Source organism: Rattus norvegicus, chromosome 6 (genome assembly GCF_036323735.1).
Source record: "Rattus norvegicus strain BN/NHsdMcwi chromosome 6, GRCr8, whole genome shotgun sequence".
Lineage (NCBI taxonomy): Eukaryota > Metazoa > Chordata > Mammalia > Rodentia > Muridae > Rattus > Rattus norvegicus.
In genome coordinates, this window is record NC_086024.1 from 31,128,924 (window position 1) to 31,188,632 (window position 59,709).

The 59,709-nt window shown below is 51.2% G+C and overlaps 6 protein-coding genes across 13 annotated transcripts; 3 read left to right on the plus strand and 3 right to left on the minus strand.

The window, feature by feature from the left end:
* Positions 1–6,097: 6,097 nt before the first annotated feature.
* On the plus strand, positions 6,098–8,611 carry Prr30 (proline rich 30). Its single transcript, NM_001170709.1, has 3 exons — positions 6,098–6,230; positions 6,314–6,364; positions 6,808–8,611. Exon 3 carries the CDS (start codon positions 7,166–7,168, stop codon positions 8,369–8,371), a length of 1,206 nt encoding a protein of 401 aa, NP_001164180.1. The 5' UTR covers positions 6,098–6,230; positions 6,314–6,364; positions 6,808–7,165; the 3' UTR covers positions 8,372–8,611.
* Positions 8,612–9,833: 1,222 nt separating this feature from the next.
* Preb (prolactin regulatory element binding) lies at positions 9,834–13,621 on the plus strand. Its single transcript, NM_001170708.1, is given in 9 exon segments — positions 9,834–10,138; positions 10,682–10,871; positions 11,122–11,342; positions 11,516–11,596; positions 11,704–11,828; positions 11,997–12,170; positions 12,315–12,387; positions 12,548–12,707; positions 12,959–13,621. Coding segments are annotated over 9 exon segments (1,254 nt in total). The 5' UTR covers positions 9,834–10,003; the 3' UTR covers positions 13,054–13,621.
* Abhd1 (abhydrolase domain containing 1) lies at positions 13,553–18,541 on the minus strand. Of its 3 annotated transcripts, NM_001008520.1 has the most exons (9): positions 18,365–18,541; positions 15,636–15,796; positions 15,158–15,340; positions 14,970–15,015; positions 14,681–14,793; positions 14,389–14,562; positions 14,201–14,249; positions 13,955–14,120; positions 13,553–13,847 (listed from the first exon to the last, which is right to left on the minus strand). In NM_001008520.1, the coding sequence occupies exons 1-9, from the start codon at positions 18,500–18,502 to the stop codon at positions 13,639–13,641; spliced, it is 1,239 nt and encodes a 412-aa protein (NP_001008520.1). In that variant the 5' UTR covers positions 18,503–18,541; the 3' UTR covers positions 13,553–13,638. The 3 variants fall into 3 exon arrangements, with proteins under 3 accessions (NP_001008520.1, XP_038968104.1, XP_063117944.1); XM_039112176.2 differs by lacking the exons at positions 14,681–14,793; positions 15,636–15,796; positions 18,365–18,541 and having other exon boundaries at positions 14,389–14,608; positions 15,158–15,297; XM_063261874.1 differs by lacking the exons at positions 14,681–14,793; positions 15,158–15,340; positions 15,636–15,796; positions 18,365–18,541 and having other exon boundaries at positions 14,389–14,608; positions 14,970–15,151.
* Positions 18,542–22,871: 4,330 nt separating this feature from the next.
* Positions 22,872–34,878, plus strand: Cgref1 (cell growth regulator with EF hand domain 1). Its single transcript, NM_139087.2, has 6 exons — positions 22,872–22,992; positions 31,543–31,645; positions 33,224–33,289; positions 33,383–33,453; positions 33,735–33,856; positions 34,028–34,878. Exons 1-6 carry the CDS (start codon positions 22,875–22,877, stop codon positions 34,526–34,528), a joined length of 981 nt encoding a protein of 326 aa, NP_620787.2. The 5' UTR covers positions 22,872–22,874; the 3' UTR covers positions 34,529–34,878.
* Positions 34,879–36,322: 1,444 nt separating this feature from the next.
* Khk (ketohexokinase) lies at positions 36,323–46,856 on the minus strand. Of its 4 annotated transcripts, XM_017594048.2 has the most exons (9): positions 46,268–46,856; positions 43,200–43,316; positions 41,098–41,232; positions 40,766–40,900; positions 39,383–39,455; positions 38,127–38,273; positions 36,934–37,022; positions 36,696–36,853; positions 36,323–36,596 (listed from the first exon to the last, which is right to left on the minus strand). In XM_017594048.2, the coding sequence occupies exons 1-9, from the start codon at positions 46,357–46,359 to the stop codon at positions 36,511–36,513; spliced, it is 1,032 nt and encodes a 343-aa protein (XP_017449537.1). In that variant the 5' UTR covers positions 46,360–46,856; the 3' UTR covers positions 36,323–36,510. The 4 variants fall into 4 exon arrangements, with proteins under 4 accessions (XP_017449537.1, XP_006239852.1, NP_114061.1 ...); XM_006239790.4 differs by lacking the exon at positions 40,766–40,900; NM_031855.3 differs by lacking the exon at positions 41,098–41,232 and having other exon boundaries at positions 46,268–46,558.
* A 139-nt stretch (positions 46,857–46,995) lies between these two features.
* Emilin1 (elastin microfibril interfacer 1) lies at positions 46,996–54,734 on the minus strand. Of its 3 annotated transcripts, none has more exons than NM_001399395.1 (8): positions 54,108–54,734; positions 53,031–53,156; positions 52,351–52,571; positions 49,237–51,162; positions 48,721–48,837; positions 48,324–48,341; positions 48,058–48,195; positions 46,996–47,652 (listed from the first exon to the last, which is right to left on the minus strand). In NM_001399395.1, the coding sequence occupies exons 1-8, from the start codon at positions 54,275–54,277 to the stop codon at positions 47,315–47,317; spliced, it is 3,054 nt and encodes a 1,017-aa protein (NP_001386324.1). In that variant the 5' UTR covers positions 54,278–54,734; the 3' UTR covers positions 46,996–47,314. The 3 variants fall into 3 exon arrangements, with proteins under 3 accessions (NP_001386324.1, NP_001100180.1, XP_063117701.1); NM_001106710.2 differs by having other exon boundaries at positions 52,351–52,598; XM_063261631.1 differs by lacking the exon at positions 54,108–54,734 and adding an exon at positions 53,405–53,872 and having other exon boundaries at positions 46,998–47,652.
* Between the last annotated feature and the right edge of the window lie 4,975 nt (positions 54,735–59,709).

Sequence of the window (59,709 nt, forward strand, 5' to 3'; positions counted from 1 at the left end):
CATAAATGAGGAGCTGTGGTGTCTTCCTGGAGCTCCTGCAGCCAGGCTGTGGAGCTGGAAGATCTAAAGTTCAAAGCCATCTTCAGCTACCTAAAAAGTTCAAGGGCAGCTTCATCAGCATGAGACCCTGCTATTGTCTCCTGAGAGTCTCTCTTTCTTTCTCCTGAGAGTCTCTTTCTCTTAGCCTTCTCAGACACACCAGAAGAGGGCATCAGATCCCATTACAGATGGTTGTGAGCCACCATGTGGTTGCTGGGAATTGAACTCAGGTGGAGCAGTCAGTGCTCTTAACCTCTGAGCCATCTCTCTAGCCCTTAACCTTCATTCTTAAGGCCTAGGTCAAATGTCTTCTAAAAAAACTACATCTCTTTACTAAAAATAAAAAAGTAAACAAGTAAATAAACAGATCAATGCCATTACCACTGGAGTATTTTTGTCTATGAAGGTTCATTATGTTTAATTATGTGTCTATCTGTGGGTATGTACTGTAAGTGCAAGTACTGGTGTAGGGCAAAGGTCCTCTGCTCACTGTGGATGCTAAGGACTAAACTCAGGCCCTCTCTGCGGGAGCAGTGTGCGGCCAACTTTAAGTCAGTTTGACACAAGTCATAGCCACCTGAGAGGAGGGATCTTCAGTTGAGAAAATGTCACCATAAGATCCACTGTAGACAAGTCTCTACGGCATTTTCATTAGTGATCAATGGGGAGGGTTCAGCACACTGCGGGTGGGAATATTCCTGGTCTGGTGACCCTGAGTTCTATGAGAAAGCAGCCTGAACAAGTCATGAGGAGCACATCAGTAATCCAGACTACTCGATGGCCTCTGTATCAGCTCCTGCCTTCAGATTCCTACCCTGATTTCTTTCAATGATGAGCGATTATATGGAAGTGTAAACTAATCAGACCCTCCCTCCCCAAGTTGCTTCTGGTCATGGTGTTTCACCACAGCAATAGGAACGCTAACTAAGACAGGCAGCAAATTCTCTTAGTCACTGAGCTGTCTCTCCATAGCCCATTAAAAGCCCTGTCTTGTGGGCTGGCTGCTCTTTCAAGGTCTTGAGCTCAATTCCAGCAACCACATGGTGGCTCACAACCATCTGTAATGGGATCTGAAGCCCTCTTCTGGGATGCAGGTGTACATGCAGGTAAGAGCATACATACACATAAAATAAATAAAACAAACAAACAAATAAATCTTTAAAAACCCTATCTTGTATGCACTCATGTGCTCTCTCCCCAGTTCCCCACATGTCCCCTGTATCCTCCCACTCCAGCCCAGGCCAAGGGCGGTGGTAGCGTGGTGTGTGGTACCAAGTTTGGCCTCTCAACCAGGGGTGTTGGTACATCACCAGTATTCACAGTATGCTGGCCTGGAGAAGGCTGGGGGCAAAGTCTGGACCAGGAGTCCACACCCAGTGTTTCTCTTTGGGGGTCAGAACGCTGTCACTGCCAACTCCGCCACTCTCCAGATCCAAAGGGGAAAGTGGGGTCTGGGATGAGTGCTGTGGTTCCTGGCCTCCTCTCTGGGTACCTGGGTGTTGCAGGTGTACTGCCTAGAGAGGAAGTCAGGAACAAGAGTCCCAGGTCTCCCTCGGGTGTGTCTGCATACAAGGCAGGAAGGGGAAAGGCATCGGGGATGAGCAAGGCCTTCCCCATAGCGATCCTTAATGAAGCAACTCTATGAGGCAACTCTTGCTTGTTCGTGTTGCTTTATTGGGAGTGGATGTAGACGCATACACTTTATTGGAGTGAACCAGGGATCCTATACTTTTGGGGGGAATGGCATGAGAATATCCAACAAGGTCATTGGCTGAAGGCTAAGGCTATCTAGATACCCCATTGGCATGGAGAAGAACTCCACATGCTATGATACATGACTGAATGCCCAAGTCTCTCTCAGTGGGTGGCCATGGTTACGTGTTCTAGAGCAGGCATGAGAGGCTGGGGAGCAGCTCTGCTCCTACCATTTCAGATCTCTGAGGTTCCTGGGGTTTGAGCATGCCCCACCTCACCAGTTTGTATGCCCTTCTGGTTACACAACCTACATGCACGACTCACTCATGCCTTTAATCCCAGCATGTGGGAGGCAGAGGCAGGTGGGTCTGTGAATTAATGCCAGCCTGGCCTACAGAGAGAGGTCCAGGACAGCAAGGGATAGACAGAGAAACTCTACCTCAAATAACTAAAACCAAACTAGCAAGAAACCAAAACCCTGGCCAGGCACAGTGGCCTATGCCTTTATGTAAGAGTTCGAGGCCATCCTAGCCTACAAAATGAGTTCCAGGCCAGCCAAGGATACATAGTGAGACCCTGACTCAAACAACTTTAGAAGGAGTAGAAGGAGGATGAAGGGAGGGCAGCCAGCCAACTTCCATAATAAAGACCCTTGACCTTAGATCTCCCAGAACTGTTTAAAAAAAAATCTCTTGTTCTTCATTAAATTGTCTAGTCTCAGGTATTCTTTTTCTTTTTTTTAAGATTTATTTATTTACTATATATGAGTACACTGTCGCTGTCTTCAGACACACCAGAAGAGGGCACCGGATCTCATTACAGATGGTTGTGAGCCACTATGTGGTTGCTGGGATTTGAACTCAGGACCTCAGGAAGAGCAGTCAGTGCTCTTAACTGCTGAGCCATCTCTCCAGCACCCTCAGGTATTCTTTTATAGCAACACAAAGCACACATTGACATCTGCTTTCCCTGCTGAGACAGCAGATAAGCCAGTGGGAAGTAGAACTCACACATTGCTTTCTCGAATCCACTCTGGCATTTCAGAGGGGCTGGAGAGATGGCTCAGCGGTTAAGAGCACTGACTGCTCTTCCAAAGGTCCTGAGTTCAATTCCCAGCAACCACAGGGTGGCTCCCAACCATCTGTAGTGGGATCTAATGTCCTCTTCTGGTGTGTCTGAAGACAGCAACAGCGTGCTCATATATATAAAATAAGAATAGAAAAAGTTCAGGCTAGAGGCATTTTTTTCATACCGTTGACTAGTATAATTGAAAATGTTGTTGACCAGCAGCCAAGAAATTTACTAGTTTGAAATTCTGGAAATTATGTTTTCTCTCTTTGAATACTTCTATCTCTGGTTGCTTGGCACCTTTTTCATAGTCATAATTTTTCCTAGGATACTCAGGGTAGTTCCTCAAGCAGCATCTTCACACACACACACACACACACACACACACACACACACACACACACACGTACACACCGCCCCATACATAATACTCCAAAAGAGAGGCTGGAGAGAAGGTTCTGCAGGTAAAGGTTCTTTTTTTTTTTTTTTTTCTTTTTTTCGGAGCTGGGGACCGAACCCAGGGCCTTGAGCTTGTTAGGCAAACGCTCTACCACTGAGCTAAATCCCCAACCCTGCAGGTAAAGGTTCTTACCCTGACATCCTGGAGTTGGATCTATGGTTTGTTTGGTTTTTTTTAAAGATTTATTTATTTATTATATGTAAGTACACTGTGTACACTGTAACTGTCTTCAGACACACCAGAAGAGGGCATCTGATCTCATTACTTATGGTTGTGAGCCACCATGCGATTGCTGGTATTTGAACTCGGAACCTCTGGAAGAAGAGTCGGTGCTCTTAACCACTGAGCCATCTCTCCAGCCAGGATTCATGTTTTTTGCTTTTTTGTTTTTGTTTTTGTTTTAAGCTGGGCGTGGTAGCAGGCATCCAAAGTCCCACATTCCTATGTTGAGATGGGAGGCTGAGACATGAGAAGCTCAAGGACCATCTAGACTAGAACACACAGCATGGTGCAGAAATAAAAAAGAGAGACTCTGCCTCAAAAACAACATAGGCTTCTGGGGGTTGGTGGTGCACACCTTTAATCCCAGTGCTCGGGAGGCAGAGGCAGATGGATCTCAATGAGTTCAAGGCCAGCCTGGTCTACAGAGTGAGTTCCAGTATAGCTAGGGCTACACAGAGAAATTCTGTGTCAAAAAAACCAAATAAAAAGAAAAGAAAAAAAAAGATAAGCTATTCTTCCCTCTGCCCTTGTGGGCTGTCCACTTGACCTCTGCCCTTTTGACCTCTGCCTGCCTTTGTGGGCTGACCACTTGACTTAGTCTCTCAAATTGTCTTCTCAAAACAGTTTCAGAATCAATAAACAAAAGGAAAAGGCAAGTGTTGGCCAAAGGGTTCTGATGAAAACTAACAAAGTCAGGCATCTCTCTCTACAAGAGGTGACCCCTGCGGACAGCCAGGCAGTGTCTGTAAGGACGCACACATCATGGTTCACAGCTTGTATTCAATCCCAGGCAAGGAGCAGTCCTACCAGGTAGAGCTGGAAGTTTTCACCAGTAGAGATCTGGGCACGTTTATTTATGAACCCAAGTGGGTTTTTATCAGCTCTATGAGAGTACGTTGCTTGGCTCAATGATAGTATGTAGAAACTTCAGTGAGGGGAAGCAGTGGGAAGCGGTCACCACCCCTGAAAGATGACCTCAGAGCGCACATGCACCACAGAGCATGAGCTCCCTCTCTCTCCCTCTCAGACAAAAACAAGAGGGAAGGAAAGGCATCAGGATCAAACTCTCTTAACCAACTCCGGTTAGCATGTTTAATCTGTCCCCCCTCAACAACCGTTTGCCGTAGAATGTTCAAAAGAAATAGCACATGATGTTCCTGCCTAGAGTTGGAGGAATTTGGGTGGGAAGAGTATGCAGTAGATAGTATCTACAACAGGAAATGACCATCGGACCGAAACAACTGCCTTACAGCCTGGCTGCCAAGGGCTTAGAGACCTTCTTTCCACTTGTTCCACAGTGTTTTATGAACAGGAACTGACAAAAAATAAGAGAAGCGGCCAGTGTGAACTGGGGTTTGCCGAATCATCTTTCATTCACAAGGCGAGACGTTCTGCTTCTTCTGACATCTCTGAAACCAAATGTGGGGTGTTTTCAGACACATCTCCAATTCTCGGACACCAAGTGTCCAACAATTCAATGAAATTTCTAACACCACACACCCACAGGTGTTCGTAGTGGGTCCCATAAATCAAAGGGACCGGTGCTAAAGGATCGTCTCCAGGGTCAGATTTTAGTTTTGAGTGCTGGACCGTCTGTACTTCTAAATATCCACTGTCAGTTGGAAATCCCTGTGACTTCCTCTGTCGAGTAAGTTGTCAGAACAGTGCACAGAACTCAGTTCTATCTTCCTTGGGCTTTCTCTTTTCGCCATGAAGGATAGAACCCAAAGGGAAGAGATGTGTAGGGCCAGGTACGTGGAGGATGGTGACGAATGCAACGCTTCCTTGCCCTCTCTGTGCACACCATCCACCCAGCAACTATGTGAGACGCCAACCCAGGAGTTCATTGAACCCTATCATTTAGGGTTTTTTTTTAAATGAGTATTTCATCATATGGGCACACATTGGCCATTGGTGACTGAATTCAGTGTCAAGTCCCTCGCTCCTCCCTGAAGGCTAGTAGATGAGCCTCTTTCTGACCACCTGGTTTGATCAGCTGACTAAGGGCCCAACGGACATCGTGGTAGTATAAATTCATATACAATTGACTGGGGCTCGTTGTAAATAGCAAAAAAACATCAAACACTGTAATGTAAACGATCGTCAGATCATGGTCCTTGCATCCCTAGGATGTGAACACTTTCCACAGCTATACTTCCTTTAGACAGTGAGCCAATGAGGACATCGGAAGGCCCAGCCCTGCCTCCCTCACACAGAGTGGTGAGAACTGTAAATTTTAAGAGTACACAGGGAAGAGTTAGGTTTGTGGGTGTGCACCAAACAATTCCACTTGACAATTTTACCAAAGCAGCCTTCGCTTTGTCCCTGAGAAAGACCCAGAGCATTGACAGGGAGGAGAAGGCAGAATCTATGATGTCATCATCTGACCTCTGTGACATAGGCTTTTGATGCCAGAGAGAGAGAGCTGCTTTCAGGGAATGAGACCCTCAGCTCCCACTGGGGGCGGCAACGCCGCCCCTTAGGCAAAGCCTCGGTCTCTTGGAGCCTTTTACCAGCTGGCCCTACTGTTGCTGCCACTGACTCTCATAATCCTTCTCGGCCAAGGCCAGGCTAAGGGAGAAGGACTCCAGTGTTAAGGGTGACAAGAGTCCAGGGGAACCAGCATGCCAGGAAACCAGGATGCTTACAAAATCTGTGTGTCAGGATTAGGACAGAACCCTGTACCACAGAAGAGCTCTGTGTACCAGAGAAAGGACTGAGGGCACTGCTCAGACTGGAATGCTGGGTGAGAGTCAGTTTAGGGGGTCAGAGACTGGAGGCGGGGAGGAGGGTGGACAGACTGTTTCGTGACTCTGCTTTCTCTTCCAGGTCCCCTATTTGGTGAAGTGTCTTTCGAAACGGTGGAAGGAAAGCACACTGGTAAAGCACTGTCTATTACCCTCCATTCCTTTCCCATCTTGGCCCTCCCTGCTGCCCATTTCCCCTCAATCCTCCCTCCTTCCAGCCATAATCTCCATTTTCCTAACCTCCCCTAGAGCACCTTCCCAGATTGACTGACTTCAAAGGTGACAGACTGCTAGTGTCTTTGTTGTTTTGAGACAGACTCATGGAGCCCAGGCGAGCCTCGAGCTCCTTATATTCCCACTGGGATTACAGGCTTGTGCCAGCATGTCCCACTGACATGGTGTTGGGGATCATACCAAGGACTTCGAGCATGCTAGGCAAACAATCTACCTGCTGTGCTACACCCAAAGTCCTCACACCGAGGGTCTCAAGTTCACACCCGAAATGAGCACCAGAAGCAGAATCCAGAAGTGGACCAACCACCCCCGACATTTTGACCCCTGTCTTTTTCTCCACAGGTCCTACAGACTGTGTTTTCTTCCTCCTGATTCTCCCCAAATAGTTACAGTTGTCCCTCAGCTCCCCAAGGACAGCTCACATTCTCCATACATCCCTGGCGAATGGCTAAGGGAAAGTGAAGAGCCAAGCTTAGATGCAGGCTCTGGACTGAGCACGCCACACCCAGGTAGAGAGGCTGCGTGTCCCCTTGGTCTGCTGCTGATGCCTGCAGAAGAACGAGGCTGCTGTGGCCACACTGTGCACAGAAGGCAGCCTTGACCACCAGCCACAGCTGGCGTCAGAGATCCTCACGCTGACTCTTAGATCTCTACTCACTGGTCTTGTTGCCCCAACCACTTCTCTCCTGGATTCAAGGCAATGTTGCCTCAAAACAAGGACCAGGTGCTGCTACAGAACGCAGTACCCCCAGGGTGTCCCCCTCAGGTCCTCTCGCAGTTTGTCGGCTCCCCTCCACCCAACCTAGCATCTCTTGCTTCCCATCAGACCATCCCTTCTCCCCACCTTCCTTTGCCCACCACCACACAGACTTATTTATTCTCTTCTCTGACACAGACCCGCTCTCCTGGGCCTCACTTATACTCTTCTGACTCAAATTCTGACTTTGTTCCTCTTCCCTACTCTTCCTCTCTCCCAAGATCCTCTTCTTGCTTTCGCACAAACTATACTGTCTTTGGTGAAAAACACCCCTCCCCACACTCCACCTCTCCCTCGAACTATCAGCTCTGTCTCTCTCCACCTCTCACCAGCTCCTCCTCTCTTTCCCAGCTACAAAATTCCTCTCCTCACCCCTGCCAGTCCCCTTCCCACCTCCAGGACTTTCAAAGCTCCACGATCACTTCCCCTAGCCCCGGTGTACCTTCTCGAGGGATCCAGAGTCACAAGCAAGCATGGCAGTGGCCTCAATCCAAAAACATCAGGTCCTCTGGGGTGGCAAGGGGATGTGTGCCAAGCAAGGTGGACCCTGCAGAATTCAAGGACCCAGGGGCCCTCGCCCAAGCCCTGGTGGTCCATGTGGGGCACCGCAGAATTGCACGAGACCTGCAGCTACAGTTTCTGCAGCGCCTGTGGCTAGGCACAACCGGCCCAGCTCCAGTCGTGGAGTACCCCATATGTCTAGTGTGCCTCCAGCCCCGCACCCCATCTTGCCCCACCCCCAAGTACAAGACTGTACCCCGGCTGCTTGCCTTCCCTCAACTACTGCCCTGTGCCCAGGGCCAGGAACCTGGACCTCTCCGAATAGGCATTGGCTTCGGCCTCCGCCTGCCCCGGGGCCAGGCCAAGGCATTGCATCTACTGCCAAAGAAAAATCCAGAGGGAGCAGGGTCTCAGGAAGAGGTCCTCCAGAGTCAAGAGCCTGCAACCCAGGCATCAGTTCAAATCACCGGCACACTCTTCCAGGCCGGGAGTCTCCGGTCTGTAAACCTTCAATCACCAAAGCCCAGCCAGTGTTCCAGGCCTCTACTTCAGGCACCAAGACAGGCCAGCGCGTCCCCAAAGTCCAGGCCTTCTGTCTCAAAGAGGTCTGTGCCCCTAGGGTCTACTCTTCGAAAGTCGCCATCTTAATTCCAGAGCAGCGGAGACCCTCTGGAACACCCCTTCCAAATCCTACCCTCCCTACCAGGACTTCTCAGACCTTGGGAAGCCACAGAGACACCTTGAAGGGCTGGCTGGCCGGAAGCCAGGTGTGTTCTCCTGCCCTGAACCCTGGGAACCCCTTGTGGAGTCTGCTTTCCCCTAGTTGAAGAGACCAGAGGCCCAAGGCCTCATTCAGCCTTCAGTGTATCCAATAAAGCCTAACCCTGAGAATCTTGTGCTGTGTCTACTATGCCCACAGGATGGAATTGATGGCTATGGGATAAAGCCAGTCTCACAAAAGGCTTGGGGGACTGAGGGATTAAGGATTAAGGTCACCAAGTGCTACGCACTTGAGTACACACTAGTACCTGAGACCCTTAGAGACCTCTACAAGGTTCTTGAGTTTAATTCAAGTCTATGGACAGATAATTAGAATCAAAGATTAGGCTAATGGGTCTATTTCTCCAGGGAGAAGCCTGGGTTGACAAGGATGTAGCAAATCATTTTCCTCACAGGAAAGGAGATTGCTAGCAACGTATTCGTACACAGGTATCCCATGCACAGATCGGAAACTAGAAGGCTCCTTCAGAAGAGCTAGAGATACTGTCTTAGTGTCACAATTGTAACTCCAGTTCCAGGGGATACAACGCCCTCTTCTGTCTTCAGTGGATACACACACACACACACACACACACACACACACACACACACACACACGGGGGCGGGGGAGGATAGGAGGAAAAAGGAAAAAGGAGAGGAGAGGGGAGGAGAGAGGAGAGGGAGGAGAGGGGAGAGGAGAGGCACATATGACAGCACATAGAAGACACCTGTCGGGGAGCAACCGCCACGTAACTTCTGTGTTCCAGAAGTGGACGTCAATGGGGTTGGGGATTTAGCTCAGTGGTAGAGCGATTTCCTAGGAAGCGCAAGGCCCTGGGTTCGGTCCCCAGCTCCGAAAAAAAAAAAAAAAAAAAAAAAAAAAGAACCAGAAGTGGACGTCAAGTCGTAAGAAAGGGTCCAATCAGCCGCGGAGGACAGTGTCAAAATGGGTACTGAATTCTTCATATTAGGATATTAGGAAGCAGTGAATCTGTTTTGGGGAGTCTGCCCTCGCCGTGAGCCGGGAGAAATCACTTCCTCCCAGGAGTAACACATAAAGGCCCCGCTTGTACGAGTCTGTGTATCTCTCCTGAAGTGGGGGCCGTCCCAGTCCGAGAACTTTTTAATTCAAGATTTACTGATCTTCAGTAGTCTCTTCCAGTCCCACCTCCCACGCCCCACACAAAGATGGCAGCTACGCCGTCATTCGAGGTTAGGAACCGGATCCGAAGCCAGGGTTCCGTGACAGCGCGTCCCGCTAGTGCTGACGCAGATTGGCGTACTGCGCTTGCGCAGAGAGAGCCCAGGAGCGCGGCGCGTGCGCACTGAACGCCTGCGAGACCCAGTCGGTCGCGCGAGCGCAGATCGGCTACCTGCGGTGATTAGAGTGGTGGCAAATCCACAGTGCTGAGAGGGGTCGCCAGTCTTCCGGGAAACTGTAGCACCAAGTTCCGCAGCTTTTGGAGGCGGGGCGCGGCATGTCTTGGGTTCCTCCGGGCTGGCAGTGAACGTGCGGGCAGGATGGGCCGGCGCCGGGGTGTGGAGCTGTACCGGGCCCCGTTCCCGTTGTACGCGCTTCGGATAGACCCCAAGACTGGACTGCTCATCGCTGCGGGCGGAGGAGGAGCTGCCAAGACCGGCATAAAGAATGGCGTGGTGAGAACGCAAGGCCACTGGGAACAGGTTATACCGTGGCCGAGGGCGATTCCAGGGTGGCCGGGGGATGCAGAGGTGAGCCGTACCCCTGCTTTAGACCCTGCCCATTTCTAGTGAGAGCACCCCGCATTGCCGCTCGGGTGCTGGTTCCACCTGAGCAGAGCGGTTGAGACAACCAAAATTAGACTGAAAGCTGTGCAGGTCTGCGAAGCCTGGACTGTCCATCCACGCCGGATTACGGGAGCTGGTCCAGGGCTCTTACTCTGTCTGGCCTTTTCCAGGAAGGCACATTGTCTGTCCTCAAGCAGCTGGAGACTGGATTCTTTTCTTTCTGTAAACCGGACCTAGTAATCTAAGCCCTGCTTTGCTGTGCGAATCGGGAAGCTCCAATAAGAGAATAAAGCTCTAAGCAACAACAACCAAAACAAAACAAACAAAAAAACATGAGCTGGAGGTGCGGGAAGCAAAGGCTTCAACTGAGACTAGGACACAATGTGACTTCCGGAGCTGGCCTGAACTTTGCCCACTTTGGTTCCCTCACAGCATTTTCTGCAGCTAGAGCAGATCAGCGGGTGCCTGAGCGCCTCCTTGCTGCACTCTCATGACACGGAGACAAGGGCCACTATGAATTTGGCGCTGGCTGGTGACATCCTTGCTGCTGGACAGGATGCCCAGTGTCAGCTTCTTCGTTTCCAGATCCATCAACAGAAGGGCAGTAAAGCAGAGAAGTCAGGTGAGGAGCTTTGGGAAAAGTCGTTCTAAATCTTAGTCTCTAAAACCGAGAGGTTAGATGTGGGGTGATGGTAACATCAAAGCCTGTCCTCGGGTCAGTAGGGGATTGGCACTAGGATTGGTGCATACCTGTAATATCAGTGCTTAGGAGTACAGGCAAGAGGATATTTAAGGCTAGCCTGGGGTACCTAGCAAATCCCTGTCTTAAACAACAAAGAAGTCTGGATCCTGGGAAATTGTTTGTGTTGCAGGTTCCAAGGAGCAGGGGCCTCGGCAGAGGAAGGGGGCAGCTCCAGCAGAGAAGAAATCGGGAGCGGAAGTTCACCCGGAAGGGGTTGAGCTCAAAGTAAAGAATTTGGAGGCAGTACAGACAGACTTCAGCACTGAACCGCTGCAGAAAGTTGTGTGCTTCAACCATGATAACACCCTGCTTGCCACCGGAGGAACTGACGGTCATGTTCGTGTCTGGAAGGTGTGGTTTTAGGGGCTTGTGGGAGGGGTGAGGGTCAGTTGCAAGAGCACCAAAACTGTGAAAATCTGCATATGCATTCTGTGAAATTTATGAATGGCCACTGGGTTAAGAGGGATGGGGATCGCAGTGTTCTTGCTGTCTGGTCGGTAACTGTGGTACTGTCTTGGCTGTAGGTACCTAGCCTAGAGAAAGTTCTGGAGTTTAAAGCCCACGAAGGGGAGATTGGAGATTTGGCTTTGGGTCCTGATGGCAAGGTGAAGAGGTGGGGGGGTGTGGGGCGCTGGTGCAGAAAGGGGGAGCCTATGGGCGGCTTGCCCAGTGTGTGGATGTCCTAACTGTCCATCTTTGGGATCCTCCCCAGTTGGTTACTGTGGGCTGGGACTTTAAGGCCTCCGTGTGGCAGAAGGATCAACTGGTGACACAGCTACAGTGGCAAGAGAATGGACCCACCTCTTCTAACACACCGTACCGCTACCAGGCCTGCAGGTGTGCAGGTCCCAGGGTGGCTGGCAGGCACACCTCATTGGGGAGTGGGAAAGGACCGAAGGAGCTGGGGATGGCTGGAGTCTTATTGGAGGTTGTTCCAGGGGTGACGGGGTGCAGGGCACAAACCTGAGGGCTGACAGGAACTGAAAGCCTTTGCCTGGCCTCTAGGTTTGGGCAGGTTCCAGATCAGCCTGGTGGGCTGCGACTCTTCACAGTGCAGATACCCCACAAGCGCCTACGACAGCCCCCACCCTGCTACCTCACAGCCTGGGACAGTTCCACCTTCTTGCCTCTTCAGACCAGGTCCTGTGGCCATGAAGTCATTTCCTGCCTCACTGTCAGGTGTGAAGTCCTACTGCTTGGTTGGATGGTGGGCGCCTGAGGGAGCCGGGGAATGAGTTCTGACTCAGTCTCTTGAGGACCACTACTGGGGGAAAGGAGGTTTCCGCACAAGCTCCCAGAACAATGAATCCTTTGTTGTTACAGTGAATCGGGTACCTTCCTAGGCCTAGGCACGGTCACTGGCTCTGTCGCCATCTACATAGCTTTCTCTCTCCAGGTAATGGTAGTGGTTGGCACAACCCTATGGGAGGGTTACAAGCTTACCCTGTCCTGATTAAACAGGAAGGAAATGGCCCAGGGGAAGCCTGTTAGGACAGTGGAGCATGCCTCCCAGAAGGGAGCCTCCAACTAGGCTTTCCTCACTACTTTCTCCCCAGCGCCTGTATTATGTGAAGGAGGCCCATGGCATTGTGGTGACAGATGTGACCTTTCTACCTGAGAAGGGTTGCGGTCCAAAGCTCCTTGGGCCCCATGAAACGGCCCTGTTCTCTGTGGCTGTGGATAGTCGTTGCCAGTTGCACCTGCTGCCCTCACGTCGTGAGTCATTGTTGTGTTTCGTGTGTGTGTGTGTGTGTGTGTGTGTGTGTGTGTGTGTGTGTGTGTGTGTCTATCTATCTGTGTCTCTGTGTGTGTCTGCGCATGTGTGTTGGTGGGAAGGGTATCACCTGGGAAATGGACTGTTTTTATCCATCCGTCTGCCCCTCCTTGAATGAAAGAGGTTAAGGGTTCTGGTTTTCACGCTCCAACGCATCTTTGCCCACTCACTTCTTCCCCTGCCCCGCCCTCAGGGAGTGTTCCCGTATGGCTCCTGCTCCTGCTATGTGTTGGCCTTATTATCGTGACCATCCTGCTGCTCCAGAGTGCCTTCCCGGGGTTTCTTTAACATCCTGACCAATGGGAGTCATCCTTGGACAGTACTACCTTCTGGAGCAGAGTCATTGAGGCCCATGACTGAAGCTGCATCTGATGAAATGGATGGGTACTGCCGGTCCCTGCTAAAGCCTGCCGGCCAGTGGCCTCCCTATCACTCTGGGTCTTGGGAGCCCTGCTTTCACCTGTGGATCCATTTAGGACAGTGTGGTCTGAAGCTCAGGCCACACTGCCTGCCTCGTTCCCTCTGCCTCCCAGGGCTCCAGAGCCGAGCTCTTCCTAGGAACATGTGAAGATGCCAAAGAGCCCAGAGGCATTGCCATCCTTCTCGCAGAGACTGTTTTTCCTCCTCCCCTTCCAGTCTGCGCACAAGGTCCTCAGCTTTGTCGAGACAAAGTCTGTGGAAGAGGCAAAAGGAAGACCCAGGTAGCGGTGATCTGTAGGTAGCACCCAGCCAGTCAGGCCAGACGCACAGGGAGTTCCTGGGTGACCTACTGCAGCCTGAGGAAAGGGAAAGTGAACCTCAGTTTATTAGGCAGGAAGAGTTGATATTTAATAAAGAAAGAAAGATTGAACCGAGACCCCAGCAGTCCTCTGGTCAGCTCTTTCCATCTTCAGGAGTGAGTGCTCCGAGGCCCGGCAGCCCCACCGAGTGCTGGAAGACAGCTCGGGCATACTGATGTAGCACGCGGTTCATGTAACAGTGTTGCCAGGGCAGCAGCCCTTCCAGGAAGCCAATGTGGCCACCCCGAGCTGTGATGAGCAGGGCCACGTAGGGAGACTTCTGGGCAGCCTGCAGAGGGAGGGCTGAGAGGGAGTCAGAGAGGTCAAAACGCTGCCCTGGAATGCACCTCAGTACACCCCACATCTGGGGTTCAGTAGCCTTGGGCCAGGGCGTGGTTATAGCCACTTACCCTGCACTGGGGAGAAGGGATCGTCTGCTGCATTGAGGCAGAGGACAGGGGTGCAGATGGCATCCACCTTGGTTCTCGGGCTTGAGGCATGGTAATAAGCCGCACAGTCTTTATACCCAAAAGCCACAGATGTGTAGCGCTCATCCAGCTGGCGGATTGTGCGGGCCTGTATGGTGGAGGCAGGATAGGTTATAACATTAGAAAGTAGGAGACCGACACTGGGGTAAGGGGGTGATGGGAAGATACCTTTATCGCAAAGTCTACATCCAACACCTTTTCAATTGACTTTCTGTTCCTGGAAAAGAATACATCAGGGTTTGCCCAGACTCCTGCACCTAGCCCAGCGCTCACAGCTCCTGTCTTCTTACCTCCTCAAGAAAGCCCAGATTGGAACAGACCCAAGCGATGGCACAGTCTGCCGCCTGCTGTCCTACCTGGCCACAAGCCGGCAGAGTCCAGCAGTGAGGGGCTGGTTGAAGAGCAGTGAGTTGAGTGGGGTCTCCAAGGAGTCAACGGTCTCAAAGGAATCCCAACACGCAGACATGGTCAGTCCCGCGACCAAGCCTCCAGCCTTCCCGGTCCGTGCCAGGTAGTTAAGTACCAGTATCCTGTAAAATTGGATGCAGGGCCGTGGAAAGTGTTGGCATGAGAACACTGGGACAGAAGAGGAAGAAAAAAGACAAGATGAACAACCGGGTCTTTGGAATGAACCCAGGCGACTATTACCCTCCGAAAGAGATCCCCACAGCCAGCAGTGGAGCTCGGGAGTAGCGGTGCTTTATGTGCTTCACAACCGTTTCTAGGTCTTCAGTGTTGCTGGCACAGTAAGCCCTGTGCGTCTAAGGGCAAAGTGGGTCATTGGCTAGGGAGGGAGGCTCCAGCCAGAAGGCAGCCAAATGGTAGGGCTCAGGAAGTAGTGAGGAAGGGTAGGGGGTAGGTAAGTAGGTAGAGTCCTAGGGCCAGTGGTCTGTAGAGGGACAGGTACAGGGCCACCACAAAGGAGGAGGGTACTCACCAGCAGCTCTTCCCCTCGGCATCCACGGTTATTAAATACAACAGCCCTGGGGCAACACAGGTGTGTGAGCCAAACCCTCTCAAGAAGACCCTCCCCCTCGGTGGTCTTCAGAAAGGCCCCTGAGGAAGAGTACCGCGGCAGGGGTCAGATGTACTTTTCCCTTCCTGAGTCCTGTTCCCCATCCTTACCTATAGCCATCCTTCAGAGCCTGGTCAACTAGGTGTAAGATATATGGCTCCTGGCTGCTGCCGCTGATACCCGGAAGCAATAGTACTATGGGCTGGGTGGTCGGGTCTGGGCAGTGACTGCTGTAAGGCTGCTCAGCCCAGTCCAGAAGGAACTGGCCTCCATCCGGGGTCTGGAGGACTTCACTGGGGTTTAAGAGAGATTGGAACACAAAGATGGCTATTAGGAGTTGCGCTTCGGAGCTCTACCCTCTGACCCACCCACAAGGCTCCGCCGCTTGTCATGGGCACGAGTCACATAAAACAGTAAGGCTGACCCGCTAGTGAAGACAGATGGATTGACCTTGCATGGGCACAAGCAGAGAGCCTTTCCACACACCCAGCCTCATGCTTTGGGGCAAAGATTAGCTTGGTTTAAAGAGGTGCATCGGTTTCCCTTAGATACTTGGAGCTGTGTGTTCCTGGTTCTGACCCTTCTTACCTCCGGTAAGGGATCACAGGCTGAGACTGCAGGAGGACTCGAAAGATGGTTTGCAGCCGTCCCTCAAAGCACCATAGTGTGGGGTAGAAAGTCTCCACAGTGACTGGACAGTGTTGCTCCAGGAAGGCCAGAAACTGGGGCCCAGCCACCAGACGAGGCCTCTATAATCACACAACACAATTGGCTTCTTTTTTTTTTTTCTTGTCCCAGACACTGGAGGGTAAGTGATCCCTTCCCCGGAATCCAGCCTTTAGGATATTGCTTTGCCACAATAAAGTATTCAGGACAGCTCAGACTAGAGCGGCAGAGTCGCCTTAAATAATACAGTCATATGGTGCCCCCAGAAAGCCTCAGTCCTAAAGTGTCACCTCCAGCACTGACCCTGCACGCACTCCGTCCCCTCCTCAACCCCATCTGTGCTAGAACAGATAGTATAAGCTGATCCCCTATTGTAAGGCCTGTGGTCCTCTGGCTGGATAGTCGGAGTTCCTGTTGGATTTTAATCATGTGCCTCTCCTTGTGAGTGTGAGCACACAGGTCATATCTTGCCCGTGGGGTCCAGAAGTGTTGGATCCTATAGAGCTGGAGTGAGGTAGCTGAGGGCCGCAGCGTGGATGCTGGAAAACAGACTGATCCTCAGGAACAGTAGTGCATGCTCTTCAGGGTTGAGACATCTGCCCAGGGTGGTTGGGGCCTTGAGCTCATCATAATCCTCCTGCCTGTGTGCTAGGCTTGTGCCCCCATGGTGTCCTGGTTGGGATTCTTGGCCAGGCGAAGAAACCTCTGCCATTCAATCTGTCCTCATTGTAGCAGAATTGTCCAAATACGTCTCCCTGAAGCTTGCTCCACTCACTCTGGCTTCTCCTGTACTCCACTGTTTTTAGCACCCCATATTTCTGCCATTCCTAATGTGTGTGCTCAGTGAGGAAGGGCATCTTTTGCAGGACGCCTCCCATTCTCTTGTGGAGCCCTGGTCCTTAAGCTGTGCTCTACAAGAGGAAGCATCCTAACGTGAACAACTGTTTCCTTTCCTCATGCCAACTAGAGAAAAGGGCACAGCAATGGGACAATAGGGACAAACGAGGTCAGTGGGCACCAAGCCCTGACTGCCAGCCTCTTTGCTTGGTTCTGCATAGCCATGAAGTAAATGAGCTGGCCCGGCCTCAGGGTAAGGACACTATGCTGAACAAAGTTGGAGGACGCCCGCCTAAGACAGGAATGGAAGGGCTGAGTTGGGATGCAGTAGCTCAGTGGTAAACCCCAGGACAGGCTCAGTGTTGGAGAAGGTTTTTTAAATCATAAACTGCACTTGTAAGAAACTTAGATCCTGATCTGTCTCACAGCCATGCTACTCAGAAGGAGAGAGGCAAATGACCACTACTAGCAAGGCCCAGTTTTTCCTGTGACTTGGACCCTGGTCCTTAAACCCTGAAATAACAGCAGTGAAATCACTGTATTCTAATGCAGACAAATTACAACCTTCTTTGATAAGATAGAGTAAAGAAATTATGACTCTCACAGGTTAGCTGGTTTACCCAAAGACAGGAAACAAGGGCAAAGCAGAATTAACAATTATGGTAGCAACAATAATGACTTGTAAGTAAAATTTATTCAATGCTCATTGCATTCCAAGTATTATGTTAAGTAAGCATTCTGTGTACTTTTAAACATTTTACATTTTACTATTTATAGTTTAGATTTATTTTTATTTAATATGTGTGAGTGTTTGGCTGCATGTACATCTGTGCACCACCCGTATGCCGGAAAGCCAGAGAGGATGTTACAGACAGTTGTGAACTGGAAGTGTTGTGTAGTTGCCAGGAACAGAGCCTGGGTGCCTGTAAACATTCAGCCACCTCTCTACTCCCGATTTACATTACCTTCATCTACAGGTGACCACAACTGTCCTCTGTCCTCCAAAACAGGCCCCATGACCCCACTCTGTGGGCACAGGGCCTTGTTATGTTGTCTGTAGGCCAGAATGGCTCAAAACCCTTGGGCTCAAGTAATCCTCCTGTCTCAGCCTTCCAAGTAGCTGGGAATAAGCATTCAACTCCTAACAAGTTGAATCAAGAGCTTTCCTGTTAGACTCAGTTGCCTAAATAGATTTTAATGAGATACACACCTTAGCTTTCCTGGATGTAGATTGTGTATTTTATCTAAATTTCAGTTTGAGCAAATTGATCAAAAACAACCCATTAAGACTTCTCAGCGCTGTATACACAGAGCCTAGAACTTAGAACAGGACTGAGTATGTAAAGAATCATCCATCTGTCCTAAGTTTGGCAAGAACCTCAGGCAGTCCTCAAGAGAGAAGAGGCCCTGCTAAGCTGATGGACTAGTGCCAGAAGCACACAGGCATCCGGTTCACTATTCTGTGCAGCTAACGGACATAATCTACATATTTTAGTTAGACCACCTAAAGAGAAAGGCAAAGCAGAAAGCCCGCACCTCTGACACTTGAGGATACCCTCCACCCCACCTTTATCTAAAGGTCAGTCAACAGAATAGAGGGAGCACCCTTCCTGTGCTCAAAAACCCAGCTAGCGGGGTTCCAAGAATCTAAAAGAGGCAGAAACGGCTCTCCAGTAGGTCGTAATAGCAAAAGTCACATGGCACCGCAGAACCAACTACCCAAGCTTTCAGAAAGGGTTCGAGCCCAGGCTGGATATTACCCCCATCCACTCTAGAATCCCAAGCACGCCGGCCAGAGCTCGGCTCTCACCCACCTGGGGCACACATGCCCAGTAGTAGCCCAAGTAGAGAGCAATGCCAAGAGCTAAGAGCAGAGAGATGGCATCTGACCAGGTGCCATTTTGCGGGCTCAGAGAGGAACTCAGCATCTTGGTTATGTGGAGGTATTCCATTTCCCAGGCTCCCGGCTCCTCCAGCTCCTGAACTTTGACTCTTCCGCTTGCGGTTTGTCGTGCACCCACCTCTTGCAAGCCATTGGCAGGCCTCTGCAGGTCCCGCCCGCCGTCGGCCCCGCCCACCGCCTGTCCTGAGGCGAGGGGCGGTGTTTGGTTGTCAGCCGAAGCTCACAAGCCCCAGCAGGGGTAGCCAAGTCACCCACGCCCCTCCACTCCTGCTTCTCCTTAGTGGTGAAAAGCTCTGCAGCCCTAGGGCAATCAGCGCCCCCGCAGCTGCCATCTTGGTGCGTGCCATCTCTGAATGGCGAAGGCTGAATCAGGCACCCTGGGAAGGTCCCGCAGCCATTCCTGTGGCTCAGTCACAGAGTACAGCCATTCACCGTGACCCTCACACACTGGGCACAAGCACTGCTCAACAAATTGATCCATACTCAGGTTTCAGCCGCTCCGTGGTGACATTCTACTCCCTAGGTTAAATGTCTCTACGTGGTCTCTAACAATCCCCACCAACAGAAGGGGTGCAACAGATGATTTGCTCATCCGCTATGTAGCAGGCATTGGATATAAACGTCCCAGGGACCCTGTCCCTGTTTTAATTAGGGTACTTGAATAGTGACTGTGGTAGAACCTTGGTTTCCCACGGTATCTGTAGACTAGAATCATCTGGGAAATTGTACAGCCCCTAAGGCTCAGTTATATCACATATGTAACGCAAAAACCTCTCTACGAGATCTGGATGTTCCCCAAGCCCGAACTCTTAGGCAGAAAAAGGGAGCACTCTCTGCTGCTATTCGGGAGCAGGCGAAAATGACGCCCACACTTCTAATGGCGAAAAATGAGTAGGAGTTCACCAGGCAAGTGGGAGGAAACGTGCTAGTTCCAGAATAAGTGAAAATATGGAGTTAGGGGCTTTCTTACAGGAGCCAAAAAGAAATGCGCGACTGTGTGCGTGGGTGGTCAAGGAGCAGGTGCCAAACAGCTTCCTGAGGGCAGAGGAAACCCATCAAAGGGCTCTGGAAGAGAAGAAAGAGGAAAGAGGGAGGGAGAGAAGGAAGGAGGCAGGGAGACGGGAAGGAGGGAGGGAGGGAGAGAGAGAGCGCGCACGAGCTCACTGGATTTCAGAAGGAAACCCTCAGGCTACTTAGGGAGCGGGGAGGAGAAAGAAGTTAAGGGGCCAATCAGACACTGTTAGGAGCCCTGTTAGGGCACAGAAAACCGCAGGCTGTACTGGAGCACCGCCAGGGAGAGGAATGAAGATCTTTAAGATAGAAGGCTGACTTGGCAGGACTCTTCAGTAGGGTGAGGTTGAGGTAGAGGAGGAACAGGGACGACCTCCAAGTTCCAAAGTGCACAAATGCAGGCGTATCTATCCCTGGGGTGGGAGACCACAGGAGGGACAGGCTAAAAGAGAAGATAATTCATTCAGTTTCAGACACGTTGCACAAGAATGCTGGTACGTGGTCTGTTTTCTTAGACTCTGTACCTTTCTATCTGCGTCCATTAGTCAGGAGCCCAAGTTGGTGGCCCGGGTTCTTTACATCTCCCCTGAAGCCCAAAGTCCACTCTCTCAAGCAACGAAGGACTGCTTCTATGCTCCAGATCCCTCTGGAAAGATTGGATCTGGCTCATCCTCGCCCTGCTCCTGCCTTGTCTTTCTCTCAGAAAAAGACTGTGCCTGCCTTTTGCTCCTGTCTGGCATCTAAAGGACATTGGTGCTTCCCCCTTGAGACTGTGCAAAGCTTTGCTTGACTTTTGTCTCCAAGGTAACTGGAGACCTTTACACTTTTTCCTTAAAAGTGTTGACCCCTTCAGTGCCAGCACCCAGCAACAAAAGCTAGACCCGGGCACACATTAGTAGTATAATCAGTTCCTGAGGGCTGGGCCTTTTAAACTGGAGTTAGAAATCTTGGAGTCATTTCCATTCAGTTGGAGTGGTTCCATTTTGGTTGATTGGCTGGTTGGCTGGCTTTGGTTTTTTGAGACAGGGTTTCTCTGTGTAGCCGTGACTGTCCTGGATCTCACTCTTGTAGACCAGGCTGGCTTCAAACTCAACTCACAGAAATCTGCCTGCCTCTGCCTCCAAACTGCTTGAATTAAAGGTGAGCACCACCATCACCTGGCTTGTTTTGCTTCTGAGACACGGCTTCACTGTGCATCCCTGACTGGCCCAATAACTGCCACTAGACCAGGCTGGCCTTGAACTTGAAGTCATTCTCCTGTCTCTGCCTAAGTGCTGGGGTTACAAGTGTAAACCATCATGCTTGGTATCATCGGGATTCAGATGGAAAATTCATTTGTTGAGTTGGCTTTACAAAGCGTTCCACCTGGGCATTCTGATGGAAGTCATTCCCACAGTCTGGACACAGGAATCAAGGGTCATCAGATTGTCTCCTTGAGGATCCATGTGTGCATCTCCCTCCCACGGCTTCTGATGGTTTACTGGTGATCTTCAGCAGGGTCCATAGGCACTCGACACCACAGAATGGACAATTTCTAAAGATTGATTTCTGTCGTGTCTTTGCGTGTGTTTGTGTGTTGGGGTGCATGTTAGTACAGGTATCTGAGGACATTGGAGGAGGACAGAATTTTTTTTTAAAGATTTATTTATTATGTATAAGTCCACTGTTGCTGTCTTCAGTCACACCAGAAGAGGACATCAGATCCCATTACAGATGGTTGTGAGCCACCATGTGGTTGCTGGGATTTGAACTCAGGACCTGTGAAAGAGCAGTCAGTGCTTTTAACCGCTGAGTCATCTCTCCGGCCCAGAGCCAGAATCCCCCCCCCCCCCCCAAGCAGGGCCTAGCAGGTGCTCTACCACTGAGCTAAATCCCCAACCCCCATCAGAGCCAGAATTCTTATAGGCAGTGTGAGGCAGTTGACATGGGTGCTGGGATCCAAACTTGGATTCTCTGTAAGAGCACACTATGCTCTCCCAACCACTAAGCCCATCTCTCTGGCCCTACATTGGACAACCTACAAGCAATAAGAATTTATTGCTCACAGATTTGGAATATGAAAAGTCCAGGAGCAGGTGCTCACAGCATCTGGTCATGGCTTGTCCTTCACAGATGATGCTACTCGTGTGTCCTTACATGGTGGAGAGAACAGAAGGGCAAGAGAGCAAAAAGAGCAAACGATCTGCATCTGAGCCCCTGACAGATACTGATGGAGGTTAATGAACAGACGGACGGACACATGGGCAAACAGAGAGTGGGAAGGGGATCTCAAGGAACACCAGAAAACTGAGACCAACCGACCAGACAGGAGGAGGAGCACGGCGGAAAATGGTAGGCACTGAGCCAAGACAACCATGGCGGCAATAGTGCTCCCCCAACACACACACAAACGAAGGCCAGTCTGAGGGACTTGTGGCTGTCATGGCTGCTGACTGAGGGTTCCGAGGCATGAAGTTACTAAAACAAAAACAAAAACAAAAACAAAAAAAAAATCCCCAGGCTAGTGGATGAGGAGGTAGCCCAGAGAGCTTGGGAAGAGGGACTCGCCACTGGAATAAAAGGTGTGTGACACTCGTTTTGATGGCCAGAAAGCTGCAGCATCCAGGCTGGAAAACTTCTGTTCCTATGGCCATGGTTTCTTTCCGCACACGGCTCTACATACCTCTCCCCTCACCTGGAGCCTCCCGTTCCTACTGGGTATGGTCCCAGTGACACTGATACCGTCCCTGGAATCTCAGCTCTAACAACTTGAGAGGACTTTGTTCTGGTGCCGGCATACCTGTAACCTGTTAACACTCGATACTGTCGCACTCCTAGGTAATCGGCCAGGTTTGGGCCACACTGCTCTTCCCAGTGAGGGCCACAATCACCCGTACAAACTGTAAGTCATTCTATTTAGTCACGAAAGAGTTTCTCAGATAAAGCCAGTGACACCCACACAGCATAATCAAAGGCATTTTTTTTAATGAACAGCAACCCCACCTCTGTCTAGTTTTATCTATTTCTGTCTCTCTCACACAACACCCCTGCCTCCTCAATACATGTCTGTGCACTCTGCCTTGTACACAAACTGGGCTCACTACTCTGACTCCGTCTTGAATACATGCCCCGTATACATGCTTCACTAGTCGCCCACACTCACAAATCCTTCCCAGTCTGTCATACACGCATACTCCGCCTCTCCAGCTTGTCACAGTCAAAACCACAAACCAGTCTGCCTTCATCTGAGTCACAGTGACACCCACTGAGGACCCCATCCATCTTCCCTCAGACCCACATGGAACAAGGCCAGGTGGAGGCGCTGCGGGACAGGTCTGGGCAAGGCGGGGCGGTGGCCCTCCTGTGGCTGTCGCTCGCTCCGGACTCTGCCCGGGCCTGGGCGGCGGCTGCAGCCGGGAGGGCGACGTGGAATGGCCACGTGGAGCGGCCCGGGGGAGGGCTGGCTGCCGGCAGCCGGGCGAGGGCGGCGCGGTGCCTATAACGCGCACGAAGCCGGAGCCCCAGACGCGCACAGCGCCGCCGCAGCAGGTGGGTCGGACTCCGGCAGGGACCAGGGCCCAGAGGGCGGCGGGGGCATCCTGTACCTTGGGGGTGAGGGTGGAGACCTTCTGCTGGCCGTCAGGATGCAGAGAGCGCAGTCCTCCGCATCCCCTGCGGCTTGAACTGGGCTGGGGAGGTGGCCCTGGCCTCTTAGGACCATTGGGGAAGAGGTCATCCCTGAGAGCAGATAGAGGAAAGGCAGAAAGCCTTTCTGAGGCCCCTGGGTTTGATAGTAGTCCATGAGTCCTGGCCGGCGGTGTTTCGAGTCGGGGTTCCACCTCATTCAGTAGATGAAGATGATTGAAGGACACTGTCCGTTGTCATCCAACTGTAGATGGCTGGTCCCCCGGCTAGCTCAGGTGCACGCCTCTTTGACTGTATAGCTGCAGTCATTTAAGACTCCCCTTCCTAGACCCGGACACTAAAGGGCTAAATCAAGGGAGATGATTAGATTCAGTAACTTCTCCACTTGTTTAGAAATGAAATGGATGCCCTTCATGGTACCAGCTCCTGCCCTGGAAAGATTCAGGGGAGGCGTCGTGACTGTTTGTCAGGGTCGCTGCAAAAGAAATGTCTCTGTGGAATGAGAAGCCGTTTGAGATAAGCCTCCAAAGACCCCTGCCACATCGTGAAGAATCTGCTGGCCCTAGCTTAACCTAGATTATCTCATGGTACCCTCCCTAAGTCCTAGGAAACATCCTCATCTTAAAATTGAAGACCCTAACTAGGGCCAAGACAGTTTAAGACACCGGCCTGGACCACCAAACAGTGCAGAGGCAGGGGCTGACCAAAGGTCCAACCTCAAGGCCAAAGTCTCCTCCTGTGAGCTAGGGCAAAGGCTTAAAGAAATCAAAGGCAGAAGGTCACTGTGGGGTGTGTGTGTGTGTGTGACTTGAATAACTTCCCTGAATTATATCACAACTGTTAACTAGCAGGTACAGTGGTTTTCAGGCATGTAATAGGATAGCTATGTTTGTGCATGTTATAATTATGGAAATGGCTAGGACTGTTTTTTATTTTACAAGCAGTTGTTCAATGACCACCCTCTTTCTGTTACTTACAAAAGCTCTTACAACTTGACACGGTGTTAGTACGGCTAAGTCCTATTATGCACATCCCGTGGAAGTTTGGCTTGATTCTCATAGACAACGGCTGGAAGCATCGAGAAAACATTAGACTCCAAGCCCCCGGGCAAAGCTTTTGAATTTTGAGGTATAGTCTGCAACCGAATGCTAAGGTTATCAGGAAGGTCCACCTTGAAGGTGAAACAGGTTTGGACAAAAACGCTGAAAAGATAAAAGAACACCCAGTGAGCTGCCATTCGAAGCAGTGTAGGCTGTGCTGGAGCACTGGAGGGCGAAACAGAGATGACACCAGACAGAGATGACGCCATTCCTGCAGGCATGGGTGAAGACCTGGGTGGGTGACGATGAGAAAAACAAAGAGCCACCCAAGGTCTTGGAGTTGCTGGGTGTGAGGGTGGTGCACCCCTGTAATTCTAATACTTGGGTCGAGAGTTCAAGGTTATCCTAAACTACATGATGAGTTGGAGGCCAGCCTGGGATATGTGAGACCCTGTGGGATTTTTAATTGATTAATTAATTAGCTAATCAAATAATTAGTTGAAGCAGGGTCTCTCTGCAGTCCTCGATGTTCTGGAACTTGTTTTGTAGGCCAAGCTGGCTTGGAACTCAAGAGATCCACCTGTCTCTGCTGTCCAAGTATTGGGAGTAAAGGCGTACGCCATCGCCTTTATTGGTGTGTGTGTGTGTGTGTGTGTGTGTGTGTGTGTGTGTGTGTGTTTGACCTGTATCTGTTTTGTGTGTTTGTGTATCACTTGTATGCAGTGCCCTCAAAGGACATAAGAGGACAAAAGAGGGTCTCGGGTCCTCTGGAACTGGAGTTACAGATGGTGGTTAGCTAACACATGGGTCCTAGGAACTGAACCAGTGTGCTTAACAGCTGAGCTATCTTTTTTTTTTTTTTTTTTTTTTTTTGGAGCTGGGGACCGAACCCAGGGCCTTGCGCTTCCTAGGCAAGCGCTCTACCACTGAGCTAAATCCCCAACCCCCTGAGCTATCTTTCTGATCCCTATTTAAAAAAAAAAAAAAAGATTTTGAAAGAACCAGCAAAATGGGTTGAGGAACTTGCAAGCAAGCTTGGGGAACTGAGTTCAAACCTGATGTCCCACAAGGTGGCAGGAGAGAGCCAATTCCCAAGGGTTGTCCTCTGACCTCCACAGATGCACCCTGGCACACACTGGCCTATACTTAAGCACACATAAACTCCACAATAAAGAAAATAATTAAAAACTGTTTCTGAAGCGATGGAGTTCTATGAAAGGGATACTTATATGATGTGGGTATAAAGACAGTACCTCAGGCTAGGACAAGAGGTGGGTGTGTGTGTGTGTGTGTGTGTGTGTGTGTGTGTGTGTGTGTGAAGGAATTCACCATACGCCTACTATTTTCTGTAATCTCATGACGCTGGTTCTTGGTCATGTCCACTACACACACTACTTACCTGTGTAGGGCACTCACAGGACAGAGGACAGTGATTGATTCACATGGGGAGGGCCAGAATCAGCATAATTTACAGATCCCAGGGCAGAAGCGGTTCACACCTTCCAGACAGCTACAGCAGAACTACAGACAACAAGGCCCGTGTGGCTAAGTAGGTTCACACCTACAGAGCCAGCTCTTACAGGGCTGGCATTTGGATTATTACGATTACTTAACAAGCCACTCAAAACCTAATGGTTTGAATCCAAAGATAGGAGAGCCTCTGAGTCCTTAAGAATCTCCACTCGCACCCCAGGTCTTCAGAAGGGCTCCGTATATGATGGGTGCTCTCTCTCCTAGTGCTTGCGAATGGTCTCAAGCTTCCCAACGCAAAGCAGGCGGCATGCACAGAGCAGGATGCTCCAGGGCTAGTCTCACTCCTCGGCCGACTAGATTATCACATTGATGCTTTAGTACCAGCTGGGCTGTGGGAATCCTCCATAGGTTAAAACGCAGTATATAACAGCCGGTTGTGGTAGCATGCTCCTGTGATTGATTCCAGCAAGGCAGGGGGCCACGCAGGGAGACACTGTTTCATCAGGACAACCAGAGCTGGGTGTGGAGGTGTAGGAGTATAACGCCTGTTCTTGGGAGCCTGAGACAAGAGGATTTCAGTGAGTTTAAGGCTAGTCTGAGCTCTGTGAGTTCAAAGCTAGCCTAGGTTACCTAAAAGCACCACCAAAACAAAACAACACAGTAGCTTCCGATGATAACCTGAGCTTTACCCATGGACACTGTCTAGGCAGGGCAGTGGAGACCAGTTTTCTTCTCTCTGTGCTGTTGGCTAGGACAGCTGGAAGGCTCACAATTGGAAATGGAAGGTCATTCTCACACTCGCCTGTCTCGGTGGGTTAGGGCGGGCACCAAGCTCTCTAAGGTTTTTTGGTTTGGTTTGGTTTTTGGTTTTTTGAGACACAGAGACTGAGACACTGCCTGGACCTGACAGTCTTTTCAGCCATCTTAGTCGCCTGGAAGCCAGCCACTAAGTCCAAACATATAAGAGGAAGTGAATTAGATTCCAGGTTTAGTGGGAAGGAAAGTCAGAACAAACTACAGACACGGACCAGCAAGATGCACGGCAAAGGCCTTTGACCTGAGTTTGATCCCCACAACCTACATGGTGGAAGGAGAGAACCGATTCTTGAAAGTTGTTCTCTGACCTCCACTGAGGCACACATGTCCACAGACAGACTGACACACACATGTACGTGTGTGCACACACATGTACACATATGCACACCAACACCACCAACAAATCAAAACTGTTTCGGGAACCCCTGCTGTCAGCCTAATGAGTGAATGGATTAACGGGGGAAGGGTACTTCCTGCCGTTTCCAAACTGCCACCAGTTTGTCTTTGAGCTCTAATATACTCTTCTAAAAAGCAACCTAGAGGCTAGTCTAGATAGTAAGTGTTGACAGCTCTGAGGGATTTAAATTATGTGAGTCCCAGGTCTTGGCCCAGAAACAGATGGGGAGGAGCGATTAGTAGGACTCAGGTGGGAAGGCCAGGAGGGAAGGTGTGCCTGAAGCCACTGTAGAGCAGCTGAAACAACTTCTGGAAAGCAAGAGCCTCATCTCGTTTAGCTACCACCATGGCCTCCAGGAAGTGCTCTATCAACCTGCATTGCAGATGGAGACCTGAGAGAGGGAAAGCACAGCAAGACAAAGTCTACACTGGGACCTGAGCAGCCTTCAGCTAGGGCTCGACCTTTGAGTTACACCTCCTTTTCCTAGCAATTCTGTATTTCTGTGTTCCTTTCTTCATCTCGGTCAGGATCTTACAGCATTGCCTAGGCTGGCCTTGAACTCACAACCTCAGCCTCCCAAGGAGCTGGGATTGTAGGTGTGTGCCACTACACTTGGCTTCTGTTTATCTGTTCCTTGTTTAAACATGTGTGTCTTTTCCTGATTATATAATTTTATAATCCTTAAGGAGAAAAAGAAGTAGTTTGATCTCATACCTTCAGCTGATTGGTAAGAGAGAACCCAGTTATAAGTAGGAACTTAAGAAACAGTAAAGAAACGGGCTGGGGAGATGGCTCAACAATCAATAGGACCTGTTGTTCTTGCAGAGGAACTAAATTCCGTTTTCAGCATCCACATGAGTAGTTTTCAATCTGTGGGTCTTGACCCTTTGGGGGTCAAATATGACACTTTCACAGGGGTCATATATCAGACATCCTGTATAACAAATATTTGCATTACAGTAGCAAAATTAGTTATGAAGTAATAACAAAAGTAATTTTATGGTTGGGGTTGATAATTTATTCTCTGCTGATGAAAATGAGCCAATTCAAGTCGAATTAAGGTACAAAAAGGCAGGTTTATTGGGGGGGCAGCTCTCAGGTGGGTTCACTGGTCCCAAGGAACAAGGCCAGGGAAGTCCCCATGGAGAAGGAGACAGAGGGGAAAGGGGGATAGAAAGAAAGAGCTTGTGAGTGGAGAGAGAGAACATGCAGAGTGAGGGAGAGAGGTGGGGGCAAGGGGAGAGGGAGAGGGAGCAAACTGTTGGGATTATATAGGAAAGAGCTTCTGGGGTAGAGGAGGCCCAACTTGCAAAGATCAGGGGAGAGGAGTGGGTATGCCAGCCATGCCTGTAGCAGGTAGGGACTGAGAGGTGCTGGGAGAACTTGGAGGTCAGATCCCCTCTGGTATGTAAAATGTGCAGCTCAGCCATTTGTCCTGGGTCTGAATCCAAACGGGTCAGTACAACATGAGGAACTGTATTAAAGGGCCGCAGCACTAGGAAAGTTGAGAACCACTCATCCACATGATAGCTCACCACTATCTGTAATTCCAGTTTTAGGGGATCTGATGTCCTCTTCTGATCTCTCTGGTGCCAGGTACACATACACACATGCAGAAGAAACACTCATACCTAATACATACATATTGTATACATGCATACATACATACAATACAACCTTTCAAAATATCTTTTTATATTTATTTCTTTTTATTTTGTTTTTTGGAGACAGGGTCTCTCTGGGTAGCCCTGGCTGTCCTGAAACTTGCTCTTTAGCCCAAGCTGGCCATGAACTCACAGAGATCCACCTGCCTCTGCCTCCAGAGTGCTGGGTTAGAGGTGTGCACCACCACCATCCGGCAAAAGAATATTTTAAAAGTAAGTAGCCTCGCGGTGCACTTCAGCGGTAGAACACTTGACTTGCAAGCGTGAAGGCTTGGTTTTGGCCCCTAGCACTGGGAAACAAAGGGACAGCCAGACATGGCAACACACATCTGTAATCCCAGCACTTGGGAAGCAGAGGCAGGGGGATGAGGGGCAACATGGGCTACTTAGTGGAAAATGTGCATTTGTATTCTATAAGTTGTACGGTTGCTTTCCACCCGTGCTGCCCCCCACACCCCCTCCGGTCTGTGTCATTTGGCCTCCCACGTGTGTCAGTCACTTTCTGCTACTGTAGCAAACATCCAAGACAATCAACTCATAACAAGAAAAGATTTGCTTTTACCCTTGGTTTTAGCTCATGGTCAGTTGGCCTGGCTGCCTTCGTACCCCCACCCCATGATGTTTGACTGTGTGTATGTGTGAACATTGAGTTGGGTGTACATTGTGTGTTTGTTGTGTGTATGTCTGTGAGTGTGGAGGCCAGAGAGAGGCATTGAGTGTATTCTACGATCACTCTCTCTCAATTTTTGAGACGAGGGTCTCTCACTGAACCCGGAGCACACTAATTGGTTAAACTGGCTGACAAGTGAACTCCAGGGATGCACCTGTCTCTCCCTCCCCTCCCCAGCCCCTTCCCATCCCCTCTTTTACAAGTCCACTGGGGATGGGATCTCAGGTCTCCATGTACAGTAAGCATGAGGCACTTTACTGACTGGGTCACCTCTCCAGCCCATGATCAGCCTCTCAATAGGTCCCACCCCTCACCCCTTCCACAGTGCCAAGCTGGTAATCATGCCTTCATCTTTGATCCACGGGTTGTTAGAGGACAACACAGAGCCGATGGCACTCCATGCCCTCCTCTTTCTTGTCTAGCCCAGGGTCCACACAGGCTCACGTTCCCCTTCTGACCTCCCTGGCAGCAGGCTGTCTCAACCCTAATGTGCCCCTTCTTTTCATATTAGAGACTGAGCCCCGGCTGGCCTGCCCTCATCCCAGAGACTTTGCACACAAAGAGCTTTCAGGGTTGCCATCTAGTCCCCTCATCCATGCTACGTGCCACACAGGTCTCAAGGACAGCTCTCCTTTCTAGAAAGGAATAAGGCACCAATCTGTACAGCTTGGAGTTCCGTCTAACTCTTGGGGTTTCTGTTGACGTTTCTGCCTTCCACTTCCAGTTGAGGCATTCAGGTGGCCTCCAAACTGTAACTGGTGTCCCCATTCCTTGAACTTCCATGATTGTTCAGACCCCCAGAATTCATGTAAAAAGCCCAGCATAGTGCTGTGTGGAGTAGAAAGAGGTGGATCCTTGACGTTCACTGGGCAGACATTTTAGCTGAACTGATGAGGTTCAGTGAGAGATCCTGTCTCGAAAGATAAAGGTAGTTTGGCAGCTGCAGGCACTCACTATGCAAACCTGGGTACCTGAGTTGAATCCCTGGAACTGATAAAAATGCAAACTGCACAAAGCTGTCCTCTGACCTACATGCATACACACACACGTGACCTACACACGTACACACGCACATGACCTACACACGTACACACGCACATCACCACAATACAGTTTTTAATTAATTCAAGTTTCTTGTGATCAAGGACAGTGACCAGTGAGAGGGAGAAGGAGACACACACACGCACACACACACACACACACACAGACACACAGACACACACACTCACACACAGTGGAAAATAAGCACCGATTCAATATCTATGATAGCTTCATCTTTTTTTTAGATTTTTACTCTTTGGTGCTTCTTGCTCAAAAGGTGAACATTTTGCTCATCTTCTTGTGAGCCAGGCACCTACCGGCTCTACTTCCAGACTCTCACAGAACTGATGTCCACCCTGGGCACGGTTCTGAGCCTTCTCAGCATCGCAGACCTCGTAGAGGATCCGCTGGAAGCTATACAATGTCCTTTAGGAAGATCCAGCGACGGCCCGAGTTTTAGGTTCGGGAGACAGGAGGTCCTGATCCTTTGCTTGGGCCACCAAACACCTGATTATTTTCCTGCCCAAAGATGGTTTTGGGGGGGGGATGTCTCAGTTTTAGTGGCTTCTCTCTCCTTGGAAATTCACATTATATGTACATATCCCTGGGACAAACAAAAAGCTTTTATGCCTTGTGTTATCAACGAACTCATTTCATACTTGACCGTTTCCATATTTCTATTTCCAAATATGCGTAACATAGAGACAACCGCTGGTCTTGAACTCACAGTCCTCCTGCCTCAGACTCCTGAGTGCGGGGATCGTGGGTCACATGCCACCGCACCTGGCCTCAGTAGGTTTCTTTCATAAATACAGACTAGCAGTCCATCTCCCTCTTGGTGGTCTCCTTGTGTATGTTTGATCTTCAGTGAGTGTAGCAACCTAATCTATTCTTTTACCATCTGTAAATAAAGTGGCCTGCTCTAGAAGTACTCCTTCGCAGCCAAGAGTTCAGCTCTAGTCTGATGTGAAGCATCAGGAGAAGCCGGAAACTCAGACAGGGATTGCCCTTAGAATCGAGCCCTGACACTGGGAATGTCAAGGGCACTTACTTACACAGCACTTAAGCGGGGCCAATGGGATATGAGAAGGAGTCCTCATACCCAGAGCTCCCTCCCACAGTGCACGCTATATACCGGAGCAGGGTTTATGTATTTTCGTACACGCAGGACTTACCTTGAGTTCCCAGAAGGTTGCCAATGGGTGATAGCCCTCCCCCCGCCCCTGCAGGCATCCTTTCCCCTATACTTCATGTTTTCACACACAAGGAAGGAAGTCATTTCCGTCTGAGCCAACTGAACCCCCTAACACTACAGCAGATACCCCTCCCCTGACTCCCCAATTCTGTTCCTAGCTCCGGTGTTCAGCAGGATGTCCCGGTGGCTAATGCAAATGTTGATGCTGCCCCTATTGCTGCTCCCTTTGGGTCAAGCTGCCCCCAAGGATGGAGTTGCAAGGTAAGAGGATTAGGAGGGCAGGGCTGGGGTAGCGAGAGTTCTGGAAAGATGTCAGGACTCTTTCCTGGGCGAGCCAGGAGCCTGCAGAAGTATAGCTTCCATCATTTCTGGGTACAGCACCCCAACTTCCTGCCTTTTGATTATCACAATGCCCCAAGTAGGGACTTAATGCGTGCTTGTAGACCACTTCACAGTCAAGAGTTCAGCTCTAGTCTGATGTGAAGCATCAGGAGGATGCCAGAAACTCAGACAGGGATTGCCCTTAGAATCAAGCCCTGACACTGGGATTGTCAAGGAAATGGGGTTATCCGCCTAACGACTAACTAGAACTGCTTTTTTTTTTTTTTTTTTTTGGAGCTGGGGACTGAACTCAGGGCCTTGCGCTTGCTAGGCAAGTGCTCTACCACTGAGCTAAATCCCCAACCCCAAGAACTGCTTTCTTACCTTCTGTCTGAGCATCGAAATTGTGGGAATGAGGAGAAAGTGGAGGGCTGGCAGCAGTGACCAAACCAGCTGCTACAAGTCCTGTCATCTCAGGCTGATGTGGGCAAACAGTAGCCACATGCAGACATCGGATACTTGAGATCCTGGGCAGACTTAAAGTCTGGGCTGATGTCCATACCCTTTGAAAAAAGGAAGAGGCGCTGGAGAGATGGCTCAGAGGTTAAGAGCACTGACTGCTCTTCTAGAGGACCTGAGTTCAAATCCCAGCAACCACACAGTGGCTTGCAACCATCTGTAATGGGATCTGCTGCCCTCTTCTGATGTGTCTGAAGATGGCTACAATGTACTCATATAAAATAAAATAAAATAAAATAAAATAAAATAAAATAAAGATTGTTTTAAAAAAAAAAAGAAAAAAGGAAGAGGCATGATACGTCACGGAGCAAAATGGGTCTGTAGAATCCCGGCCATTGCTGCCAGCCTCAGCCAGTGATCCTCTCCCTGGAGTAGATTCTGGTGTTGGAGAAGGAAGACCATAAGAAACCATTGTGTCTTGACACACCCTGGGCCATTGTCTTGGGCCTCTATTGTGTGTCTGCTATGGTGGCCTCAACCTCACTAGGCATTTTTTTTTTTTTTGGAGCTGGGGACCGAACCCAGGGCCTTGTGCTTGCTAGGCAAGCGCTCTATCACTGAGCTAAATCCCCAGCCCTGGCATTTTCTTTTTAACTGTTTATTAATTTACATGTGTGTGTTTATGTGCACATGAGTGTGGGTGCCTGTAGGATCTAGAAGTTAGGTCCTCTGGAGTTGAAGTTATAAATGGTTGTTAGCCACCTATTACGGGTGCTTGGAACTGAATTCAGTTCCTCTGGAAGAGCAGTCAGTGTTCTTAACCGCTGAGCCATCTCTCCAGCCCTCTTTGGGTTTTCTAAAGCTAACTAAGGAAGGTCTCTGAGCTGCAAAGGCAGTTTTAGAAATTAAGGTTTTGTTTCCAATGACACCCGAAGGGCTTTTTTCCCTACAGCCTTTTCTGGGAGTTTGGAGGGACAAACTTTGAGTCTCCCTTTGAGTCTGGGGAGAAATCTGCCAAGCGGCTGCTAAGCTGGGCTTCTGCTTCTCTCCCCGTTCTAGGCTGGACCCTGAGGCACAACAGCAGCTCACAACCAACCCCTTCCAGCCAGGCCCTGAGCAGCTCCGGTGAGTAAGCTGGGGGCTCTCAGCAGGTATTAACTGGACAAGTCTTAGGTCACAGACAGGATTCTCCCCCCTGATTTGCCACTTTGTCCACAGACGTCTGCGGGATTATCTCAAGGGACTGGAGAAGATGGAAGAGGACCCTGAACAAATGAACCGGGAGCAAGGTGAAGGCCTGGTGCTGGCCGCGGGGCCGGGAGGCTCTGGTGCTGGCCGCGGGGCCGGGAGGCTCTGGTGCTGGCCGCGGGGCCGGGAGGCTCTGGTGCTGGCCGCGGGGCCGGGAGGCTCTGGTGCTGGCCGCGGGGCCGGGAGGCTCTGGTGCTGGCCGCGGGGCCGGGAGGCTCTGGTGCTGGCCGCGGGGCCGGGAGGCTCTGTGGGATGGAACTGGAGCTGGGCGCTCGTTGCCCAGTGGGTTCTTGCTTTCTCTAACCCAGACTCTTCTCCGTAGTCCTGCTATATCTCTTTGCTCTTCACGACTTTGACCAGAACGGACAACTGGACGGCCTGGAACTCTTGTCCATGCTGACAGCAGCTCTGGCCCCTGGAGCTGCACACTTCCCCATCAACCCGGTAAGCGCTGCTGGAAACCATGAGAGACTAGCTGCTTGGAGCTTTGGAACTTCCATCATGACTTTTTGGTAGACTCCTGGTAAAAAGGAAGCCTGGAGTCTATATGGCAGGAACAAGGCTGTTGGAGGGTGGCCGGGTTCCTGAAAATATCTACCGTAACTGTTTCCACAGGTGATCCTGGTAGTAGACATGGTGCTTGAGACTCAGGACCTGGATGGAGACGGGCTCATGACTCCTGCAGAGCTCATCAACTTCCCAGGAGAAGCCCCCAAGCGCGCAGAGTCCCTTCCCCCAGCTCTCCAGGAGCCACAACCTGCCGGAAGTCAGCCGCTTTTAGCCAACAGTCCGCTGCAATCAGAAACCCAGCAATCCCTGGGGACTAAAGAAGAAATTACAAGTCAGGTAGAGGCCAAAAGGGCCTTGGAGCCTGAACAGGAGGCTGGACATCACATAGAGACTAAAGTAGATGCTCTAAGCCCTGAAGGGGAGGCTAGGGGTCAGGCAGAGTCTGAAGGAGATGCCCCAGGTCCCCGAGAGGATGCTGAGAGACAGGTGGAGAGCAAGGACAACGAAGGGGAAGCCAAAGACCTGCCAGCGGAAACACTAGAGACCCAAAACACTCCAAATGTGGTTGAGGCTCATAGCATCCAACTGGAAAACGACGAGATATGAGCTAGACACACAGGCTCATGCCCCTCAGGATCTCAGTGCAGAACAGAAGCATGAAGTGTGAATACAGTGGGTCTGGAGCCACCTCTGACATGGGTATGGTGGTCCAAGCTCGTACTCCCAGAAGCACTGAGAGCTCCAGGCTAGCCTAGGCCACTTAGCAAGTTTGAAGCCAGGCTGGGCTACTTCGTGAGGCCCTGTCTTGAGGAGGGGAAAAGAAACGCACTCCCACGTCTCCTTTCTGGCCTCAGTAGGAAGCAGGACTTTCTTCGCAGCTCAGGGAGACCACAAGCTGAGAGGCAGATTTCAGGCCCCAAACAATCAATAAAAAACAAAATGGATTTGTCTCCATAGCCATGTGTCCTTGGTCCAGCCTACCCAGATCCTTCCCCCTCAGAACACAAGGGTTTGGGGACTGGACAAACCTCTTGAAGAGATGGAGACCCCACTTTCCCAGGGTTTCTGGCAGAACTAAGATGCATTAGCCACAGTCAGCTGCAACAACCCAAGAAAGCAAGCTCCGTGGTAGCACAGGCCTTTAACCCCAGCACTCAGGAGGCAGAGGAAAATGGATGTCTATGAGTGGGAGGCCAGCTGGTCTACAGTGTGGGTCCAGGACAGCCAGAGCTGTTATAAAGAGAAACCCTGTCTCAAAAAAATCAAACCAAAATACTACTACTACCACAACTATGACTGATGCTGCTGCTAATACTAATAACAATACCAATAATAATATTAATAACAATAATAATAACAAACAACAGAAAGGAAGAACGGAAGCTAGCTATCTTAGTCTATCCTGGGAACACAACACTCCCCTGGAGTTCCCTTCTCCACTTCGTGTTCAGATCTCTGCTCCCTGTAGCTCAAGGCAGACAGATGTCTCCACTCCCCTGTATGGATCTCCACTCCTAATAACTGCAGTAATAACCATTCTCTCTCTCCCCCCCCCTTCATCTTCCTCCTCCTTCTTCTGAGAACCTTGTGCACACCAGATACCAGGCTGACACCTTAAGATAGCATTTTATCTGATTTTTATCCTCATGATGATGACCAGGCAAACATCAACTCCCTTTGAGAGGCGAGCAGTTAATGGCGCCCTAAGGGGGCGCCCACCTAATTAAATATCTTACTTCAACTCACGTCTGTCTGACAAAGAAGCCTATGCTCTTGTCCAATGGTCTCAAATCTCACATTAGAACCTGGTCCTGACAAACCGCCGTCGCCCGGATCTCTCCACGGTACAGCAGCAGCGTTTTGTGTCAGGTTACATTTGTAGACGAAGTACCAATTAAAGTTCAGTTCTAGGGGGCTTCCTGGGAAACCCATGGGAAGGTAGTTTGATCAAAAACCCATAAACCCAGAAAGCAGGCTCCCCGACCAACACCACGGCTAACACAACAGTCCACACGGCTCCGTCTGCAGAGCTGTTTTCTCAGGCTGTCCTCCCCGACCTGGATGAAACTCCTCTGAGGAGGACAGCTGATGGGAGGCGGGAGCACGCCTGCTGCTTTAGTCTGTATACAGGCTCCTCTGGGCTGGGTGGGTGGGGCTGAACTGAAGAATGGAGGAGTAGGAAAGATGTGGGTCTGTAGTGTTAAGGCCTCGGGAGTTTCCACCAGAGCAGGGTGAGGATCTCCAAGGACAAACGAGCCAGGCCAACAATCCCAGCACAGGCAGGCCAAACAGGGACATTTCAAGATCATGACCAACCTGAGGCTGCACAACCAGACCCTATCTTGAACAGAAAACCAAGAAAAAACAAACAAAAACAAAAAACCACTTAGACAGACAAAGTTGGCTCAGGGGAAGATTTATTTGCTCCAGGTGTCTGCAGAGAAGAGACAGAAAGACCCGTTCCACAGCCTACACTGGCCCAGGGAACTGGGCAGCCAGACGCCAGGCTGGATGAAATGAAGAAGGCAATGGCAGGCAGTGGTGCCAGCCTCTGAGGTGTCGAGCTGCTACCTCCCACCGCTCATCTCTCACACAATGCCATCAAACCCCTGCAAGCCACACTTCTTGCCAGCCACCTGGCACCCGAATCTCAGGGCCTCCTGCATGCTGTTTCCTGGAGAAGGGACAGAGAGCAGGCAGGTTCAGCCTGATGTTCCATGTTCGGGAGGGTGATGGGCCCAGCCCTGCCCCGACCCCGTGGTGATGGACTCACCCTTGGAGAGGCTGAAGATGACAGAGGCATTGAAGGTGTCTCCAGCCCCGAGAGTGTCTACTACTCGGGGTGGTGGGAAGGCATCTGAGTGGAGCAGCTGGCCGTCGGGGCCCAGGGCATCGGCTCCCTCCTCAGCCCAGGCACAGATGAGCGTAGCCCTGTAAGACTCACTCAGATCGGTGCTAGTCCACTTCACCCTCCAGGGCCCCTCAGACCCTTTCTTGGCTTCCCAACTCACCCTTTCTTCACACGACTGTACAAGCCCTTCAGGGCCTCCCCTGCTGACCGGAACCCCAGGTGCTTGGCCACATCTTTGCTGACAAACACCTGTAGGCAGCGAAAGACAGACTGACAGCCACCTCTAACTGCTACTCACTACTAACAACCTGGTGTTTACTCCGGGTTATAGCACAACTCCTCTAAATCGGTCACATAAGTCCCCAGCGTGGCATCTTGCTGTCCCACAGGTACGAGTTTTATGTTTGCTTAAGTTGTGCCTTGGAAGCTATGACCCGGTAGCCCTGGTATTTTCTTTTTTTTTTTTTTTTTTTTTTTTTTAGATTTATTTATTCCATGTATGTGAGTACACTGTAGCTGTCTTCAGACACACCAGAAGAGGGCATCGGATCCCATCACCGGCGATTGTGAGTCACCATGTGGTTGCTGGGAATTGAACTCAGGACCTCTGGAAGAGCAGTCGAGGCTCTTAACCCCTGAGCCATCCCTCTGGCCCTAGCCCTGGTATTTTCATTCTAGCATGAGGGAATTCAAAACCTAGAAAGAGCCTGGAGCGCCATCTTGGGGTGAAATCAAACCAGGCTGACTCTCAAGACAAAGCTTTATTTCACCTGCTCCTCACACAGCCAAGCCCTAGAGTGAGTTCATTCATCTGCAAAATGAGGCTCTCCCTACAGGGAGTGGCCTCAAGATAGAGCCCCTCGAGTAGTTCGGGGTGGGGGGCTGGGGGGTGGGTAGAATGTCGGTCAGCCTGCCATGTTTTTTAATTGGGCACCAAGGCCAACAAACCACATCTGGACAGAGTGGTCCAACCAGCTTTAGCAGTGCTACTGTTTGCACCCCGTCCTGTCTAAATTTTCTTTCTACGAGGCTCCTTCCCACCCTCTTCTCATAGCTACCGGCCCTCACAACATGCCACTTGGGAAAAATTGTTAACTCAGAGAACAGAGTCATTTCTGCAGAGGGAAAAATAGGGGGTGGACAAGCAAGGAAATGCCCTTAGCTATCTGAGCCCTGCCCACCGGACTCCTGTGTATCTACCTGAGCAGGAAAAGTCTACTTCTGGGCCACCTCCAGCCTCTGCAACCCAGCTGTGGTCTTCTGGGAGCTGCCAAGTTGTCCCACGGAGGCTGGTAGGCAGGACTAGGAGCCCAGTTAGCTAAAGATAGGCAGGGGAAGCTGCAGGACACTTACCACCTCTCCATAGCCGAACAGCTGGAAGAGTTCCTCTCGGGGCTTCTCTATCTCCACGGACACCCGGACCTTCTGCTGCAGAGGCTGCGTGGCATTGTACTGTTCTATCCGCTGTAGCATCTTTACCTGTTCCGATGCATTCCGGCCCTGGGGCAGGACAGGGCAGCTCAGAACCCAGCTGATAAAGAGTTCACTCCTTCCTCCCTGATGAACCTCTGGGTGATCAGGGAGAGGGGTTGGAGGAAGCTGGGCTGGAGCCCCATTGCCGCTATGTAATTCTAGGGCTGCCATGGACCTTGGAGACCTTATCAGCCAAATTTTTCATTTCCCAAATGAGACTGAAGAATAAAAGATGCTGGGCATACATGCCCAGGAACACAGCACTCGAGAGGCCGAAGCAGGAAGATTGTGGATTCTGGGCTAACCTGGGCTACATAGTAAAACACCAGAAAGGTGGTGGGCAGAAAAAGAAGCAAAAAAGCAAAAGGTTGTGTGTGGTGGCACACTCTCAATCCCAGAACTTGGGAGACTGAGTCAGTCAGATTTCTGTGGGTTCAAGGTCAACCTGATCTATATAGTCAGACCCTATGTCAAACAAACAAGCAAGCAAGCAAACACCAAAACACTGAGAGAAGGAAGAGGGGAGAGGGAAGAGGTGAGACGGGAAAGTGAGGAGGAGTTGGAGCTAGGAAAGGGAGACAACCTGAAGCCCAACAGTAAGTCAAATGACGAGACAAGGGTTGGAAGCCTGGACTTCTCCAAATCCTATCTCCTCTTAATCCCAAAACCTCTCCCTTGGAAAGGAAGTTCTAATTCCCCTCAGGCCCTCCCCGTCCTGTTTCCTGAGAAATAAAAGAAGCCAGTGAAAGCGATGGTAGCTTAACACAAAAATAGGGTCTTCTGGGGTTGGTGAGATGGCTCAGCGGTTAAGAGCACTAGACTGCTCTTCCTGAGGTCCTGAGTTCAAATCCCAGCAACCACATGGTGGCTCACAACCATCTGTACCGAGATCTGATGCCCTCCGAAGACAGCTACAGTGTACACGCATACATAAAATAAGTAAATTAAAAAAAAAAATGAGGTCTTCTGCCCAGCGCTGCTTGTGACTGTATGCCTCGCCATCTTTCTGGGCCTCAGTTTCCTCACAGGAAAACATAAAGAGTGGAGAGGGATGGGGGAGGGCTATTTGGTATCCCTATCCTATTTCATGGTTCAAAGAAATTTATGGAAGAAATTGACCATGCAGAGGGGCTTGCCTCAATGTGGATCCACTTGAACCGGGTCAGATCGACCTTCTCAAAGTCCTTAGCAGACACATCTGGCAGGTTCCTACATCACAGGACCGGAAGGAATAAAAGGAGATCAGCCAGGGCCAGGATCTCTGACGGCCGGGGACCCTGGACCCAGTACCGATACCAGCAGCAAGGCAGGAAGCTGGGAATCACAGGGCTCTGAGCCCTGGGGTGAGATGAGCCCTGTCCCACTTTGTTTAAGTGTCCTTTTTTGTTGTTGGTGGTGGTGTGGTAGTGGTGTGTGTCTGTGTAAACGCTATCTAAGGATAAGCACAATTATAAAATGTGACAAGAGGCCATCCCATATTCCTTGGAAACCACATCCTCCAGAATGCGCTAGGAATGTGTGAGACTACACTTCCCAGAAGGCCCCTCGCTGGGAGCACACAGCTCCCAGCATGCAATGGCCCGGAGAACTACGAAGCGGAAAGCCGAGGTGGTGTGTCGGGCTCCCCACTTCATCCCTAAGGTCAAAATTGTCACTCTGAGGAAGTGTTTCTGTTTGGCTGGTCTAGGTGTGAAGACCCAGAAAAGCATTGGCCTTGGCCACACAGCATGCGTCCTCTCTATAGGGCAGCAGAGTGCCTTCCATCCCCACTAGTGGCGTGGCCTTTCTGGGGCTCCTTTTCCATCGGCACACAGGGCTAAAAGTCCTTAGTCTCCTGGGCCTTCTGCGGTTGGAGTATGCATGTGAATATGCCTGGACCGGTCCAGGCCAGAAGGCAATAAACCTTTCTCCTCGCCCCTCCTCTCCCTACCTGAGGTACCATGTGCATGTCCTTCATTGGAGTTGCTGCCAATCACCGCTTGCTTAATAGACAGACAACAAAGATTGCCTAATCTGAAAGTCACCTCTAGTATGTGAATGCCCACTCACTTTTGAGATATGTGCTTTTGAATTATACAGTTCCCTTTGCAGGGGCCCAAACCTCAGCTCTTTGGTGCCATGCTGCAGGCTCGAAACTCTGGAACTGACCGTAGAAGTCCCAGTGGGTCCCTTAGCCCATCGAGGCTTTCTGTGGATTGTCCCCCATCTCCGTACACCCAGACCCAAGGTGCTGATTGACTAATTATGAAACAATCATACCATAAATTACAGTTTTTACAGGCCGGCCTGCCTGCCCACCCTTGTGCTAGTCAAGGGCAAATTACCAAGCAGGGCAGAGCTGACCCCTTCCCACCTCACTTCTCCCCTAATTGAAGACAATTCAGAAATTACTGAACAGTTTGGCATGGGGGCAATTTCTGGTGTAGAGAAGCCATGGGTGGAGATCAGTTGGTTTGCCCAGTGAGGAGAGAGGGCACTGATTGGTGGGTTGTGAGAGGGCAAGGCCAAGGGGCCCTTACGTGTCGTAGAGAATAATGGTACGGGAGCCATTGGAGTTGTTGACGATGCAGCAGGAGCAAGGGGTATCTCCCTGGCTCTGCCAGGCCACTTGAGACACATCCACACCCCTCCGCCTGAAGTCGGCCACCAGGAAGCTTTGGGGAAGGGACCCAAGCCAGGAAGAGGGCAAGGAGACACAGGTTAGAGCTACACAGCCTAGATAGATCTCCTCCAGGAGTGGGAAGGGTGCACTGGAGCACGTGGGCCTCAGAGAAGACGGGTCCTGGTCCTGTCCTGAGAATGTAGTGACGGCCGCGGCAGCAGCTGGCAAAGCGCAGACAGGCGTACAAACCTGTAGGCGTGCAGGATGGTGCGGCTGCCGCTGGCCTCGTTGACGATGACTGTAGAGGTGGGAATGGAGCCCTCAGTCTGAAGGACCGCATATCGTAAGTCCACAGAATGGCGGCGGAGGTCATCCAGGACAAAACTGCCAGGTCAGAGTAACCCAGAAGAGCAGTTTGGAAAGAGTTTGGGGGACTAGCAGAGAGATAGTAGGGCCACCAGGGACCCTGAAAGGTGAGCAGAGGGAACTAGGAGGGAACTGGCAATCTCAGCCTTGTCACAGGAGGTAGCAGGGGACAAGAGAGGCACGCTGGGATGGCATAGGGCTAGGGGTGGAGCCTATACATCAGGGAAGCAGGATTGAACATTCCAGGTCAGTCTCAGTCCAATTCACACTGGGGAGCTTTGCCCCCCCCCCCCCCACTTAAGGGTAGAGTTGAGGCTTTAGAGTCAGCCAATGGCCTGAATCCCATTTGAACTTAATGTGTATGGGTACTGTGGCTTAGTTCTTGCAAGACTCGGGCAGCATTAATAATTAATCACCAAGGTGATACTTTGGACTCCTCCCAGCTGCTCTCTGCATGTTCACCCTCATGGCTTTCTGGGGTCTCCTTCCAATCTTGCCTTGGTACCTCTAATCTGACCAGCCAGGAAGCAGTGTCACCTTAGAGGACCTGTGTGTTACCATTGTCTAAAAGTTGGACTAACCACTATGGGCAATGGGTTGATGCAGTTGTGGAAGGTCCCTAAATATGGGCCTGACCCCAGACAATGTCACACGAGGTCCTGTACTTAGAATGAGCCTAGGAACATCATTTCAAGATTAGCCCAGAGGGACAGCAAGGAGGCTGGTTCCACTCCTGCCAGGAAACCCCAGAGCTAGCCACTGTGCCCAGCAGCCCAGCCATCCTCACTATGAGCAGACCTTCCTTTCAGTAAGCAGCTCCTCAGCTCAACAGAATTGTTAGCAGCCACACGGTATATCATCTCTTGACCTGACAACTCAAGGGTCCCTTAAAGCCTCCCCCCAAAGCATTAGAGGTATGGTTTGGTTTGCTAACTGTCTTTTTGCACTCACAGTGCCTAGCATAATAATGTTGGCTTAATGCACAAGAGAATTCTCTTTTTTTTTTTTTTTTTTTTTTTTTTTTTTTTTTGGAGCTGGGGACCGAACCCAGGGCCTTGCGCTTGCTAGGCAAGCGCTCTACCACTGAGCTAAATCCCCAACCCCAAGAGAATTCTCAATGGCTCACCCACCAATATGACTACTCTATAAAGGAGAGTCCACCATCCGAAACGAGAACCAGGGTCCTGCTTCCACCTAGGAAGGAATGACTGTCCCATCTCGGGGACCAGGTCTCTTGCTCTGTTAGTTTTGCTCCAGTTCTCCAAGACTGGGAATTTGGCTGGCAACAGCCCCTCAGACTAGGGTTCAAAGGGCCATGTTTTAGAGTCCAGCAACCTGGCAAAGCACTCCAGGGCCTGCAGTGGGCAAAGTGTAGGCCACACCTCCTGATAAGTGTGCTGAGCTGACAGTGCCAGGAGTCAAAGGGCTCTTGGGTCTTTGCAGTGGTTGGCATGGAGAAGGCGCGTGGGTCACTTGTGGAACTCAGCCTCCAGAGCAAATGGGTTTGGGACCCAGTGTTAATATGTGACCTCAGGATGTCCCAAGGAGTGTACTCTTAGTACTTACAATGAAGACAGGAGCAGTGGCCCTAATCCTCAATGAGGGCCTTCATCCTGTAACCATGGATACTGGATGCCCCTTAAGCAGAGAAGGGCACAGCATGTTCCTCCCTGCCTTTTACCTCAAACACAGCCAGGATAAGGTACATGAGAAGAGCAAAGGCAGAGTCTACAGGAAGCAAGGAAGAAAGTGGGTGGTGGGGAGCCTAAGCGGACTCTGCAGCAAGCTGTAGAAATGGAACCTTACAGGAGTCATGTTAGTATCTGAACAGCAGGTGGACCACCCCTGAAGGATCTGAGACTCCCCTGTGGGCCACCACCCACCAACCATTCCTCCATCCAGCCCGCCCAGGGTTCAGGCAGCTCTCCCTATACTCTGCAGACAAGGTGCTCTATCCCTCTACCAGGTACTCCCTCCTAACTTACTCGGCAACATGGCCATGGGCCAGCGAGCCCATGAAGGCACAGCGGGCTCCGAGCAAGGAAAGCACAGTGCAGGAGTTGGACGCGTTGCCTCCACGCTGCCATCTCTGGGATAGGCACCTGTAAAGCACACGGGCAAGTCTCTGCAGCCTCAGCTGGCTGGTCCCCGTGGGGAGCAGAACCAACCTCAGCCCCCTGTGCAGGAGTCCACAGAGTGCAAGAGTCAGGGTGCATCTAAGTCTCAGCTCATTTTCCAGATGGAGCTGCTGAGGCTCTGCCACGGGAAGGAGCTGGAACGAGGGCGGGGTCTGCTCTCACCTCTCAGGCTGTATTGAAAGGCATAGCCACATCCACCTGTTTTTAGAGAACTAGGAAACTGCCTGCTGCAGCCGCCTCATCTCCTAACTCTGGGTTATCTCTTCCTCAGTCGCAGTAGATTTCACAGTAAAGCCCTTCAGAGTCATGCTGAATCTTCAAGCTGGGAAGAAGCACTCAGCATGAGGACTTTCTTCTGGAAGGCTCTCCTCAGCATGGAACCGAACCAGGTCATCTGACTACAAACCCCAAGTTCTGAGAGTCCCTGGGTCAGACGCACCTGCGATGTCAGGAAGGACTAGGTCCTACACAGTCTTGCTCTTCTGAGAAACTCAAATGAATCCAGAAACATGGGTGCTAAACAGAAACCCAGGTCTGCAGCAGGAGGTGCATGTACCCTGAGGTCAGGAGGGAAGGGGCTCCACCTTCCAAATGGAACCGACTCTGTCAGCAGGAAGATAAAGTGTCCTTCTTGTCGTCTTTCAAATAAACAAGCTCAAAGGAATGGGGTCTTCAGTCTAGCAGAATGTGGTACTACATGTATTCTGGTTCAAGTACAATTTTTTGGAGAGCTTGGAGCATGAAATATGCATGTTTTCCCCAAATAAGAAAAAGCCCAGGGCTAGAGAAGTGGTTAAGAGCACTAGTTATTCTTTCAGAGGACCGGGGTTCGATTCCCAGCACCCACACAGTGGCTCACAACCATCTATAATCCCAGTTCAGGGAACCCAATGTCCTCAACTCCAGGCACACAGTGGTGTAAATACATACATGTGCAGAGGAAACACTCAGACATAAAATAAATATAAGGGGCTGGGGATTTAGCTCAGTGGTAGAGCGCTTACCTAGGAAGCACAAGGCCCTGGGTTCGGTCCCCAGCTCCGAAAAAAAGAACCAAAAAAATAAATAAATAAATAAATAAATAAATAAATAAATAAATATAAGTCTAAATAAATCATCCCAGCACCCACATGGCAGATCACGCCTGTCTGTGACTCCTGCTCCAGGTGATGCACACAGACATGCATGCAGGCAAAACACCAATGCATGTAAAATAAAAATAAGTCATTTAAGTGGGGGAGAGAGAGATGGCTCAGTAGTTAAGAGAACTTGTCGCTCTTGCAAAGGACCCAGGTTCAAGTTCTAGCACCCACACTGTGGCTCACAACTACCTGTAACTCTAGTTCTAGGGGATCTAATGTCATCTTCTAACCTCTTTGGGCACTGGGATTGCATGTGGTACACACACTCACACATATAAAAATAATAAAATAAACCAATCTTTTAGGAGAGAGCCTATTCCTACACACACACACACACACACACACACACACACACACACACACACACCAGGTTGCAAGTGTGGCCCTACCTTGGTAAGTGGATTAGGTCTATACAACTAAATACTCTGTGCTCCTGCAACACTGTCCCTGTACTCCTGGCAAGGGCTCTCACCTCTGGCAAACAGATCAACTGAAAGCAAAGGGCAAACTCCAAAAGATGGGCAGCAACAGACACAGAATGAGTAATGACCGGAGAGCTATAGCCACTCGCTAAACTTGGGGACACACATGAGCTATAACGTGCTCTGACACCTGCTACATATGTGGTAAACACTGCTCAGCTCCTCCAAATTTTCTGCAGATTCCTCATCTAAGGAAAGGATCTGATTGGTACTTTCACAGTTCAGTTCCCAGGGAGCCTGTGACAGCTCTCTGGGGGATCCAAAGCCCAAAGAGCACCCAGCCTCCCCACCTCCCTAAGTTCAATGCTGGTAGCGCTCTAGTGTCTCTCCAGGGGTCAACCTTGAACTTCCTTTCAACTAATACCCAAGATACAATGTTCATTGTTCAGGGCATTAGATCATCCCAAGAGAAAGACAATGTTCCACTCTACCGCAACACCTTCACTGCATGGCAGCACACTGTAATAGCCCTTATCTAGAGTAAAGATAAGAACCATTAAAGGACACTTTAACTTCCACCAGAATGTTCTGAGAACATCCACGAAGATGTTTACCCATCTTTGTAAAGACTCCTTTGGCACTTAGTTCCAGGAAAAAGCTCGCTGTGGCTCCTGAGCCAAGCTCTTTCCTGTCTAACCCAGAGAGCCTCCAGCTTTGCTCACACAGCCCGCCAACCCTTGAGCTAAGCAAGGCTTGAACCCCGGGCTTTTAAATGTGAGTGATTTAACTTAACACACCACTCACTGTTAGCTACCTCATGTTTTATTTTATCAGTAAGTGGTAAATAAGAAGTGCATAGGCTAAGAGTTGGGGGGACAGGAGAACTGAAGAAAATTTGCCCGGCACCTTATCAGGTGTGTGCCCCTCCGGAGAGGAAAAAGTATTTCAGCCCATTCTGTAAACTGAGGATTCTGATGACCGGCATATTGAAATAGGAACCAGCTAACAACAGTACTAGTCAAAGCCTGGATCTTGATTCAGGCATACGGCTGCACTCTTATTAATTCTGGATGCTAAAGTTTAGGTCAGCTTGGGCTACATAGCTAGACCCCGTCAAAACAAAACAACCCCCCTGGGTCTTGCTTTTAAAGGTCTCCAGTCTCATGTCTTCATTCTCACAGAGTGCCCCTAGGCTTCCGGGCAGGGAACACCTGCTTTCCAGGCTGTACTCATGCCTCACTGCTTGGCGAGAGAGAGGGCTATCCCTGGTTTAGCAGCCGATTAGCAGTGACAGGCAAAAAGACAGGGCCACAGCAGCCCTGGGATCTCCGAGGGGCCTGGGCGCCCCTACCTGCGATCCGTGTCTTCCTCTGGGTATTTGTCCACCACATTGATGATGTCCAGCACCACCAGCCCCACGCACAGGATCTGCTTCTCTTCCATGAGGCTGCTCCCCAAGCTTCCTACCCGCAAGCGGAGGGGATTCCTGCTAGACTCTGTCTCTTATCTACCGCAGGACCGTGTCCCAACTTCTCAGGGGCTACCCTGGCTCCTCCTCTGCCTGCGGAGCTCCTCCCGCAGGGTGCTTTCTGCTGTTGCGAGGGTTTGGTTACCTAGTCCGGCCAATGGCAGACCCTCTCACTTTTCTGCCTCAGCTGTCAAAGCGGAAGCGCACTAATGGTGCATCGCCTTTTCCTTCCCTCTGCGCCCAGTGCTCTGCAGACCCTGGACCTCCCGAACTAGCTCAGTCTGGCAACAGAAACCTCTCCTTTGCTGGCGGAGCACCAAAGCACTCGCTACTCTACCTCCGCCCGCGATTTGGCCCACCCTGCGGAAGCCCCGCCCCCGCCAGATTAGCTGTGTCACATGACAGGGAACGCTGCCAGCCTTCGCGGTGGTTCTGGCCCAGCGCCACCTAGCGGTCACTGGGGGACCGGCGGCCGTGACCCTGAGTCCGCAGGCGCACTTAGCAGGAGCGCACCGTAGGACCACCAGCCAAGGTTCGCCCCCGGTAGGACTCTGTCTCCTCCTGTCCTGTCCCTTAACAAGCCCCGGACATGTACTAGAGCAGAATAGCTATGTTTTGTAGAAAAAAAGTGTCTTTATTCCTGAATAGTTTAGTACGGTGGTGTGGGCTGGGGAGAGCCCTGGAAGGTCGGTTCCTCTTCCGCAGCCTAGGCCCTGGAGAGGGCTCTGATGGGGACGGTAGTGAGACCAAAAGTCAAGAAAAGACGCCTAAGTCCCAGAGACCACGCAGTCACACGCGCTGAGGAGCCGATCTGGATGCCTGAACCGCAGTGGGGCGTGGTCCCGACTTGCCCCCAGCCTTGGTGGGGAGCCGCCACTCGGGTGGCTCTGCGACCGGTGTAGATAAGTTTGGTGGTCCGGCCCACCCTGTCTACACCTGTTCAAGGTCTGTGTCCTCGTAAAGCAGGGCTCCGCTGAAGATGGTAAGCGGCTCCTCTGAGTGTGCCAGCTGCCCCATGACCAGGTCGATGCAGACAGTGTCTCCGACCTGCAGTGGCAGGATGAGGCTGAAGACTCCCAGAGCGCCCGGGCTAGGCTGACTTTCGGCCACAGGTTTATTCTCCAGTCCCTCGGGTTCATAGCCTCCCGAGTCTATGCGGGCCACGCCCAGGTTGGAGCGGGACAGTACTGCCTCCACTTTCTCGTGCCGGTGCCCTGTAAGTACAGCGCTCAGCAAGTAGCGCCCAGCCAGTGGCGCAGTGAATACACCTGGGGACAAGGATGACAGTCAGGAAGGGAGACGGTGGTTGGGACAAGGAAGGTCTCTTGGACAGTGGGTACAGCACTCCTGGCTGTGGGGTGGCCCGCTGGTCCTTTCCCTGCTATTCCACTAGACTGCACACTGTAGGGGATCCTCTGTTGCATCTCCAGCAGCTGCTGCAGGCGTGTATAGGAGTCGGTCCAAATAAAGATCTGTGTGGTGTGAAAGTCTCCTTCCCACCCCACTCTCTCCTTGTCCAACTGCGGTGTGAGTGCAGGGAGAGAATACAGGTCTTTCTAACTACAGATAAAAAAGCTGTACCTGTCTGCAGAGGCACGCAGGAGACATTAGCACACACGGCTCAGCCTCGCCCAATTACCTCAACTGCGCCACCTGCCGGCCCTCTAGGTTACCTGTCTCTGGGTCATAGTAGCCTCCATCGTTGAGCAAGACTCTGTCGAAGGGGACTGTGCCGGGTTCTGACCGAGGCAAACTCAGGGCAGCTGAAAATGCCACCCTAGGCACGGGGGCTGCTGGTGCTCCCTCCACTCCTGAACAGACATAGTGTGTTAGGATGGATGTTCATAAACCCCAGTCCCCATCCCTGCTGCCCAGGCTGCCTGAGGACCATTCTCCTCCAGGCCCAAGCTCACTTCCCCTCCAGAGTCTAATGACTTACCCTGTTCACCTTGAGGACCTGTGGGAAGAGAAGGGGCAACAGTGAGTAGGGCATCTCTCACTACGCCCCTCAGTGAACGTCTGCTACCCTGCAGTGCTCTGGGTGTTAGGTGTGTCTGCAGGCAGGAATGTGATGTCAAGAGAAGCCTAAGTGGGCTCCAGTCTGTGCAGTTGCTAGGCCACAGACTCACCCTGGAGCTTTCATACGCCAGGGAGCCCTTGTAGGCCACACATTAATCTGCAATATGGCAGGGAGACCAAGATGCCCAGTAGCTATAGTCACTTTCTTCTCTTTTCACTGTTAGACATGGGGATCTCCCTTTCCTTCCCCTTCCCTTTCCCCTTCCCTGGAATATTATGCCAGGGCTGTCAGGATAGTGGTGTCTCATCCAACATACCTGGTGGTCCAATGGCCCCCCTTTGTCCATCTTTGCCAGGAGGTCCTGGAGGTCCTGCAGGGCCTGGAGGCCCTTGTAGCCCAGGAGGCCCAGGGGGCCCAGCCTTGCCTGAAGGTCCTATGGTAAGAAAATCAAAACTGAGATGAAGGTGATGCTTTCCAACAGACAGGACAGATGGTGGCACCACAGGTAGGGAGATGGGTGAAGATTGACAGAGACTTGGGGTCCTTAGGGCTGAGGCAAGGTAACTGACTGACAGCCACATTCCAGCACGAGCCATATCTCAGTTCCACCCAAAGGCCTGTCTAAAGCAACCCGAGGGAGGGCAGGGAGGTACACCAGAGCAGTTTCTCTGCAGACATACTTTAACCTCCCCGAGGGACAGTAGGGGCTATGACTGAGGCAGAGCAAAGAGAGGCGGGTAACACCAGTCCTCCTTGCTGGCTGCAAGGCAAGGAACAAGAAAGGGCTTGAAAAAGGACCCCTACCCTGCCTCCCAATGCCTTCTGTCCTCACCAGTGAAGTCCTTTAGGCTAAGTTGCTGCAGACGGTCTTCTAGGAGCAGCAGGGAACTGTTGAGGGCACCAAGCCGCCTGCCCAGGCCTGCCTGGCCCCCCAGCAGCTTCTCCAGCAGTGCGGCCTGCGTCAGACTGGTACTGTTGCTTTCCCTTACTGCAGCCCAGAGCCCGGCCACGTGTCTGGAAAGGCCTTCACGGAGGCCTTGTAGTCCCCCTGCCACAGTGTCCAGTCGTTCACAAACTCCCTCAAGGCGGCCTAGTCGCCCCTCTAAGCTAGGGCATTGGCCCGCCTGGGCCTGGCCTTCCTCCAGGCCTCGGAAACGCTCCTCGATCTCTGTAATGTGCTCTGTGGCCTCCTGCTGTAGCCTGTTGATCTCAGAGATGATGCTGTCCTTGGTGGCCCCCAGGTCAGCCAGATCAGCGCCCTGGCCCTCCACAGTGGTCTGGAGCTCATGCAGTGAGTCATTAAGGGAGCTGAAGGTGAGAATAACCTCAGAGAGTTCTCCTTGAAGGGCCTGGAGGGCTGAGCCCGAGCCGCCCCCAAACACACTGAAACCGTCCAGAGGCCCACGGCTTGGGCCCCCAACCCCTGGGCCAGCTCCAGGGCCCCGTGGAGGTAACAATGGGCAGGAGCAACGTTCCACACCATCCCGAAGACGGCCTAGCTCCTCCTGGACACCACCACAGGCACCACAGCCCTCGTCCCCACGGGCTTGCAGCAGACCCTCCAGTTGGCTTAGCTGGGCTGCGGTAAGATTGAGGCGCAGTGAGAGTTCTGCTGCTGTCTCTTCCTGTGTGTCCATGCGCTCCTGAAGCCGGCCCAGAATCCCTTGCAGTCCCTCCAACATGGCCTGCTGGGCCTCCCCTGCCGTTTCTGCTTTGTGTAAGCCTGAACCCACCAGCCTTAACTGGCCCTCGCTGTCCAGCACCCTGCGCTCCAAGGCACTGAGGATCTCACTGACCCGAGAGTCCTGTTCCCCAGGCCCCTCGGAACAGATCTGACCACAAGCCCTAACAGCCCCTGCCACCTGCTCTTCCAATAGATCTAGGCGGCCACCCAGCTCCCTGCTCACATTGGCTAGTAGCACCTCCAGCTTTTCCAGCTGTCCAGGAGCAGCAGGCAACCACTGGCCCAGCCTCCCTGGTCCTCCAGGCCAGTTCTTCTCTTGTTCCTCTGAGGGACCTAGGGTAGAGTTGAAGCGGTCCTCCAGGTGAGAAAGGCGGGAGGCCAAGCTGGTGTACCCCGGGGGATGGCCCCCCTGCCCTGCTGCTCCTCCGAGCTCAGAACCTCTACGTCCGCTTAGCACTGTCACCGAGCCAGCCACCACATCCAGCCTCCGTTCCAGCTCTGACACTCTCCGACCCAGCTCCGGGGGGCAGCATTCCTGAGGGGGTCTTCTGGCCATGGCAGGTCCCATAAGCTGCTGCTGCCGCTCCTCCATAGAGGACATCAGCTTCTCCAGGGTTCGCAGCCGCTCCCTATCCTCTTGTTGCTGCTGGCGGAAGCCATCCAGCCCTGCCAGGCACACTGAGCAAGACTCCTGCAGCTGCCGTTCCAGCTGCCTTAACAGTTCCTCGCTGGGGCCAGAAGGAACAGGGACAGGGGCTGAGGCCCTGCCGCTTCCACCAGGGCCTCCATTATGATGGTTGTTAAGGTGGCCCAGTTCCTGGTCATGGGTGGAGACACGGTTGTCCAGGAGCTGCAGCTGCTGCTGGATCTCATTGAGGGTTTCGTGCACACCTGGGCGGGCAGCTGCATCTGCTGGCTGCTGCCTCCCATTAAAGGCCGCCTCCACAGCCCTCTGTACATCTTCTGCCAGGCGCCCATTCATTCCCTGAAGGACACCTCGAAGGCCTTGCAGCTCTTTGGTCAGACTCTTTACCTGCTGCTCTAGCTGCTGCACCTTCTCTGTCTCACCAGGGCCTGAAGAGAGAGAAAGGCAGATGACTGAGGGTCTGGATCTCAAAGCTCGGGATCTATGGCCCAGCACCCGCTTACCCCAACTCCAGCAAGAGTCAAGGGTCAGATGTCTCCCCTTTGGATGATTCGGGTGAGAGGGGAGAAAAACAAAAGGAAGGAAGGAAACACTATTTACTGAATATCCTTGGGCCCTATTTGAACCACAGCTCTTAAAACGTTTTCTATCGGGCATATACTTTTGCCATTTGATGGCACAGGAAACAGAGAATCAGAGAAATTAGGGGAATTAGGCAAGTAGTTCCAGAGAATACGTCTAAGAAGTGGCCATGTCAAAGTTCAAATTCAGATCATCCGGCCACCCAAGTCAAATCTTTTCCCCTTGTCCCCAGGACCTCTTGACTTCTTGGAAACCGTTTCCTTATCTGGGAAATGCGAATGGCACCAAGTGTCCTCCCTTTTAGGGTTGTTGACCAGTTCAAAATGGTAATGTGGGAAAGTACTTCACATACCATTTGCAATGACTGGGCCCTTCCCTAAACCACCAGAGGGGCAAACAAGAGGCTCTTGCAGCAAGCCTGCTGGGGTGCTGGCTGGCTAGCCAGTCAACCAGAAGTTCCTGTTTCCATAATTATAGTTTAGTTATCTCTTTGGCAGGAAAAGACCCCGCATCCGGTGTGCCTAGCCTAACACAGACACACAGGAGAAAAGAAAACGCAACGGAGACGATTGCATTCTGGGACCTACAGTCTCCAGGGGCCAGGGAGAGGTTTGGGACCTGTAGTCAGGTGCAATGCATGCTAGGATTTGTAGTCTTAACTCTCTTCCCTGCGGACAGCTAGAGCTTCTCAAGGGAATTACCCCCGCTTCTCCCACAGCAGTTCCCGAGTAGGAAGGACCTTGGCCACAAGAGGGAGTATGTGAACAAATTGTCTCTATGCCTTCTTACTCAGTTCTTAAGTTTTCAGGTCTTTGAATCAGTCTCTCCCAACTCCTGCTCTCTCCCCCCTGCCCCTCCCGTCAAACACACTCAAATCACACAAGCACACAAACATGCGAAGTCTCAGGGATGTCATTATCTCCGTTCGGTCCACCTTCCCCCTAGTTTAGAGCTCAGGGGTTTCCCACCCTCCACAGCGGAGCCCCACATTTTCCACTCAGGATTTCCCCATCCCGGGCAACATGCAGACTCACCTTCTCCTCCTAGTCCACTGAGGTGGCTGCCGGCACTGGAGCCAGACAGGTTGGGACGCGCAGGCCTGGGCCGGGGAAGTGGTGTGGAGGGTGCAGGGCCCAGAACAGAAGCAGGACCCTCTCCGCAGTCATCGCCCCCATACCCCTGACAGCACCTCCACTCCATGTCTGTCACCGTCTTGTAGGCCACCCGGTAGCGAGGGCGAAGGAAGCTGCGGTACCTAGGCAAAGGAAAGGAAGGTTTCTACCTAGGCAAAGGAAAGGAAGGTTTCGTATTCTCTCCTGTCACCTTGTGCTTCAGGCTAGATCTACCTCTCTGGCCACTATGTGGCCCTGGTCATTCAACAGCTATCAGCTTTTTTTTTTTTTTTTTTTCCAGCTATCGGCTTTTTAGCCCTGGGTTAGATCCTGGCTCTTTCTCCCCTTTCTCTGTGCTGGAACCCTGAGCTAATCTCTTTGAGGCTGACCTGTGTCAGCAGAAGACCTGAAGGCTGGAGACAGGGAAAGAATGCCTGGGGCAGCTCACCAACCAAGCTCCACTATCCTCTCAAAACGGTTCTGACTGAAGTCTTATCCTTTCCCCTGCTCCCTCCTTTGTACAGACCCCCTAAATGACCACCAGCTGCCTCCCCTTGCCCAGATCCCACTGAGTACCCAATCCTTTAAAGTTGGGGGCTCACATGATACTTCGAGGACACTGGGGCTGGCCCCAGCCACAGGGTTGATAGTCTGGCTTGACAAAGGTCTCCACTCCATCCTCAAGGACGCAGCTCACTGTCCGAGTCACCACGTAGGCACACCAGTTCCTGTAGGCACAACCCTACCTGGGCCAAGGGACCAAAGACACAAGCCCCAGTGGGCCCAGAGGCTGAAGGAGGGTCAAAAGATGAAGGGGGCCTTGAGGACCCACTGAAAGGTAGGGTTTTTGCAGGGGCAGCACCATTCCCCCCCCCCTCTCTCTCTCTCACACACACACACACACACACACACACTTTCTTATGTCACTATAGCAGATAAAGACTTTTCAAGACAGGGAAGACATAAGGATACAAACACACAGAGACGTCAGTCCTCCTGACTGTGGGGTCCCAGAGCACCCTAGAATCCACGGTCTCTTGTGTACTTTTTTGGGCCTATCTCAAACCCCAGCTGTGTAAGCCGACCAGCTGGGTTCCTGTAGATGATCTTCTGCACACGGTGCTCCCACCCAACCCTCCAGGAGAAGAGCGGGGCAGGCAAATGTCCGGCCTATGCTTAAGCAAAGAATGAGCTACTGATGGGCTCTGTCCCCTTGGGGCTTGTGGTGCTGCCCTCTTGGCCCCATTCACACTGGCTTCTAGGCTATGGGCTGCTGCGATGCCAGAGGGAACAGAGCAGGAGGAGTGTCAGAATTATACACTAGCGGACGGGGCCAGGGAAGCCCTAGAGAAGGACAAAAGGTCTGCCTGATCCAGAGCTGGCTGGCACACAGCTGGCAGCTGGCAGGAAGGAGGGTCCATGGCCCTTGGTGTAGTTTCCCTGGGCACCGAACTGCAGACCTCCATAGGAAAGAGGGAAGAGGGAAGAGGGAAGAGGTCAGAGCTGATGGCCCTTAGGCCACCAAAGCCTGGAAAAAGTTCCACTGGGAGGTTCATATGGGCGGCACATTGATGGATGGGCCTCCATGCTGCCCTTCTCATTGCATTAAGCCCGTTGCCCACCTTCTAAAGACTTTCCCAACCATAGCTTCCAGCCCTGGCTGGGACACAGACTCTTACCTGTGGCGGCTGGCAGGCCGGGGTGAGTTCTGGGCCTGGGGTCCCCCAGGACTGAGGGCCCCACTGCCCCCTGTGTACAGGCTGTAGCCCCGAGGAGGGTAGCTGGCAGCTTCTGTGGCAATGGTCAGCAGACAGCAGAGATAGCAGCTCCAGAGGATTCTGGGGGCCATGGTGAGGTGTTCCTTGCTACCCTTAGAGACACATCTTGGTCTGACCAATGATGCCTGTACCCGTGCTTCCAGGGGATGCCGCTGCTTCAGGGGACAGCACGCTGAGCCAGCTCTGTCCCTAGCTTCCTGCCTGCAGCCCCCAGCTGCACGCCTCCTCCTTGGCTGCTGGGCCTGACCCCTCTTTCCCCCTCCTCTTTCCTCCTCAGGCTCCTGTCTGTCCCTCCCTCAGTTCCTTCCGCTCTCCTCTTCTGCACTTCTGAGGGGAGTCTGTTCTCCGGGCCCCTGGCCTCCTGTGCCTGGTCCCTGCCCCTTTCAGAAACTGCTTCCTGAGCCTCCACCCCCTGGCTCCAGCTGGCCCTCTTCTGGTCTCCCTGTTTTGTTCCCTGGTGACTGGATCCTAAAGATGACAGAGCTTTGCCCCTGTGGCTGTTGAGAGGCACAAGAGTGACTATGGTGCGGGCCAGCCTTCTCCCTCCCTCCCTTCTCTCCCCTCCCTTCCCCCTGTCTGGCTGGCGGTCCAGCCTCCCCCTTCCTCCCCCACCTCTCCAACCATCGTGAGCCACATCTGCTTCTTGTTAACTCCGGGAAAGAGGGGGGGGGGAGGAAAAACAGAGAAATGTGGAGTTGCTGCCGGGCTTGAGGCCAGCCTCTCAGACAGGCCACATGGAGCCTGGGCCAAATCTGGATAGGAGGCCCAGAGCTGGTGGCTAGGACCAGAAACCAGCCAGAGAGATCCAGATCCCCTGGGTTGGTCAGAGCGGGACTACTTGGGAGAAGATGAAGAGAGAGGGAGCCCTGAGGAGGAGGAAGGCAGGACTGTACAGCTGTGTGTGTGTGTGTGTGTGTGTGTGCGTGTGTGACTGTACAGATGTGTGTATGTGTGTGACTGTACAGACGTGTGTATGTGTGACTGTATGGTGATGATTGTGTGTGTGTGTGACTGTACAGACTTGTGTGTGTGTGTGACTGTACAGACGTGTGTGTGTGACTGTATGATGATAGTGTGTGTGTGTGTAACTGTACGATGATAGTGTGTGTATCTGTACAGATGACTGTGTGTGGCTGTACAGACTGTGTGTGTGTGACTGTACAGACGTGTGTCTGTGACTGTATGATGATAGTGTGTGTGTGTGTGTAACTGTACGATGATAGTGTGTGTATCTGTACAGATGACTGTGTGTGACTGTACAGACTGTGTGTGTGTGACTGTACAGACGTGTGTGTGTGACTGTATGATGATAGTGTGTGTGTGTGTAACTGTACGTTGATAGTGTGTGTATCTGTACAGATGACTGTGTGTGACTGTACAGACTGTGTGTGTGTGTGTCTGTACAGATGATTGTGTGACTGTACAGTCGTGTGTGTGACTGTATGATGATAGTGTGTGTGTGTGTGTAACTGTACGATGATAGTGTGTGTATCTGTACAGATGACTGTGTGTGACTGTACAGACTGTGTGTGTGTGTGTGACTGTACAGACGTGTGTGTGACTGTATGATGATAGTGTGTGTGTGTGTAACTGTACGATGACAGTGTGTGTATCTGTACAGATGACTGTGTGTGACTGTACAGACTGTGTGTGTGTCTGTCTGTCTGTACAGATGATTGTGTGACTGTACAGACGTGTGTGTGTGACTGTATGATGATAGTGTGTGTGTGTGTAACTGTACGATGATAGTGTGTGTATCTGTACAGATGACTATGTGTGACTGTATAGACTGTGTGTGTGTGTGTGTCTGTACAGATGATTGTGACTGTACAGACGTGTGTGTGATGGTATGATGATAGTGTGTGTGTGTGTGTAACTGTACGTCGATAGTGTGTGTATCTATACAGATGACTGTGTGTGACTGTACAGACTGTGTGTGTGTGTGTCTGTACAGATGATTGTGTGACTGTACAGACGTGTGTGTGTGTGACTGTATGATGATAGTGTGTGTGTGTGTAACTGTACGTTGATAGTGTGTGTATCTGTACAGATGACTGTGTGTGACTGTACAGACTGTGTGTGTGTGTGTGTCTGTACAGATGATTGTGTGACTGTACAGACGTGTGTGTGTGTGACTGTACAGACGTGTGTGTGTGACTGTACAGACGTGTGTGTGTGACTGTACAGACGTGTGTGTGTGTGTGTGTGTGACTGTACAGATAATAGTATGTGTGTGTGACTGTACAGACAGTGTGTGTGTGTGTGTGTGACTGTACAGACAATAGTGTGTGTGTGTGTGGCTGTACAGATAATAGTATGTGTGTGTGACTGTACAGACAGTGTGTGTGTGTGTGTGTGAGACTGTACAGACAATAGTGTGTGTGTGACTGTACAGACAGTGTGTGTGTGTGTGTGTGTGACTGTACAGATAATAGTATGTATGGGGGGTGACTGTACAGACAATAGTGTGTGTGTGTGACTGTACAGACAATAGTGTGTGTGTGTGACTGTACAGATAATAGTATGTGTGGGGGGGTGACTGTACAGACAATAGTATGTGTGGGGGGGTGACTGTACAGACAATAGTGTGTGTGTGTGACTGTACAGATAATAGTATGTGTGTGTGACTGTACAGTGTGTGTGTGTGACTGTACAGACAGTGTGTGTGTGTGTGTGACTGTACAGATAATAGTATGTGTGTGTGACTGTACAGATAATAGTATGTGTGTGTGACTGTACAGATAATAGTATGTGTGTGGGGTGACTGTACAGACAATAGTGTGTGTGTGTGTGTGACTGTACAGACAGTGTGTGTGTGTGTGTGACTGTACAGACAGTGTGTGTGTGTGTGTGTGTGACTGTACAGATAATAGTATGTGTGTGTGACTGTACAGACAATAGTGTGTGTGTGTGTGACTGTACAGACAGTGTGTGTGTGTGTGTGTGTGTGTGTGTGTGTGTGTGTGTGTTGGGTCCCACTGCCTCCCATTAGAGGTCCACAGTGAGAAAGTAATTAATTTGTCCAAGGTAACACATCAAGTCAATCAATGGTGGAGATGAGACTCTAAATAACTCTAGTGACTCCAGAGGTCAGGGAGGCAAAGGAAAGAAAACTCCATGGAGACAAATAGGAAATCCACCAGTGTGAGAGAAGAGGAAGGAGTCTGACAAAGAGGCTTTCCTTAGACAATGGAGGAGACAAGAGAGGACGGAATCTTATTCCTGGCTGTCACTGGTGAAGATTAGGCTCTAACCAGGACAGATGAGTAAGGTGATGATGGAGGTCAGGCTAAGTCGCTCTCTAGTCTGCAGGCCTGCGTGTGCGCATTTGTGAGTGTGTGTGCAAGTGTGTGTATGTGTGTGTATGTGCACACGCATGAATGTAAGTGTGTGTAGCTTGGCTGCTACACATCACTGGGTCCCCTGCCTCCTTGTAGAGGCCCACAATGGGAAGTAATTGGTTTGCCTGCTGCTCTTGCCTTCGTGTTCTCCTGTGTTCTGGACCCTGTCTCCCAGGGATGTGACAACAGGAAAGCTGAAGGCTACACCAGGCAGACAAAGGCTACAAGATGTTGCTGTGTGCCAGGCACTGGTGAGCTGGAGCTGCAAAGGCAAGTCTAAAAGTCTGTCACTGTCAATTAAGGAATGGAACAGGGCCCCCAACACAGAACCACAAAGACAGGACAGACAACTGCCAAGAGGGCCGGACAAAGGGATGATGTGTACTCTGGCTAAGAAGAGGGAAGAGACAGCTGGGGGTAGTAGGAAAGGCTGCTCAAAGAGGCAGAGTGTGTGAACAGTGTGAGGGAGGAGAGGAGGAGTACTGGACAGACACATGGAAGGGCAGAGATTTCAGGCTCAGGGAATGTGGTCTGCCTTTTTTTTTTCTCAAACCACAGGGCTAATATAACATCTTCCAGCTTATGTGTGTGTTGATTAATACAATTAAAACATTCCGGGGGCTGGGGATTTAGCTCAGTGGTAGAGCGCTTACCTAGGAAGCGCAAGGCCCTGGGTTCGGTCCCCAGCTCCGAAAAAAAGAACCAAAAAAAAAAAAAAAACATTCCGGACTATGCCCAAGGCTTAATATATGTTGGTTCTTTTTTATTTTTATGTTTGAGACAAGATCTTGCTATGTATGTGGCCCAGGCTGGTCTGGAACTTGTGGGAATCCTCCTGCCTCAGCCCTGTGAGTGTTGCTGATATTAATTACTACGCTCAGCATCTGTTAGCTATTAGTTGTCAGAGGGGTAGATTAGGGGCCACTGAGAGAGGGTCTCTCCATGACTGATAGGACTGTTGGGTTGCAAGGTTTGGAGTCAGAAAGACAGTGAGGTTATGAGGACTAAAGTCCTACTTTCCGAATCTTGTAACTCTGAGCACATCCCATAACTACAACTGGGAGTCTGCTTCTCTTCCAGATTCTACACTGTAAAGTGATGGAGAGGAGTTGTGCTGATTGGTGGTGGTGACCACGGAAAGGAAAGGCTATGCCTGAGAGGTGACAGGAGAGAGAAGGGAACACCACAGAAAATTCCAGAGCTTGAACTCATGTGAGGAGGTTGGAAAGGGTGGGTCTGGAGGGAAGAAGGGCTATTTCTGTCTGAGCATACTGGGAGAGAGAGACAGGGGCAGAGACAGACAGATAGACAGACATTCTAGTAGAAATAACTGAAGACAAAGTTAAATGGGAGAACAGAAGGACGAATGTCACCAACACCTCCCTGTGACGCGGAGCAATCCACTTCTGTTCCTGAGAGCCATGGACCTAGAACATGACCCTGGTGGCTAGCAGAAATACCGATGCAAGTCAAGATGGTAAAAGGAAACGCCAGAAGCAATACAAGGAGCAATTTGCTCTCCAGGGTCCTGGGGCCTGCACATGGGCAGACTTGAAGGGAATGTCCACAAGGGTCTGCCAGTGGAAGGTAAGAGCTTGCTTCTGTGTCTTTGCATCACTTGCAGGCCCTAGCCTTGGCAGAAACTAACCCATTTCCCCTCCAGATTGCCCTGCCTGCCACTGTGAATTTTCTTTCTTTTTCTCCTCTCCCTTCAGGGGGCCACTAACAACCTTAAAATAAAAAAAAAACTAGCCTTGCCATCTTGCCCAGTTGCTATGTATTCCCCCCGCCTGCTCTCTGGAGTTAGAGATCCTGTTGTACAGTTTATGTGAGTCAAGTAGAAGAAGGCTGGTTTGAAGAGGAGTGGCAGTAGGTCTCATTTCACCTACCCTTCCAGCTAGGAGCCAAACCCTAGGAGCGGACAGGAGTGTTTGTGAAAACTCCAATTCACCATCCACTGCCAATGACAATCCTCCGTGCTGGCCTCAGCGTGAGCAAGCAGGCTGTGGGTGACCGGTGTCAGTAGGATGCGGTAACGTTAGTGGTGGTGGTGATGTCCTTGCTGTGGTGGCATTGCCAGGCAGCCACAGATTTCCAAAGTGATTAGCCAGAACTGCTTGCTCACCCAGAAAAAACGAAGTCCCTGTAGTAAGGCAGAGTCT

Excerpts from the sequence above, each read along its gene's own strand:
- Emilin1 (NM_001399395.1), bottom strand. The coding sequence starts at position 54,277 with ATGGCCCCCAGAATCCTCTGGAGCTGCTATCTCTGCTGTCTGCTGACC. Across the intron at positions 53,157-54,107 it reads CGGCCTGCCAGCCGCCACAG|GAACTGGTGTGCCTACGTGG; the intron begins GTAAGAGTCTGT and ends TTGTGCCTACAG. Across the intron at positions 52,572-53,030 it reads CAGTGTCCTCGAAGTATCAT|GTACCGCAGCTTCCTTCGCC; the intron begins GTGAGCCCCCAA and ends TCCTTTGCCTAG.
- Abhd1 (NM_001008520.1), bottom strand. The coding sequence starts at position 18,502 with ATGGAATACCTCCACATAACCAAGATGCTGAGTTCCTCTCTGAGCCCG. Across the intron at positions 15,797-18,364 it reads ACTGGGCATGTGTGCCCCAG|AGGCCTCGTCTGGTGGCTGG; the intron begins GTGGGTGAGAGC and ends GTGTGATTATAG. Across the intron at positions 14,121-14,200 it reads ATGTAGACTTTGCGATAAAG|GCCCGCACAATCCGCCAGCT; the intron begins GTATCTTCCCAT and ends TCCACCATACAG.
- Khk (XM_017594048.2), bottom strand. The coding sequence starts at position 46,359 with ATGGAAGAGAAGCAGATCCTGTGCGTGGGGCTGGTGGTGCTGGACATC. Across the intron at positions 38,274-39,382 it reads TCAAGTGGATCCACATTGAG|GGCCGGAATGCATCGGAACA; the intron begins GCAAGCCCCTCT and ends GTCCTGCCCCAG. Across the intron at positions 36,597-36,695 it reads CATCTTCAGCCTCTCCAAGG|GAAACAGCATGCAGGAGGCC; the intron begins GTGAGTCCATCA and ends TCCCTTCTCCAG.
- Cgref1 (NM_139087.2), top strand. The coding sequence starts at position 22,875 with ATGGCCACGTGGAGCGGCCCGGGGGAGGGCTGGCTGCCGGCAGCCGGG. Across the intron at positions 22,993-31,542 it reads GCACAGCGCCGCCGCAGCAG|CTCCGGTGTTCAGCAGGATG; the intron begins GTGGGTCGGACT and ends TTCTGTTCCTAG. Across the intron at positions 31,646-33,223 it reads CCCAAGGATGGAGTTGCAAG|GCTGGACCCTGAGGCACAAC; the intron begins GTAAGAGGATTA and ends TCCCCGTTCTAG.
- Prr30 (NM_001170709.1), top strand. The coding sequence starts at position 7,166 with ATGTTGCCTCAAAACAAGGACCAGGTGCTGCTACAGAACGCAGTACCC.